Source organism: Caretta caretta, chromosome 14, assembly GCF_965140235.1.
Source record: "Caretta caretta isolate rCarCar2 chromosome 14, rCarCar1.hap1, whole genome shotgun sequence".
Taxonomy (NCBI): Eukaryota; Metazoa; Chordata; order Testudines; family Cheloniidae; genus Caretta; species Caretta caretta.
The window spans coordinates 10957845-11029933 of record NC_134219.1 but is presented as its reverse complement, the minus strand read 5'-3'; the positions used below and the strand labels follow the sequence as shown (position 1 = coordinate 11029933).

The window sequence follows — 72089 nt, the reverse complement described above, 5'->3', positions numbered from 1 at the left end:
ACACCATGGGGGGGGGGGAGAACATCCCCAATCATAGGAATTGCTGTACAGTAACTGACCCCTGCTGCATCTATTCCAGTCTCCTCTCTCCAACTAGATATAATACTTCAAGGGAGCCCCTCACAGTAGGCAGACACGACAAATACTGGTGAAAAAAGTTTAAAACAGTGTTGCTGTGTAACTTTTTTTAAAATAAGCAAATTCTGTAGAGGCTTCCTTCTCATTCACTAACATGGAATGCAGTAATCCACATTTGTATTATATTTTATCAAGCCTAAAATCACTGAGTACCTGAACAGAGTTTTCAAAAATTAGGCAAGTAAATACTGTAACTGTACATTAAGTGATACAACACCATATAGGGGTGGGATAGAAGCAAATATTAGCATAAAACAATGGCTAGACTTGCTATCTTTTCCTATTTTATCCTATAGAGTTCCAATTAAAAAATGTTTAAAAGCCATCACAATTTTGCAAAGTTGCTTCCCTTCCTTGAATTGAATTCCACATTTTTCCCCAATCAACTGTGCCCTTAACTTTTGGGCAGGTGACAAATATATGGGAATGCTTCAAATGCATTGGGGGGGGGGGAGTTGCTAGGCAACAGGTCGATAATGCCATAAAAGGAGCTCAGGAGTAAGTGATCTCCCCCTCCAGTCCCAGTGCTAAAGGGGGAGGTTGGGCTGTATTGTGTGTTGCTGTCAGTACAGCATTGCAGAACACCCCAGCTCCATTTAATATGGATATGTAGCCCTGCCTGTTACAGAGCATCAGCTGTGGGGATGGGGAAAGAACATGCTACAGAAGAAGCCAAGACCTAATGCTTTGAACCACTTCTCTTATTAGGAGGTACAGCCAGGTCTGAACAGATGTGCAGCCTGAGTTCTGTATCAGGTGCCCTGGCAACACGTCTTTCTTACTGCAATGGGCCTAGTTGTGACTAGATGCTTTTCTGAGCTTAAGAAAGGGCAACCCCCCACGCACGCACACACACACACACACACACACCATCTCCACTTTTGCCTGCCCCTTCCTCCCCAGATGCTACCCTCCCCAAACACCATCTCCTGCCTCCGCTCCGCAAACACCATCCCCCGCTATCCTCTGCTCCCCAAACACCAACCCCTGCTGCTCTAACTCCCTAAACACCAACCCCTGCTGCTCCAACTCCCTAAACACCAACCCCTGCTGCCCCCCAACTCCCCAAACACCGTCTACTACCCCCATTCCCCAATCATCCCCTGCTGTTCCCTGCTCCCCAATCACCCCGTTTCCCAAACACCATCCCCCCTCCCCAAACACCATCCCCTGTCCCCATTCATCCCCCACTGTCCTCTGCAAACACCAACCCCTGCTGCCCCCCAACTCCCCAAACAGTCTCCTGCCCATTCCCCAAACATCATCCCCGCTGTCCTCTGCTCCCCAAACACCAACCCCTGCTGCCCCCCAACTCCCCAAACACCGTCTACTACCCCCATTCCCCAATCATCCCCTGCTGTTCCCTGCTCCCCAATCACCCCGTTTCCCAAACACCATCCCCCCTCCCCAAACACCATCCCCTGTCCCCATTCATCCCCCACTGTCCTCTGCAAACACCAACCCCTGCTGCCCCCCAACTCCCCAAACAGTCTCCTGCCCATTCCCCAAACATCATCCCCGCTGTCCTCTGCTCCCCAAACACCAACCCCTGCTGCCCCCCAACTCCCCAAACACCGTCTACTACCCCCATTCCCCAATCATCCCCTGCTGTTCCCTGCTCCCCAATCACCCCGTTTCCCAAACACCATCCCCCGCTGTCCCCTGCCCCCCAAACACCATCCCGTCCCCGTTCCCCAACTTCATCCCCTGCTCTCCCCCGAACACCCAGCCCACACCGTCCCTTCCCCGCTCCCCAAACATCATCCCCCGCCCCAAACACCCACCCCCTCCGCGCGCCCCAAACATCACCCCCTGCTCCCCCCCTGGAGCCCCCCTACTGTCCCCTCCCTGGCTGGAACCCCCGACCGCGCCGCGCGGGAGCTTCCCCCAGCGGGGCCCCCAGACGCCGACGAGCGAAGCCCCGACTGGGCCCCTCGCCATTGGCCCAAAGTAGGTCACTCCGCGCTCCCACGTGATCCCTGCCGAGCGCCCGCCGCCTGGACGCAGGCGGGGCTCCCAGGTGACGGGGGCGCCCGCGCGGCTCGCAACCAGAGCGCGACTCTTAGCTTCGCGTCTTCCCGAGCCGGTCCAACATGATTCGGTCGGGCAGCTTCTGAGCAGCCTGGTGGGAAGGCTAACTTCCTGGTCCTGTAGGAATCCTGCCTCCACCAGCCCGCGGGGACCCCTCCCCCTGGAACCCCCTCAACGCTCAGGGGTCTCCCTTCCTCCATGGGAGCATGAGATAGTGATTTCACTTCGAATTATCTAGGGGCTTAGCGGGGTAGGTAAAGAAACATCAGCCGGTCTAATTCTATGGCCACCAATGACATTGCACTTGTTTTACAAGAGACGAAGGTTTGCTTCTCAAGTGTGCCCACTTCCACTTTGACAGTATGGTGATGGGTGCCTGCAACCTAGTTACTTTTTCAAGAGACAACCAGGACCCAGCATTTACTGAATTATTAGCGACAGGTCTGCTATGTAGAATTAGGCACATCTGCATTTGGAAATGAGTAATGTGGTCTTTGTATAACCTGAGATGTTGAAAGACACGTAGAGTGAGCGCGAAAGCAAAGGCCGAATGGGTTTGACTCTGGAATGTCGTCTAGTTATTGCAGAAGATAAGGAATCCCGGTGGTCAACTCAGGCCATCTGTTCAGACCTGGCTGTTGCCCAGCACCATCTCCACAGCATCTCTTCAGCTTTGTGGTGACTATGGTGGAAGACGGCAACAGCTTGTCCAGCAAAGACTCAGGACGTCAGCCGGCAGCTGCAAGAGCAGTTCTATCAATGGGAAGCTCATTTCAAGACACTCCTTGATTGTCTCCTGCCAACTATCCCTCTTCTGGCAAGAAATTCCAGCAGAGCCACTTTCCTTCAACCAAGAAGAGACCCGATTGCAGTCTGTGAGCTGAAGCCTGGGAAAGGACCCCTGAGTTGCTGAAGTCAAGGGAAAGTATTGTTATATGACAGCTGCATGGGCTCTTCCAGACCATCAGGTGCATTAGTGTAATCTGTTATGACAGGAGGGTGTAATTCTATTTCTGTTCAAAAAGGCCAAATATAGCAACTACAGAGGTATTATGCTCCTTTCAGTCCCTGCCCCTCTGATACTCTTCTCTTCCCTGTTCGTATCTTGAAATAGAGAAAAGCCAGGCTAGTAAGTGCAGCCTTAGACCTGATCAGTCCAGTATCAAGCAGACCTTTCACCTTCAGACATCTTCTGGAGAAGATGGCTGTTTTCAATAAGCCATGCACTACACTTTTTATAGAGGTCTGTCAGGCCTTTGATTCAGTGCATCGAGCCAGCTCCTAGGATCTGATAAGGCAACCTGGCATCCCTGGGAAGCTAGTGTTATTGATAGATCAGCTCTATACAGTAATGGAATGGAAAACCCGTGTTTTGAGTTAATGGTAGATAGAAAGCATGGTTTTCTATTTCCAGGGGAATTTGGCAAGATTGCATCTTGTCACCATCATTCAATATTGGCATTGGTTGGTTGATGGATAAGCTTGAGGAGGCATCTGTTGGTATTGAGATGAGCACCATATTGCTTCAAGACCTTGAATATGCCAATGATATTGTCTTGTTGGCTCAGTCTGGTAAATCACTGTAGCCGAGGGCCAATTTGTTCAGGCAAGAAACAGCCTGCATTAGTCTGGTTATTAATCCAGATAAAAGTAAATCCCTGGCTATTACCATCAATCAACTGCCAACTCTAGATTACAACCAGCTCAGTATTAATCTGTCCAGATGGTCACTGTCAAATACTTGAGAAGTGTCATAGCCAGTGTTGAGAATGCTCAAATTATGTGGACACTTGTATAGCAGCAGCTGCTGCCGTGGTCTGGGCCTCTGTGGAGATGACCTGACATCATGTTTACTACAAAGCTGTGGATCTATAGAACAATGGTTGATTTACTGATTTATGCCTCTTCATTCCAGGCAGAACATAGGGCCTTTCACCACTGCCTTCCATCTTTGCAGGTTCTCACTGCAGTCTTAGCTTCTTCCTATGTAATTTTGGTAGCTTTCAGTTCCACTGCTATTTTGCATTTCCTTGTTAACCTTGGTCTACCCTATCACCTCTTGCCTGGGAGATTCCAGTCCAGTGCCTATTTTGTTATGTTATTCAGGTTTTTCCTCCTTCTGTGTTCTAGCCATCTCCATTTTCATTCCATAATTTTCTGTCCTATCGGTTTCAGTTTTATCTTCCTCCAGAGTCCTTTGTTTGTGATTTTCTTCTGGCCATCTAATATTTAGGATTTGTCTATGGGGAGCTGTTTATGAAAACTGGTTGTTTAGATAGTAAGGTCTTAATAAGTCTCCAAGTTTCAGCCCTATATAATAAGACAGACTTTACAATGGTGTTATATATTCAAAGTTTAGTTTTGCAGGGCAAATTTTGTGTTTCTCCAGAGCAGCTTTACAGTTGTGAAGGCATATCTGGCTTTTGTGCCTTCATCTGTTCCACCGTTTTACTTACAATACTGCCAAGACATGTGAAATATCAGACCTCTTCTGTGTCAGTCCCAGAAAGTGTTATTGGTGTTTCCTGTAGTGTGTTGATTCTCATGGTTTTAGTTTTCTCGGTATTGACTTTCAACCTTATTAATTGTGCCTAGGCCTGAAGATCATTTGGTCTGGTCTGCATGTCTCTATAGGTATGGGATTGGATAGCAAGCTGATGTCATCTGCAAAGTCAAGGTCTTCCAACTTCTGCATGAAACTCTATTGTATGCCCCTGGGTTGTTCTGTGGTCTTTCTCATTACTCAAATTTATTACCAGTAAAAAGATCATGAGTGACATAAGACATCCTTATCTCATGCCAGGAGTAACCTTGAATGGCTTACTTAGTTCACGTTTATGTATTATTTGGAATGTCATATTTTCATAGAAGTTCTGAATGATCACAAATTTCTGGGGAATTCCAAAGTGGTGTAGCAAGTTTCACAAATTTCTGGGGAATTCCAAAGTGGTGTAGCAAGTTCCACTCTATGAAAAGCTTTTCTGAAATCTATACTATTTGTGTAAAGTGGTGACTGACATTCAATCAACAGTTCTGTGTTGATGCATAGGGTTACTATGTGACCTATACATGATTTATCCTGTCTAAACCCTCATCTATTCTTGTCTAACCTTGAATCTACTGCTTTCTTTATTCTGTCAAGAATAATGCAAACTTTACTTAGGACTGCCATCATTAGAATACCCCTCCAGTTTTTTCACTGACTGAGGTCTCCTTTCTTTGGCAGATTCACTATATGACCCTTTTCCCACTCATTTGCTATTTTCTTTTATTTTCCCATATCTTTTGTAAGAGGCCTATCAAACTATCTATTGTGTTCTTCAAGTCTGCCTTGAGAACCTCCACTGGGATGTTATCTGGACCTTGTGCCTTTCCACTGCCCTCTCTACTTCTACTCTGGGGATAAATCTTAGGCAGACATCCAGATCTTCTCCTCCTTCTGTGTCTGGGGGATTGACTGCTGGGTCGCCATTCAATAGTTGACTAAAATACTCCCTCCATACATTTAATTGTTCTAATGTCTTTGTTGTGAAGTTGCCCTTCTTGTCTTGGACTGGTCATTTGATATTTGTTTTTCTTCCAGAAAGTATGCATTATTCAATGTTATGCTCAAACAAATCACGCTAGCCAAAAGGGAAAAGAAAACTTCTCTTTTTTTCAGGATGTCATCTACTATACTCTGTAGCTGCTCATAGAAGTCCTCCTAGTAACTGAAGGCATGAATGCTAAAGTTAGGAGCTACTACACTGGCAAGGAAGTAATTATGGGGAAACAAGGCCGTGGTGAAATTAACAAAAATGGTGCACTGGTCGCTGATTTTTGTGGAATGATATGGGCATTGGAGGAGATATCTTCCCTCAACATACTAATTATAAGATAACCTGGAGGTGATCAGATCACAGAACTGAGAACCAAATTGATCACATTACAATTCGGCACAAATGTAGAAGAACGTTAGACGATATACGTAACAGGAACAGGGCAGATATGGGAATGGACCACACTAGTGAGAACGAAACTGAGAATAAAAATAAGAACAAAAAAGAAATCTGAACATCAGATCTTATAACATCACCAAGCTAAAACAGATGACAGTATGACAAGAGTTTAGAATTGCGCAAGCAAATAGATATCAAGCACTAAAGATTAAAATGATGGAACAGTAGAAGGCAAATGGAAACAGGTAAAGGAAGCTCTCACTGAAACTTGCTGGGATTCAGGAAGAAACACCATAAGGAATGGGTTATCTGAGGGTACATGGCAGAAAATAGATGAAAGATGCAAAATTAAATTGAAAGTAAATCAAGCAAGAACAAGAACACAGACACACTGACTCCAGGAGGGAAAATGCTGTAAAGAACAAAGAGGCCCCCCAAAGTGCTCGGAAAGACAAATGAAAATGTATAGACAAAATGGCAATGGATGCAAGACCTCAGCAGCATAGAATGACACGAAGACATTGTTCAACATCGTTGGACAGTTTGTCAGGAAGGAAAACAAATACCAGCCGAGCAGAACCATAGCGATTGTCTCATATTCATTGTATGGCAGTGAAGCACGGGGACTGAGACAGGCTGATGAGCCGCATATTGACATTTTCAATTCTCCTTGTCTCTGTCAACAACTCTGTATTAACAAAAAGAAAAGGAGTACTTGTCCTTTTCTTTTTGCGAATACAGACTAACATGGCTGTTACTCTGAAACCTGTCATTATGCAAAACTCTGTATTAAGTGGCAGGACAAGATCAGCAATGAGGATTTTCTTAGCTGACCCCAACAACTGCCTCCAGGCTTGGCAGCTCTCAGAGGATGGATATGTTATTGATACGGAAGACAAACAAATCTCGAAGTGCATTGACAAAGGAATACTGCTCAATGGCCAGCGAGCACGTCGTCATGAAAAATGTTGGTGGCACAATAAGACCGGCAATGACAGGCATAAGATGATCCGGGTGGTATTTGACCTGCAAAGAGGCTACATCCATTTAGGATTTGTCTCTGATGATAATAAAAGTAAGGCCCATTACCCGTCCTAATATGGTCGAGCATAATAGTAAATTACTTCATGGAATATCAGGGTTGGAAGGGACCTCAGGAGGTCATGTAGTCCAACCCCCTGCTCAAAGCAGGACCAAAACCCAGTTTTTTTCCCCAGATCCCTGAATGGCCCCCTCAAGGACTGAACTCATAACCCTGTGCTCAATGCTTCAGTAATATCTTCACATACGCTGTTCTTTGCACCACAGCTATATCCCACATAGTAGAAGCTGAAGAGACTAACGCCTGTTTCTGATTGCTCCTGTTCTTACCATGAATTAATGGTGACAGAGGCAGCAGACAGATACGGCAGGAAGAGGAAATAACAGGGCATTTCCATCATGAGGAATATGGGGAGAAAGGTGAATGGAATCAAACTTTGGACCAGAAACTGTGGAACTGGAAATATCTACATGTAAAATCCTGTTCATACTGCAGCCTTTAGTCCATGTAAAGTGGATAATGTGGTTTGCAAGATTTTAAAACGGCTACAGATTTATTAGAGCCCATTTACACTAACACTGGTACAGGGCCTTGTCTAGCACAGATAAAATAATCTGTGTTCTGATATGTTGGTATTGTGATTGGGAGTTATAGGACTGTGTTATAATTTAGGTCATTAGTCCTCAACACAGGTCTATAGCTATGTTGTCCCACCTAAATGCAAAAGAAAACCTTAGGTTAAAAGGCCGTGTCTTAGGTGTGAACTGGGATGGTTAGACTTGTAGTATAGATGGGCTCTTCGGAAGAAGTGGAAAGCTTCATGTGTTTAATTTTTCAAATCACCTAGATGAAGGGAATCACCTAGAGAAGGGAAAGAGTTATCAGAAAGCAGGGCCTCAAAAAAATATGGATTTATACTAACTTGGCTGAACTCAGTTTGAAAAATAGCATCCTTGGACACTTTTTATGCTGACCCAAGGTTTTGTGATTGAAAACACCTGGAAAAGGAACATAAACATTCACTAACTGACTTAATTTTTACCTGGGAAGCAAACAAAAAGTTTTCTTTATAGAAAAATAGTGATCTGCTCTGGTCTTCTGTCATTCTATACAATTAAGTTTTTTCTCTTGGTGAATCTAGTAGGAATAAATATTCAAAACAAACTGCCTTTTGACTGTATGTGGAACTGTATGTAGAATCCAGCTAGATTATTGCATAATTAGTTTTAGAGCTTCCTATGCAGCATCTGTCAACAACCACTGTTGGAAATAGGATGTGGTCTGACTAGAGATGAACTATAGCCAGTGAGCATGAGTACCGATGACCCGTACTGGATAATTCTGAAAAGCATCTCAGTGATTTGCCCCTGTAAGGGGGCTGTCTGTGTGATATAAATAACCTGTGTGGCAGAACTGTTGCTTCAGCTGATTACCTTTGTTAGGCTCCATCTACACTATGAGCGAGGGCTGTGATTCCCGGCTCGTGTGGCCATATTCTCACTGGCTCTCGTCTGAGCTCGCACACTACAAATAGTAACATAGCTGCAGTAGCACCGGCAGCAGGGGTTAGCCACCCCCAGCACAAACCCACCTGAACCGCATGGGTGTATATTTGGAGCGGCTCGCCCGTGCCGTTGCTGCCCGGGTACTGTGGCTTCACTCCTATTTATGGCCTGCTAGCTCAAGTGAGAGCTAGCACAAGTATATCTGTGCGAGCTCGGAATCGCACCCCTTGCTTGGAGAGTAGACATATCCTAAGAAGGGGGAGAAGATTATGTATCTGGAAGCACAGAACTAAGTGCTACATACTTGTGCAGCATGTTTTCCCTGGATGCTGGCCCAGCTCTGCTGGCTGGTCCATAGATGGGAGGGAATGACTTTTCCCTTCGAGTTAATTTCCAGTCCCTGCATGCTGGGAACTCAAAGACTGGGATTATACATGGCCCCTAGACTGTTTTGTTGCTACTTTCTGTCCTACACTTATGCAGGTCTAGACACAATTTGTTCCTAGGAGTTTTTCACGCTTCATGGTGTCAAATAATGAAAGAGACAAGCTTGGGTCTTATTATAGTTAATTCAATATCCTATTTCATCAGATTTTACTGAGTATATTTTGCATTAGGTGGATAATAACCGTAATAAAGTTCAATAGTTTTTCTCGTCCTTCTTGAGCTTTGATATCCTAATTCCAAATGAATATTGTTTGTTATTGGTGGTTCCCAGATTCTCCATTACCTTTGCATCTTATATTTCTGTTCATCCTCATAGTTGCTTAATACCAAATCTCATAAAGGTTCCCTTTCTTATTTATGCACATATTGAATAGAAAATCATTCCTGTACCAGATATGTAAGCAACACTGCCAATCATTTTCCTCCTCTTAATGTCGTTTACTCTGTACTTATGTAATTAAAGTCTCCAGTAACTAGCAATTTGGCCATTTTACGCACTATTGCCATGTGTGCAATCATTTAATAATCCAGTCATTCTTTCTCGTTGGGTGGCTTGTAATATGCTGTGCTGCTATTATCATGTTACTCCTTAAAACATCTCTAATCTCAAACCGTGGCTCTGTGCCATGTCATGGTTCTTTCATATCCTCTTTTTAATTGTTTTCCTTAATTATGTTAATGCTACACTTTCTCTGAAACACCAGATGATCACTTTAAATCCCTAGATTTTGTCTAGGCCAACACTCTCATACTCTCTTGGTTCAAGGTTGAGATTTATTGAGCGCTTGTGGGTTATTGCTAATTTTAGCGGGACTGTTTGTATAAATACCCATCAAAGTGCCTAGATAATAGACAGACACCCTTTTAATATGTTTTTTCAATAATGACCATTCAAAAGCAAAGAGGTTATGAAAATGTAATGTGTAAATCTTTGTAAAGAAATGAATAGATCAGGGAGAATATAATTTTTCTTTTTTTAGGTATGTAACAAGTGTGAAATAATTAAGCAACTGAGTCTGAGGAAAGTTTAATAGGCCGAAATAAGGGAAAGTACAACTTGGCTAAGTGATAACCAACCAGGAGGAGAAGTAAAAGATAAGCGATTACAGGTATTTGAAGAGTATAAACACCAAGGGTAGAGTGGAACTGTTTAAAAATGGCAAACATAGTAAGTGCTCTGATCCAGTGATAAGGGGTGAAAACCTATGTGGACAAAAAAAAAGGGGGCTGTAACTGAGAGTAGGGTCACAGAAATTAAAGATGGAAAAGCCCCTCAGGAAAATATAGATAGGATATCAAGAAACCTTCCTAATGGTGAAATCTGTAGAATAGTCTTCCACAGTGTGTGCTGGAAGGAGCAATCCTTTACTGGAAGCAAGATGAACTAAAAGATCAGTTAGGGCTCTTTCATCTCTAAATACATGAAAGCTACAAAATAAAAAAAGCTGTTGTGTGAAATTGTGGTAACATGGTTAGTACCTAGATACCAGAATGATTTGGGTGCTTCATAAATAGACTAGATAAATATAGGTTTCAGAGTAACAGCCGTGTTAGTCTGTATTCGCAAAAAGAAAAGGAGTACTTGTGGCACCTTAGAGACTAACCAATTTATTTGAGCATGAGCTTTCGTGAGCTACAGATGCATCCGATGAAGTGAGCTGTAGCTCACGAAAGCTTATGCTCAAATAAATTGGTTAGTCTCTAAGGTGCCACAAGTACTCCTTTTCTTTTTTAGATAAATATAATGTCACTTCACCCACACCTCATCTAGCATTCTCATGTGTCAACAAAATGAAACCGCAGTGTAAAAACTATTGGGGTTTTTTTTTTTGGGTGTTCACTGTAAAAATGTCTCTCAGTCCATTGAACTAAACTTTGTTACAAACAAGAATTTTTATGTTTGTTACTGACTTTGGGGTGGAGGGAGGGACCCGCTTAGCTGCAGAGTTTGAAAGCGCCGTTCTATTGGCAACTGCCAAGAGCTAGATATACTTGGTCCTTCAAATTCCACAACAGGGAGTGAAGCCCTGGTTGGAGTGTGAACCAACAGGTACAGGAATGTTCCCAAGTAGGAAAAATTAACGACAAAAGGAATCACCTGCTTCCAAATCAGCAGCATTCTGTTCTGTCCTAGCTTTGAGCTGATCTCATTTGCAACTGCTCCAGCCGCTTTCACTTATCTTTTCAGTGTTTCCAGCTCTTTCAGTTGTCTCCTGAGTCCTGCAGTATTTGCTGTTTTTCCTTTAGTGTTGCAGAGAAGAGCTGGAAAAAAATGGACCCTAAAGGCTCAAAAATCTAAAGACAAATAAAGAGAATCCAAAATGTATTTTTTAAGCTCATAAACGTTAAGCCAACTGTTTTTGTTTGGGTATTTTTGGTGGGCTGACCCATGATTTTTGCGTGCTTGGGGTTGACAATACTACAGTATATATTTTCCTCTTCAAATGCAGTGGAAGCTTGGGGAAGGAGGGTGTCAACACCTCATCGGATAGGCACCTAAGTAATCCTCTCACCCTTGTCTGATGAGTCCCACTGCAATGTTGATATTTGCATTTAAGCTGCTGTGCGTGTGTGAAAGTTTTTTTTGTTCCAGATATGCTCTGGGCATGTTCTCCTGCTCTGATGCATCAGGATAAGTCAAACATTCAAACTCATTCACATTCCTCCTGGTTACTGTGGAAGCTAATTGAACACTGCTTGGAACCCTCCAATGCAAGCCGGGGATCAATGGGGAGAGAGATAGAGAGTCACAAAGTAATAAATGGATGGTGGTATGTAGGCAAAATTATTGCTGCCCAAGGGTGCGCTCCCTTCTGCAGAAATAGCAAGTGGGGAATTGATTCCACTAGGATAACTGAGGGCAGAATTGGGCTCGATGACTCCTAAAAAAAAGTAAAGGAGGACTTGTGACACCTTAGAGACTAACAAATTTATTTGAGCATAAGCTTTCGTGAGCTACAGCTCACTTCAACGGATGCATGTAGTGGAAAATACAGTAGGGGGATTTTATATACTGTGACAAAGTTCCTGCTCTACCTTGGTGGGTCTTGCGCTTATTGGCGGATTTGCTCGCCTTGGAGTTTCACGGCAGCCCTCAGCTTGGCCGTTTTTCTGAATTCACAGTCCAGGTCGACTCCTCCTGTGTCTGACCAGGAGTTGGGAGGATTTGGGGGGAACCCGGGCCCGCCCTCTACTCTGGGTTCCAGCCCAGGGCCCTGTGGAATGCAGCTGTCTAGAGTGCCTCCTGGAACAGCTGTGCGACAGCTACAATTCCCTGGGCTACTTCCCCATGGCCTCCTCCCAACACCTTCTTTATCCTCACCATAGGACCTTCCTCCTGGTGTCTGATAATGCTTGTACACCTCAGTCCGTGTTCTCACTCCCAGCTCCTAGTGCCTCTTGCTCCCAGCTCCTCACACGCACACCACAAACTGAAGTGAGCTCCTTTTTAAAACCCAGGTGCCCTGATTAGCCTGCCTTAATTGATTCTAGCAGCTTCTTGATTGGCTGCAGGTGTTCTAATCAGCCTGTCTTAATTGTCTCCAGAAGGTTCCTGATTGTTCTGGAACCTTCCCTGTACCTTACCCAGGGAAAAGGGATCTACTTAGCCTGGGGCTTATATATCTGCCTTCTGTTACTCTCCTATAGCCATCTGGCCCGAACCTGTTACAATATACAGAGAACATGAAACAATGGGTGTTACCATACACACTGTAATGAGAGTGATCAGGTAAGCTGAGCTATTACCAGCAGGAGAGAAAAAAAAAACCTTTTGTCGTGATAATCAAGATGGGCCATTTCCAGCAGTTGACAAGAACGTGTGAGGAACAGTAGGGGGAAAAATAAACATGGGGAAATAGTTTTACTTTGTGTAATGACACATCCATTCCCAGTCTTTATTCAAGCCTAATTTAATGGTGTCCAGTTTGCAAATTAATTCCAATTCAGCAGTCTCTTTCCCCATGTTTATTTCCTCCCCCCCTCCACTGTTCCTCACACGTTCTTGTCAGCTGCTGGAAATGGCCCACCTTGATTATCACTACAAAAGGGTTTTTTTCTCTCCTGCTGGTAATAGCTCACCTTACCTGATCACTCTCGTTACAGTGTGTATGGTAACACCCATTGTTTCATGCTCTCTGTGTATATAAAATCCCCTTGCTGTATTTTCCACTGCATGCATCCAATGAAGTGAGCGGTAGCTCACGAAAGCTTATGCTGAAATAAATTTGTTAGTCTCGAAGTCCTCCTTTTCTTTTTGCGGATACAGACTAACAGGGCTGCTACTCTGAAACCTAAAATAAAGTAAATCACAGCGCGCGCACACAGGTGGAAAATGCATTAAGGTGGTGACAGGAAACGCAATTGCATTGTAACTGTATCCGTGGGGACTTAGACCAGCGGGGGGAGGAGCTGCCAGCTATCCCTGGAGCGGTGCTGGGCTTTGACGTCATTCTTGGCAGTGTCTGTCTGCACATGGCTGGGCGAATGATCTGAGCGGTGTGTGCCTGGGCGGAGGAAGCAGCTGCCTGTGTTGTTGTTGTTGTTGGGTTGGTGTGTGAGAAAGGGGGCAAGAGCAGAAGAGGCTGGGGTAGCTCTGGCCAGGCCTGCTCGAACGAGCTGTAACTTCTCCCCCCAGTCCCCAGCTCCAGCGACACTGGGGATTTCTATGTCAGAGTAGCAGCCGTGTCAGTCTGTATCCGCAAAAAGAAAAGGAGGACGGGTGGCACCTTAGAGACGAACAACTCTATTTGAGCATAAGCTTTCGTGAGCTACAGCTTCTGGAGATTTTTAGTCTTCTTTTATTTGAAAGGCGACAGAGAAAATGTCTCGACCTCTCCCTTTGAACCCAACTTTCCTACCTCCGACTTATGGGGTGCTGAAATCCCTGCTGGAGAACCCACTCAAGCTGCCGCTGAATCACGAAGACGGTGAGGCGCAGAAAGTTGCTTGTGTATAAATTTTGGGGGGGGGGGGGCGAGTCACAGGAATGTTAAATGCAACGTAATATTGTAACTCGTTAGTCCCAAGTGCATGCAGGTCAGGATGATAGTGCCAAGCGTCTGCGTTTCCAGTGCCGAATTCCACTGTTTCATCTGTTCAATAAATTTCCTCTTGAGAGTTCTGCAGAGTTAGAAAAGCAGATATAAATAGGAAGAAACCTGCCTACCGTTCAGCTGTAAATCCCAGGAAAAATTAGGTTTTGCAAGGAGATTCGAATACTTATATTCTTTAGATAAAGATAGTCTGATACGAATAATAAGCATGACCAATAAGTAATGAAAGACAACTGTCTTTCTTTTGAATCAATACATAGCAATCTCTTTCTAGCTAGGTGACGGGCACTAAATTGTATGTCTTCAGAAAATAAATAAAATAAATTCCATCTGTACTGAATGAAGACGGACTTATTAGGAAGGAGCAGACAGCACATCTTCAAAATTTCCTTCCAGAAATGAGTATATATTCTGGGTGACTGACGTTTGAGCATTTTGGGGGGGGGGGAGGGGGTTTGTGACCATTTTATTTCCTGACTTTGCACCCTCTTTTTAATGAACGTGTGTAAAACGTATTTGTGTGAATAGTAACTAATAAGAATTTTAAAGCTGAAAAGTTGCAACTTACACTTTTGGGGGATGATAAAATAATGCAAACATAATAGGATTTTATCAAGTGTGTTTTTATTACAAAAGTGTGTGTTACTTAGAAAACGTACATACTTCCTGCAACATCTATGGATTCTGTTCCTAAAGGGAATATAAATAGGAAAAAAAACTATAATAATTTAGACTCTAGCAAATCAAGGGGCTAAATCTTCTTCTTAAAATGTATGGTATAATAGTGTCTTGTTAATTTTTAGTAGGAGTTTAAAGCATTTTCCAAAGTAAGAGTGAATAAAGGCACTTTGTTATGTTGTTTTACAATTAGTGGATTCTTAATATTTCAGTCTAGGATTTTTCTTAATTTATTTACCTGTTTTTACATCTCTCGAGTGTATTTATCCCAACATATTTTAATCATTATTGTAAACATATACAGCAGAAAATGAAGTAGCTTAACATTATTTTGAATTCTACAGACGATAGATATATTGTGTTATTACTTATTATGGGCCCGATTCTGCAACCTCAAAGCAAGCAAAACAACTCCAGCTCAATGGCTGATTTGTTGTTTAAGGACTGCAGGATTGGGCCCTTTTATTTAATAATGTTAAGATATTTGGGGGTTTTAGATGAAAACTGTTCCTTTCAAACACAATAAAATACCTGGCAACATCTGCCCTATAACTTGCTTTGTGGATTAGTACAGACACTCTCAAGAAATCCGTGAGCATTTATTTAAAGCTCACACTGAATGCTGCTGAATTGTTAACTAAAAATAGACCAAACTGATGAAAATATGCCTACATTCAGTTCATGGTCATTTGGTTCGACCTTTTAATTCTGTGCAAGACGAAAAGAATCAAAGGACTTGTGTATGTGATGAGATGTTAGGTTCTTAAAACAGGAGACAGTGGAAAATATCTTCTTGAAAATAATAATTAACTACTCAGCACTTACATCTTTATTGTGTTTTTTATAAGCATTTGGTAAAGAAAAAGACAAAGAAAAGAAGCTAGATGATGACAGCACCAGCGCCTCAGTCCCACAGTCAGCTTTCTTGGGGCCAACGTTATGGGACAAGACCCTGCCATACGATGGAGACACTTTCCAGTTGGAATACATGGACCTGGAAGAATTCCTCTCGGAAAATGGAATTCCACCCAGTCCAGCCCAACATGACCACAGTCCACACCAGCCAAATCTCCAGCAAGCTACCTCAGCAGCACCCTCTGTCATGGACCTCAGCAGCAGGGCATCTACATCAGTCCATCCGGGCATGGTGTCTCAAAATTGCATGCAGAGCCCAGTCAGACCAGGTAATCAGCCATAAGACCTTCCCTAGGGGCTCTTAAATGAGCCAGGCAAACAAATGAAAAAAAGTAAATAATTATTTCTGACCACATGATTGACACTGGCAACATAGAGAAGTCCAGCATGAAGCAAATAATGAGGGCTGTCAAGCGATTACAAAAATTAATCATGATTAATTGCACGATTAAAAAGATTATTCACGTGATTAATCGCACTGCTAAACAAAAATAGAATACCATTTAAATATTTTTGGATGTTTTCTACATTTTCAAATATTTTTATTTCAATTACAACACAGAATACAAAGTGTACAGTGCTCACTTTGTATTTTTTATTACAAGTATTTGCACTGTAAAAAAACAAAAGAAATCATATTTTTCAATTCACCTAATTCAAGTACTGTAGTACAATCTCTTTATGATGAAAGTTGAACTTACAAATGTAGAACTATGTATAAACAAACAAATCTGCATTCACAAATAAAACAATGTACAATTTTAGAGCCTGCAAGTCCACTCAGTCCTACTTCTTGTTCAGCCAATCATTCAAACAAGTTTGTTTACATTTGCAGGAGATAATGCTGCCTGCTTCTTGTTTACAATGTCACCCGAAAGTGAGAACAGGTGTTCTCATGGCACTGTTGTAGCCGGCATCGCAAGATATTTAGGTGCCAGATGTGCTAAAGATCCATATGTCCCTTTTTGCTTCAACCACCGGTCCAGGGGACGTGCGTCCATGCTGATGACGGGTTCTGCTCAATAACAATCCAAAGCAGTGCGGACCGACGGATGTTCATTTTCATTATCTGAGTCAAATGCCAACAGCAGAAGGTTGATTTTTCTTTATTCGTGGTTTGGGTTCTGTAGTTTCCGCATCTTGCGGAAAAAAGTTGCTCTTTTAAGACTTCGGAAAACATGCTCCACACCTCGTCCCTCTCAGATTTTGGAAGGCACTTCAGGTTCTTAAACTTTGGGTCGAGTGCTGTAGCTGTCTTTAGAAATCTCACATTGGTACCTTCTTTGCGTTTTGTCACATCTGCAGTGAAAGTGTTCTTAAAATGAACAACATGTGCTGGGTCATCATCCGAGACTGCTATAAAATGAAATATATGGCAGAATGCAGGTAAAATAGAGCAGGGGATATACAATTCTCCCCCAAGGAGTTCAGTCACAAATGTAATTGACACAATATTTTTTTAACGAGCATCATTAGCATGGAAGCATGTCCTCTGGAATGGTGGCCGAAGGATTAAGGGGCATGCGCATGTTTTGCATATCTGGCAAGTAAATACCTTGCAATGCCAGCTACAAAAGTGCCATGCAAATGCCTGTTCTCACTTTCTGTTGACATTGTAAATAAGAAGAAGGCAGCATTATCTCCTGTAAATGTAAACAAACTTGTTTGTCTTAACGATTGGCTGCACAAGAAGTAGGACTGAGTGGACTTGTAGGTGCTGAAGTTTTACATTGTTTAGTTTATGAGTGCAGTTATGTAACAAAAAAATCTATATTTGTAAGTTACACTTTCATGATAGAGATTGCACTACAGTGCTTGTATGAGGTGAATTGAAAAACACTATTTCTTTTGTTTATCATTTTTACAGTGCAAATATTTGTAATCAAAAGTAATATACACTTTGATATCAATTACAACACAGAATACAATATATATGAAAATGTAGAAAAACATCCAAAATATGTAATAAATTTCAATTGGTATTCTATTTTGTTTAACCGTGCAATTAAAATTGCGAGTAATTGCAATTAATTATTTTAATCCCGATTAATTTTTTTTAGTTAATCGTGTGAGTTAACTGTGATTAATCGACAGCCCTAATAATAATCTCGAGAAATGCTAACCAGCTGTGCAGAAATTTTTGCTTAAATTTTGTCAAGAATCTGTGGGAATTCCATGGAAAATTGCCTGTCATCTGTTTCCTACTGGTAACCTAGCTATTGACAGGCTAAAAATACAAACAGAAGTAAAAATAGTAATACACAGATGCCACAATGTAAAATGAACAGGAGAAGAAAAAGGGAGAAAGAGCGCAAGAGAATTCGTACAGTAAACAGGACCATATTCATTAAGACAGAAGAAAATTCAGCTGTCATTTCAGTGGTAATATTAGGGAGGAAGGTTCTTGTTTGTAATGTTGGCCATATCATTGTATGTCCTATACTCCTGTAATATGCCAGGCAAAAAGCACACACAATAAAATATGGAGAAGTAATAGTTAAACATCAGGCAAGACATAAATCACAAACATTTACATCAGGTTCTGATCTGTTACACTAGTGTAAATCCAGAGTGTAATTATTGACTTCAGTTGAGTTACATGAGACAAACCTACAGAATCCTGTCTTCCCAGTATCCTTTCTTCTGACCCTGGCCAATGCCAGGTGCTTCAGAGGGAATGAACAGAACAGGTAATCACCAAGTGATCCATCCCCTGTCATCCACTCCCAGCTTCTGGCAAAAAGAGACTAGGGACACTCAGAGCAGTGTTGCATCCCTGCCCATCCTGGCTAATAGTCATTGATGGACCTATCCTCCATGAACTTATCTAATTCTGCTCTAAGCAATAGGCAGAGAAGGAAACATCTTAAGGCTGGATTTTGATCATAGAGCCTAATTCAAAACCATTTGATGTCAATGGGAATTTTTCACTGCAGACCCTTAGTATCTCTAAAGGAGTTATACCAGTGTTAGAGATGGAAACCTGGTGCAAAATATCAACAGTTTGGTGGAAATGGAGCAGTAAGAAGCCTTATGTTTTCAAATAAAGTGGCATATTCTTACTAAACTTTGATTGTGACCTTACACTCATACAACATCTGAGAAAGTAAACTTTGCTGCTGGGAGCAGGAAACTGCTCCTCTCCCCTCCGGTTGACCACTTGCCATGCGCAGCATGCAGTGCCTTTGTTAGAACCATCTGTTAAAGAAGCAAAATAAATAAATAGAATGACAGTAGTTTGGGAGGAAAAATAAATGTACAAAAATCACATGAATTGGCAAAATTTATTTCTTATTTAAAAAAATATAAAGCTGTGAACAGTGTTTTGGGCCCAAGCTGGGAAGTTATTCTGTGATTTTCATTTACTCACCTTGACACTGGCTAGTTCTTGTGAAACTGGTTTTTTCCCTCAGTTTTAAGGGGCCTCAGAGTTTAGAGTTAACAGTAATTGATACCACTCTCCCAGAGTAAATAACACTTAGAGTTAGCAAGAAGAAAAAACACCCCTACTTTTCTTGAGATATTTGTAACAAGCCATTTTGCCCACAACGTGTGTTTTCTCTCTCTCTATCTCACACGTGCGCACACACAAAATTAAGAAGTGATTATGCCTTGCCATTCTTTTTTCAGAAGCCCCTGAAAGTGAGCCAGCCTTTTAATGATCACCTGTCAGATTGTATTTGTAATTGGAGTTCTGGGTCAGCTGTTTGCATGGTTCTTGCAGCGCATTGATCTTTAGTGTTTTTTCCCCAAGCTGTTTGCAACATTCTTGGGGCTCATAAACTTTTTTCACAAATGCAGTTCTAGATACTTTTTTTTTTTTTATATACTGTTGTAAAAGAAATCCAGATCTCGGGCAGATGGGTGGGTGGATTGGGGGGAAATAGCTGAGACTGCAGTTTTTAAAATTTCATGGCACCTTCTATTGCCGAACAATCATGTAGTTTATTTTTCTCTAGATGAGGAGCTGAGTTCATGTTTGTAAGTCACAATATTTTTTCAGTGCTATAACTGGATGCAGAGTAAAACCAAGTAAATTTTTAAGCAGTAACTTTCTTAAAGACCATGCAAATTCACTGCGTCAATAGATTTTAACATACGTCATTTTATAAACATCTCTATTTTCACAAACTCTGTTTTGAGGAAACATCAGAATTCCAACATGGACTTGAGTATTTGATCTACTTTTAAAATCAGACTACAAATATATTTTAAAAATATAAAACTCTTTAATATTTAAAAATAGCAATTAAAACTGCTATGAAAAGACTTAAACAAATGTTCTGTTCTGAAATATAGAACACATGAGCTGCAGCTAAATTATTATTCATAATGTAAAAAAGCATTAGAATGGAGGCATGCCATTTACACATTACATGTGGATTTTATAGTCTGTTTTTAAAATTGTGCCTTGAGAAAGAAGTCTTAGTTTGATAGTTGTGGGCTTCCTTTTTTTAGTTACCAAAAGGACTTCTGCTTGGTTGTCATGATTTATTTTATTATGACAAGGCACTGGACCAATTAGAATTCAAAAAAGTATTACAAAACCAATTCAAATGCAATTCATATGGTCTTATTGGTGTTGGCAAAACTAAGATGCCAGGGTGATAACTCTACCGCAATTATAATAAAATGTTTATATTCTTTTGTGTTCAGCATGCATTGTCTGGGTTTCATCTTGCGTAATGTTTTTAGTGCTGCCTGTCTTGCAGTGTGGCAGGTAATATATATATAGGGCCAAATCTTGCTCACCTCCCATCAGATGGGCTATTGGTTTAAATGGGTCTGCTCCCATGAGTAAGACAAGCAGAATTTGGCCCATATACGTTGGTGCTAAAATATGTACATGCATACGTGTGTGAGTACTGTGTGTGTGTGTGTATATATATACATGTTTGTGCGGTGGGGCAGAGGCTGAGAGATGTGTATGCATACAACATTCATATACAAGCAACATAAAATGCATTGTTGAAATTATGATAGTACCTATCACATGTATGTGTACTGAAATTTAACCATTGTTTGAATGACACAATTAGCTCCTAAGTACTAATGTATTTTACCACTACTGGAAATGATTCAGAAACGTGCAGTGATATTTGCCAGGGAACTTAGTTGAGCTCAGCAAAGCTAATCTGACCGTAACTGTAAATATGACAGTACAGAATTATAACGGATTAGTTTTCCTTAGGAAAAAAATGCTCCTTTTCTTGTAGTGGACTGTGTATCTTTACATTATGGTTGACAAAAAGATAGGTTCATCAATTTATCATGTGCTCTCTGAGTGAAGAATGAATAAAATAATAATACAACCCAGTAGAGTAAGTGGAGGCTGGATATAAAGGATATAGTTTTTATTTGGATCAAGAGCTATCCAATACAGCGAGTGCTGCAAGATTAGATTCTGGTTGTGATTTTGTTTAATAATGAGGCATAGTGACTGTTCAACTCACCAGTGCAATGTTACATCCTTCGCTAATGTGTAGATGGACTTGGAAATATTTTCTCTTTGCTATAAGGAGCACTTACCTCTGATTAGTTGGTTTAAATCAATGGTCATCTTAAGGACAATGTTTCTACAAAGTTAGTTTTTTAAATTAACTTGTTCACTATGAACGCATTTTGTTGATGCTCCATATTATGTGTTTTCCATCTTTACAGACCTTGTGTTGTCTTTGTCTGTTCTGTAGTAGGAACACAGACCTGGATTTGGCTATGGAGCTGTTTAAAGAATGTTTAACTGCACTTTGCTGTTTTTGTGTGAAGAATGTTGAATGTAATACTTTGCTGTCATCAGGTGATACCTAGTTGGTGATCACAGGCATCTGTTTAACATCTGGCTTTTTATATGTCATCTTTGTAATTTAAATGGATAGTGCAGCTGTCATGAGCGGTCTGTAGAGAGTGGGTAAGGCCACAGGGGGCTCAGTTGAAGCTGGAGTAGGAAGAATTTCCTTACATTTTTGCTTATTCGGTGTATGAATACAGCAGGGATGGAGTGCTGTCATGCACAATCCATGACATAGTTCTTCCCCTTTATTTGCCAGATAAATACTGAACCGAAATGACAAAAATGAGTTACCGTTGGGAAGTTTCCAGTTCTTCCTCTTAACTGTCCGGTTCCAGTACTAGGGACACCAGGCAAAAATAGGCATGGCCTTTCACTTGATCCATCTAGCCTCTCAACACCATATACAGAGTGACTTAATCAGTGGCCTAGTCCAAGGAGGGGTATGTTTTAACACCCCTTAATTCTGGTTTGCCTTTTCCCTCCCATATATCTTAATATTCCCTCCTCTTCCAGAACAAATTTTCACAATTCAAGGATTTACATAGTCCCAGCAGACAGATATGCACTCAACCTCCTCCTAAGATGTAATGCAATGACTAGGTGCATGGTCCATGCCATGAGCCCCCTTACTGAGAGGCTGAGGACACCACCTCCCTGTGAATTTCTTGAACCTTGGACAGCACGTGGAAGTGACCAGCAGAGCCATCAAGCAAGCCCCGTACTGAGTGCTGCTTCTTCCCATTGACTCTCCCATGAAGGCTCCTCTGAGTGGCTGTTGCCTGCATGACCATGTGTTTTAGGCACGTGGCACTGCCCTGTGTAGCCTGCTCAGCATGACTTTTGCTAGAACAGCAGCAAGCCCAGGTTAGGCTGTTTGTTCCTGCCACGATCAGCTGATAGTGAAATGACAGCGAAATGGAAAGGTTTAACTGCATGGGCCTCGTGTACCAGGGAAATGTAATAGGCAGAAGATCCTCAACAAACGGTTTGGGATCAAAGAAAAAAGATACAGAGTACATTTTGGCCAGTATAAAAATAGACTCTCTTGCATTACAAGAAAAAAAAATTCTGAATGCACAAGCCGAGCTAATGCTGGAAGCAAGCACTTTGTGTAATATTTGCTGTTAAATTGTAATGATTGTTTAATAGATTCTTTTTTATTTGATCAAGAAATTTAACATATTTAGGGGTTAAAAAGTAAACAAGACGGACGTTCTCCTTTTTGTGTGATAATTTGGAAATATACAGGGCCTGAGTTTGCAAACCTCACATGGAGTAGCTTTTACCAAATGAATGAGACTACTTGTTTGAGTAAGTGCAACTCAAGGTAAGTAAGGATTGCCCAATGGGGGCGACAAGCGTGATTTATTTCTAGAGAGACGTTTCAGGGGTGTCTGAGAGCAACCTGTATGTGTCATGATCATCAGAGTAAGGTGAATTTCTAAGAGCCTTGTTTCACATCTCTAAATGTGGTGCAGTGTTTGACTAGTTCAGTTATTTGACTTTTTAAGAAGCCAGGGTATCCTGAAGGCTTCACATATTGTTTCATGATATGGTTAGGAGAGGGGACATCATCAGGTATATGCGAAGAAGACATGGATTAGACATCTGATTAGAAGTAGCTCAGAGTAAACATTAAATTGTTCAATGTTTATTTATTTGGCAGTAGACTGGCAAAGTGGGAGATGGCTATGGCCAGATTCTGCCCAGTTAATCACACTGATGAGGAGTTTACTCCTCAAGTATTCCTATTGATTTTGATGAGGCCATGTATAGTGACATAGCCATGGCACTGTATCTGTGCTGGCATAACCTCATAGGGTAGGTGTAGCCTACAGTGACAGAAGGGGTATTTTCCATCACTGTAGGAACACCACCTCACTGAGCAGTGGGCGACAGAAACATTCTTCCACCGACCTAGCTGTGTCCACACTGTGGGTGAGTTCAGCATGACTATGGCGCGTATGGGGGTGGATTTTTCATACCTTTGAGCGCTGTCGCTATTGCAATCTAAGTTTTCAGTGTAGACCAGGCCTGAGGTGCTGCTCAGCAGAAGAAAGGGGTTGCGCAAACGAGCACTTTGTTTGTCCCCGATCAACTCTAAGGGGCGTGGGAGACCGGAAGCGTTCTCCTGTCTTTCTGGATTTTCTGTGAGAGGTGGTAGCTAATGGTCGTTTCTGTATGTTCTAAGAACAGTGTGAAAAGACACTCTCATGATCAGTTAAGAGTGCTTTGGAGCACTGTATAATCAGAAGCTCTCATTGGCTGGTGGTGCATTGCCAGGGATTTATTTAACAGGCATATTAGTAACTAAAAATGATGTTTTTAAAAAATAAACATTTCATTAAAACAGTCTCACTTTCCTCAGTGGTTAAAAGGTTATGAATTCCAGACAAGTTCCAGAAAAGCCTGGGATGGATAGAAAAGCAGTATCTTAGCCAACCAGTACCCAGAGACACACATGCTATGATCTTTAGCATATAAAATGTTCTGGATAGTGCAAGAGCTAGAAAACCACAAATGGAAAAATATTCAGTGCATCAGATTCAGTGGTGTTTAGTGGAGTAAATTACACTTTAATTTACTTCTCTTGGTTGTTTTTCCTACTGTAGCCCCCTCCTTGGCATGGAATTTACAATATGCCCATTGAATTCCAGATTGGTGCAAATTACATATTTTGCCACTTACTCCTGCGTTCTGCCAAATGTACACCCTGGTTTACATCACTGCTGTTACTGGCCCAGAGCCATCACAGGAGTTGCACCTGTTACTCTGGGCTGCATTTGAGCCAAACATTTGAAGGGCCAAATTCTGCATGGAATTACATCACATATGAACCCATTTTTTAGCTGCTTTGACACTGAGCCCTATTCCATTGCCTCAGGTTTCCGTTTGTAGCCGTGTCTTAATCTTTTGCTTTTAAATATGGTAATGTTCTTCTGTTTGGATGAAATTTCATTTATTATTCACAAGCATGCCAGAGCGGTAGCATTTGCTCTCCCCCTTCCCGCCCCCCCCATTTAGGATGGTAAAACCCCAATCTTATTGGGGCCAGGGAAAACTCTCTTAGTTCTTCAGTGCTTAATTGGAGATGAAACACAGATAATTACTGAAACAAAATGTACCAGGTGCCTACAAATCAGCATGTTCCTTCAATTAGTTCAATTAGTGTACATTTGTCATAAACAGATGCCAGAATGAGCTACAGCAGTAAATCATCTGTGACAAAGTGTCCTCCTAAAAAATGTACATGCATAAATGGACAGGCACAAATATATTGTTTGGTGGTAGGGATGGCAATGACTTCTTTTCCAATTAGACATAGGTATCTCAGTCTGCTATAAACTCTTTACTCTGGAACACGGCTGGGAACAATAGGTCAAAGATTAAGTAGTTCATTGCAAAACTGGTTGGTGCTCCTGAATTTAATAAACAAATGGATAAACATGTCTCTTAATTCATAGCAAATCCATTACTTCGTACGGCAAGCATTGGACCACACTCTTTCTCAAGTGCTTACAGGCTCCCCTACTGGCTCAGTACCTGCGCATGAAAATGACTACATTTCAAATAGCCTGGTCACTCTGTAATTGCAGTACAGATGAAAACATTAAAACCAAACACCAAGTGCTGTCTAAACAGAATCTAAGTAGTGATTGCTTTCATGGTTTTATTTTCTAAGCGGGAAAAGAGACTGTAACTCTTTTTTTTTTTTTTTTTTCTTTTTTTTCCAAACGGAGGAAACAAACATGATGTGAAACAGATTCTAAACACAGCACTCCTGCGTAGCTCATTTGAAGGAGTAGCCGATGAAGTTACCAAAGTCATAGTGCTCAATCCTCCAAGAGCAGAATGTCGCACTGGCCTTCAAAATGTTTAATACAGGGAGTCAGTCAAAAAAGGAAAAGAGGAGGAATCATGAAATAGCTTGATCTTAAATTCTGCAACTTGCAATTTCAAGATCTCACGTCTAACAATGTGCAAAAGGGTAACGCCAGGTTGAAGTATGACAGGTAAATTTGGGTCTGAAATGAGGTGCATCATCGAGAAGTACAATGATAATATCAAGCGATTAAATTCTAACTCTTGCTACATATGAGCTAGGCACGTCCTAAGGGCTAAATCCTGTTCCTTTTTAAAGCTGGGATGCTAACTGGCTTAGTTCCAGGGACTCTTCAGAGATCAGGCAAAGGGAATATTCCGTCTTTCAGCTGTTACTGACGTCTCAAGGAGTCTCGTCTTTACAGCAGCTGTACCTCAATGCAAGGGGGGCATTTGATGTACACAGTGTTGCTAACTCTTGCAATCTTATCACAAGTTTCTCAGTATATGGGTTTTTTTTTTTTTCCCTCCTGGAGTCTTGTGATGATATGCGAATCTTGGCTTCCTTTTTAAAATGTCAATTTCTAGTCCTCGTGGCTGTAGAGAAAATCTTCAAAACACTGAATTCTAAAAGGTAAAGAGATCCCAATACTCATTTTTAAAAGTCATTTTTTTAAGCCATCTGCATGACTTCTTGAGGCCTGACTCACAGTTTATAATGCTTTGGTGTGGTAATATTGTCTGTGTATTGTAAAATTCAGCTGCCTCAGCTTATCCTGTCTCCCCTCTGTACTTGGGCAGTGGGAACCATTACAGAGGATAGCTTTAGACTGTCCTCACAGGCTTTTAGCATCCTGTTTCCCACTTTGTGAAGCAGAACCACCCCAGTTCTGTAGTTGAGGGCAGCTTGCTGAAATGTCTCTGTTCTCAGCCATGTCCCATTTCAGTTTGGTGCCTGTGATCTTGAGCACCTCATCTTATCACAGCTGCTGCAATATCAGTAGTGGGAAAATGTTTGTGGGGAGGTGTCCGAGTGACCTTGTATATACGTCTTGCCATCCAATCTCCAAAATATACATCTACCAGCCCTTTCCACCTTATGCAGCATGTTTTAATCAGTGTAAATTTCCACTCATAGGCTGGGGCATGGAGGGGGTCGGTTAGGAATCAATAAGAAACATGGTGGAAGTGGGCTAGAAACAGGGACTGAGGAAAGCTAGGTCGTTAGCGGGATAAAGGAGAGAGAGATTTGTTTTCTTGTGGGTTTTAAAAAATTGTGTAATTGAAGAATTGGATTAACCTGATATGACTTTCTGTTTTTCTGCCAGATTAGATATGTTGAGTTTCTTGGCATGGAGCACTGTACAGTACGTTGTGTGCTGTAAATATGGGTGTGTCGGTAGAAAGCTTTAATGACACAACAGCCTTGCAGCATAATGTAGTACATCAGTATAGTACTGGGCAGATTTTCCTTTTTTCCTCTTGCTTTTTAATCTACTCTGTATTATGTTTCCAACATACAATCAAGTCACTTGAAGACCAACTTCTGACATACCAAAAAATCTTTGGATCTAGTAATGGCATCATAAAAGGGCATGTGAAGTGAGGAAGGACTGGTATATAAAAAGTAATGCTTTGAAAGAGAGTCGGGACTGTTCCCTGGACACAAAGATACAGTTTACAGGGAAATGTTGTGAATGTTTTTTATTTTATAATTGTGTCTTAAGATGTTGCCTATTCCCAGGGGAATTTTGCACCAAAAAATTAAAAATTCTGTGCACAGTATTTTAAAATTCTGCATATTTTATTTGTTAAAATAACGCAGTATAACCCTGCTGGTTTCAATTATTTTGGTAATTTATTTAAACTGCAATACAATGAATGAAGAATAGGAGCGGGGCGCACTGCAGGAAAACCCCAAGCCCCCTCTGTCTAATAGTAATGTAGCTAGTATTGACCCTTTACTTCTAGTTATTTAGTCAACAAATATATGCTCAGTGTTACATCGCAGGCAACTGAAGAGCAAACTTGGGCTGGGGACTCAACTCACAGTTTATATTGGCTACTGACCATCTCTAGAAAGCTCAATAGCAAAAAGTTCATGGAGCACATTTTGTCCAAAAATGTAGACCAGTTCTAATCACTAAAGCACCATAAGCATTCATAAGGCCACAGAGTAAGACACAGAGACTGTGTGACGCAGTGACTGTGTGTGTGTGCTGGCTGCTGGGAAAGATTCTGAGACACCCCGCGCTGTCTCTTTAAGACACTCACTGAAAGCTCTCCTGCTCTGTCCTGAGCCCTGTTGTCTCCCTTCTCCTGCTCTGCAGAGATGGGTCTCAAGGGGGGAGAGAGAGAGAGAGACTCTGCGAGCTGGCTGCTGGGGAAATCTCAGAAACAGTGCACTGTCTCTTTAAGAAAGGCACTCAATCATTCACCCTTCCCCGCAGCAGCTCCACATTTGGAAGAACTTGTATTCAGGGAAATTCATGTTTCTATGTAAATAAAGGGTTGACTAAATATCCTTGTTCATCATCACATTTAATATTATTCAGACCCTTAAAGAAAGAGCAGCACTCCGTTATGGAGAGGGAAGAGGGAGTAGGAGACCTATCCAGGTGGAATAATCAATTCTGGTTTAGGCCAGTTGGAAGGAAAAGGTCATGTTTCTTAGCTCCCTGTTGCTATAGTTCCTGACTCTAATCAGCCACGCAACGAAATATTGAACTAGCTCTTTGGATGATACATTTTCTGAAGAAGTGCTAGGATGGGACTTTTTTTTTAGTTGTTCCTTAATTTGTTCTCTCTTTGAGGACAATGCAGATTCAGTGTATGATAACGGGCATTCGGTTTGTACCTATATAACCCATAGGTTAAAATGAGAGAACTCAGAATTGAGTCCATTTAAAGATAATCCAAGCACCTGCATTCTGAAAAGGTTTAGTTGAAAACTTGCAAAAGTGGCCACTGATGTTGGGTGCCTGTATTTTGGGTGCCAGCTTGAAACACCTCAGGCCTTGGCTCCAATTGGAGTTGTTTGGCCCATCTGAAAACCAGACCACAGGTGTCACAACTAAGGGACCCCCCAAATTTGGGCATCTAGAAATCATTGGTCACTTTTGAAAAAGCGGACCTTTCTATTGTATTGGGCCTCTACTGCAGTTTTTGCTGTGTTAGGAAACTTTGGAAAACTGTCTGGTCACTCAGTTGTGTCAGCCACAAGGTTGTTAAAAATCATTGTTAAAAACCATTCTCAAGACTAGTAGACTCTGGCAGTCATGTCATCCTTGGGTCCTGCACCCACTCATCACTTAGGGTAGTAAATTGTCTGCTTGCTAAACAGACTGAGCCAAGACACTTTCAATACCCATTGTAGAAAGTCATGCTAGTTTTCCAGGATAGACCCTAGGAGGTATCTAGTCTCAAAAAAGTTTTGTTTTGTTTTTAAACAAACTTATGACCCATAACACTGGTTGGGAAAACTGTGTTAGCAGAAACCCTGTTAAAAAAAAAAAGGTTTCCCAAGAGGGAAAACTGCTGGTTAGATGGGGCTTTAATAACAGGTTTTGTGGACTTTCAGTTCCAGAATATTTAATCTGATTCTTAGAAGGACATTAAAAAATTGAGTAGTCTACACAAAACAGCACAGAGAGATGAAACGCATACTCCGTACTCTCTCAAATCCCAGTGGAAGTTTGCTTGAGTAAGGTTTGCAAAATCAAGTCATCGATGTAGTTTAATGTATGAAATCATAAAAAAAATTAAATGTGCAAATGGATCACTGATATGGAAAGATTCCTCCTTTTTTAAAAAAAAAAAAGTCTCATCTTCAGCAGTGTTTTTAACAGGCAGTTATATGCCTACTTGTCTAAATGCATCTGATTTTGCATTAGATGACTCACATGTGGCTAAATTTGGCAGTGGTTCCGTGGTTGCTCAATGCATTTTGTTTTCTGATCTAAACCTCAGCAATCACAATGTAAATATCTTTTTATAGTAAAGTTTTATGAGTTAGAAAAAGCTGATAGATTCCACTTATCGTGGCTTAATTTCTTGCACTGCATCTAAGGAGACAAGAAAACCAAAAGTTTTGTGCACTTGGTTAACTAGTGAGAAAAAATCAAACATGTGAAAAGGAATCATCGGTCAGATAAAAGGAGAGAACTTAGAATATCAGGGTTGGAAGGGACCTCAGGAGGTCATCTAGTCCAACCCCCTGCTCAAAGCAGGACCAATCCCCAATTTTTGCCCCAGATCCCTAAGTGGCCCCCTCAAGGATTGAACTCACAACCCTGGGTTTAGCAGACTAATGCTCAAACACTGAGCTATCCCTCCCCCCAGCTTGTATGTGTCTTTCTGTGATTTCAGGAGCTTCTGCACGTGTCTTGATTATCATCTCATTTCTGTAGTAAGTAAACAGATATATTTTCATTCTGTACCCCTGCTTCTGTTTCATCCTTCGTCATTCTACTCTGCAGCAAGGATATATTTCCTGCGGTCTGGTGCTGGAGGTTTTTCTGTTTTGTTTATACCTGTAACATGCTCTCAGGTATAAGAGAGTGAATCAGCCACATGCTGACACTGCTACTTAGGTCCATTAGTTAAATGCATTACTGCGATTAATATCATCATAACAATAATATCTTACATTTGTAGCATCGTTTATCCCAGGGGCACCCAAAATGTTACTTTGGGTTAAATTGTGCCCCCCTTACTTTGTGAGTAGTCTCATATATTTCATTGGGACTACTTGGGGACTACTTTAAGTAAAGGTATTGGAACCATGAGCATGTGGCCCGTCATCAGATATGTACTTTTATCGTTCTTATACTGGGACAGCTCCTGAGAGGTGATGGGCACTTTTAGCTCCCGTTGACTTTGGGATTTGAGGGCACTCAGCACTTTGCAAGATTTGAGTCCATTTTCAGTCCACTCCTGTGAGGTGCTCAGAATCCTCCTCCGTTGGCAGTTCTCAGTCCCTTTCAGGATTGGAGCCTGTGTGCTGGAGTGACGGTCCCAAGCCCGAGAGGTGCTGATCGTCTGTGACTCCCATTTAAATCCATGAGAGTGAATGGTGCTTGGCACACTTCACAGGACTGGGACCCTAGTTTAATTTACAGCGTTGCCAACACTAACAGTTAAGCAAACCCCTAAATAATTTCTGAAGTTGCTTCTCCTTTTTCTGCTGCACGCCAGTTCATAGCCTCTGGCTTGTTCTTTCCCACTTTCTTACGTTTTCCCAGAGCCACTGCTGTGTACAGTCTGAAGATCACATTTAACCAACACAAGGAAATCGGCTTCACCGTCACGTGGATTAGAATGTGTTCAGTCTGTTCTGCCAGATTGTGGCTAGCTGAGCAAAATACAGCAAAGTGCTGGGCGCTTGGCCAAGCTTTTATTTCAGTTTGGAGCACACAATCACACATATGCAGTTTGGCAGGACATCCACACTAGGATATATTTGGATAGTAATCAATCTTTCTTTCCTTCTTCCCTTCTTTCCTTCCATCCATGCTGGTCATACAACACCACCATTAGTGTTTATCCAGTAGACTCAAGTCCCAGTTCAATGTTCACATTCTGTATACATGTTCGGAACATGTTACAGCCATGACATGGGATGCATTTAGGATGAGGCTATAATTCTACAGCTTGAAAACCAAACTTCTTAACTCTGCCCCCACCCTCCCCACTGCCAGGGTGCCAATGACACAGTTATGCTCTTACTCTTTGAGAGATCAAAAGCTTCTCCAGGATGGATTGAAGGCCAAATATGGAAGGAAGTAGCTTTGCTGGAGCTCTGAAAATAGCAAGAATTGTTAAACTACTATAGTCTGTCCTTGTCTCAAATCTTTTTATACTTTTTTTTTTTAAGTTTTCGTTTTTGTCCCCAGCTGTAAGTGGAAACTACAGCTTGTCAGTGAAAATATTAGTAAATGTCTTGGGGAAAATAGGAGGGTGCAATTAGAATTCTGGAGATGGGCGCGTGTTTCTCTTAAGGTCTCTCTCTCTCCTGCCCCCAACTTGCCTTCCTCTGAAGCTGTTTGCATGCAATCTGACTCACCCATAAAAATAAAGCTGGATTTGATTTTAGCCGTCTAGGAGGCTTTGGGATTCTTGGGGGATAGAGGCTTTATGATGCAAACTCGTTTATTTCTCAGTGAATCAAAAATTGACTTTTCAAAATCCAGTGTATGTTTTGGAAAGTTGGCATTGTGGTCAAAACCCCATCATTTCTGATGATGCCCTTCTAAAAAATACCACAGCCATCCAAAACACGGGTTAGTAGCACGGCTCTGGCATTTGGGGCTGCTATGAGAAAACACTGTAGTATTTTATAAGGGACTATTTCTTGTGATGTGGTTTTGGTTTTTTTTTTATACCTAAAAAATAGTTTTCCTAGACAACTTTTTTGATTGCTTAATGTGAAACTACAGGCTGTGTCTGAACAGATCAACAGACTGAAATAGCTAGTCCCACAATAGCTATTTAGCAGCCTTTCTAAAATCTATACAGAGGGGTCTTGAGAATATATAGCAACCATCACCTCTGCTGGACTCTTCTAAGTTCACAAATGTGTAGAAAAAAGGAAATAGTGGGCCAGATCCTCAGCTGATGCTGATGTAAATCAGCAAAACTGCATCAAAGTCAGTGGAGCTATGCTGATATATGCTAAGGGAATAGCAGGACCATTATCTCTAAAGCTCCTGATTACAAAGTGAAAGGGACACGAGAGATCTCAGAAAATGTGCCACCTTCATAAACTCAGACTTCAGTTAAAATACTGTGTCAAGCTCTGTTGTTACAGGACACTTAAAATATGTGTAGTGTCTCCAGGTCTTCTAGTGATTTATAGTTTGTTTAGTGTATGGTGGGAAAGCCTTGAAGCCTCAAATTCACTGTCATTAGAAGCATTCAGGGTGTGTTTACTTAAAAATCAGGGTTTCACAGCCTGATCCACAAAAATCAATAGAAAGCCTCCCACTGACTTCATCAGGCCCTTGATGGAGTGATGGAGAGGGTCAGGCTGGGCCCTTTCTAAACTCGTCAAATTTCACTGAATTTGAAATTTAAAGAATTAACTTTCAAAGGGTCACTCCCTTCTTATAACGCTTCCTATTCAATCCTGTGTGTTGATAAGTGTCTGTTTCTTGTCCACCAAGCCCAAGTAAAAGAGTTTTTGGAGCATGGGTTGGGGCAGTTGGAATTCCCATCCTTGAGACAGTATGCAGAGCAGCTGCACAGCACCCACTGTAGTCTCCAGACAGCAAGTTATCCTCTGTGGGAGGGTTTTGTTCAGAGGATCTGTTGTCAGAGTCCCACTGGACACACTCTGTAGCCTAGCCTGATTCGCTGCACTCCTTCTCAGTGTCTTTACAACCCGCTCCTTGCACTGCAAGGGCTACACAGTGTTCCCGTTCCTACCAATGATAAATTTCACTTAATTATGTTCACTTTGGTGGAGTTCCTACAGATAGAAACTAGAGGAGAATTTGGTCCCAAAAAGCCCTCAAGGATTCAGTTGCTTTTTCAGGTCTTGCATGCTTGCGCAAGGGTCTGGGCTGGATTTGGCCCCTAAACTGCTTCATTATGGGGTGGGCAATAATCACATTTGATCTGATTATAAGTACATGGAACAACTCCTATTAAAACTGGGCTATGTACTGTGATTTTGATTTTAAAACGCCCGTGCGCACACACACGCATGCTTAAGGACTTTAAAGATTCAGGTTGAGATTTCTTAAGGAATTAGGTGCACACTGAATTTTAAGAGGATCTAGGCACCTTACTTCCTTAGTTGCCTTTTGAGAAATCTCAGCCGTAAACAGTAATCTTAGAGAGCTGTGGGCCCGGTGACACTTAGGAGCTTCAGCCCTTCTCAAAAGTGCCCTCAGATGGTGATCTGAAGCTGCTGAAACTCACCAGACAGGTTCTTGTTAAGCAATTAGCCAGCTAAGCAGAAAGAGTAATGGTGTGTCTCCTGAGATGAGTTTTTCCTTTGCATAATTTAACTCCTTCCTCCCCAGCCTTCAGGAATTGTGTACATTTGCCCGCATTGACAAAACAGCAATGGGACTTGAGGGTGGTAAGAAAGGTGTTGCTCTTACGAACTTATTAATTGGTACCATGCGACCACTCATGTGTAAAGACTAGTGACATGAGTAAGGGCATGCAGGATCACAGGTGTGTAGCTTGAGTTCTCGCATCCTTGGCTTGCCTACAAGTTTCATCCTGCTCCTCAGCTAATTTTTTGTACTGTTCAAAGTTTTTTTCCTTTTTCCGCTTTCCTTGCCCCAGCCCCAGCCATGTCGCTGGGGTGGGGTGTTGGGGAAAGGTCCCACGCTCACTGGCAGCAGGAAGCGGAGTGTCGCGGCTGGGAGCTGGTGGAGTGGAGCGGGCTGGGGCCGGGCTGCTCCACTTCTGCCGCTGCCGGTGAGTGCGGCGGGGGTGTGGGGGGGAAATCCCTTCCCCCAAGCCCCATTCCCCAAGAGACACGGCTGGGGCCGGGGCGAGGGAACCGGAGCCGGCTGCTCCCCCAAAAGTGCCCCCGCAGAGCTCCTGCCTTCCAGACCCTGGCGGGGGGAGGCCCTGCCTTTGACTGCCCCCCTGAAACCCTCTGCCCCTTATCCAACCCCTCGGCCCCTGCCCGGCCCCCTTAATATGCCGCTCAGAGCAGCGTGTCAGAGCCAGACACGCTGATCCACAGGAGTGCGCAGCCCCGCCCCCCAGAGCCCTGCTTTACTGCGTTATATCCGAATTCGTGTTATAGCGGGTTGCATTATATAAGGGTAGCGGTGTATTTGCTAACTAGAGAGAGACTGTGTAAAAAGAAATAAAGAACAAGGAAAAGGCTAAGTGCAAGAACCGGATTGTAGGGTAGTCAGTGCTGCTCTTTTCTCCTGAGCTGTACGATGTGTGTTAACAACAACCACACTTTCTTTCTTTCATTCATAGATATCGCCGTGTTTTAACAGCAATTTAATGAGACTTTAGTAGGAGTATTATACCCATTTTACAGATCACAAAGCTGAGGCACAGAGAGTTAAACCAACTTGCCAGGGTCACACAGCAAGTAAGCAGCAAAGCCAAGATTAGCTGTCCTCATTTCTAGCCATTAGAACAAACACCCTTGAAATAGGTGTGAAGATATTGTCTCTTATTTCAATATAATTATTTTTAGAATGCAAGTTAGGTCAGACAAACAAAGTGAACGTTGAACGTGCAATATTGTCTAGGTGGAGTGCATGCACTTAAATAGATCTGGGTATGAGGAAGCATACTTTTTTTCACCACTAAATAGATGATTAAGGTGTACCAGAACACTGAATTGTATTCTTTGGAAAGCCCAAATAAACAGTGGCACAGAATACCTTCCTCATTGTGAGACAGACTCCTAATAGATCTCATTACACTGTAATTCCTTAAGTCTGTTCAATGCAGGTTTCATTGTTCCTTATTCATTTGTAAAATGAAAATTAAGAAAAAATGTGGCATAAGCATAGCCATTAAAAAATAAACACCGTTTTAAATTAAGCCTCTTCGTTACCCACATATTTTCTTATATCCAAAATGCAGAGGACATTTAAAAACATGAAAATCTATGTGCTTGAATTTACCAAAAAAAAAAAAAAATTATCTTAATGTCAGACTGCAGAAGTGATCTGATATGACAGTTGCTGTGGCAACACCACCTACTTCATGAAAATTGCAGTGAATAGGAGTGTAAAAGGTAAAACCCACATAATTTTCCAAGCACATGAATTTTCACTGCCCTCAACTGCAGGGCTTTCCAAACCGTCAGATGTTTCTTCTCCTGTTTGGGGAGTGCACTTACCTGTAACCTCAGGGTCAAATATGGAGTCGTCACTCTGGGAAAGCCTGTCTATAAGAGTCCATACTTATAGGATCAAATATCTGATTAAAAGCATACACAACTCCTGCACTGAAAGGGGCTGAACCTGTTCAACCCAAGATGAACAGTAGCCAGGTGCACAAGGAGGCAAAGAGCCTTAATTTGCTGTGGTCATCCTTAAAAACTTGTCAATTGCCTTAGGTAGCTAAATACCATTATCTCTGTATTTACAGTGTCCCCTACAGAATATATAAGGACTGGTGCAACTAGGGCCCAATCCAGTCAATTAAAAGACTCCCATTGATTTTGGAGCAGGCTCATACTAAGAAAATATGAGCTTGAGGGTGATCAAATGTTTGAGGGTGATCATTGTATAGTAGAAATTGATAAAATTGTTAAAGAAAAATACATTGTCACTTTTCGGCCTCATTAATGATCCCAAAGCAGTGGTGTTGCATAGCAATGATTAACTGTACTGTTAACCAAGGCTAGGGAAATATATTGTTTTCTAATCTGAGCAACATTTAGCTTGTTTTGGATGTTGGAAAGTAAAGAGTAAAATACGCCACACAGAACATTTTGATCGTTTTAAATTGGTATGGTAGATATATTGAACTTTGCTCCGAAAGGTGATGCATGGTATATGTTCAATGTGGGTGTCTGTTAGCACGCTGTTTCAGGAGCAAGGCCTTGTTTGAAAATCATTTCAAACATCTGGCTGGGTGATTAATTTTGAGATCCCCAGCTCGGATTGTTTGGAGAAAAGTAACTTTAAAGTACACCTCCAGATGGTGACTGACATTGTCCTTATTTCTCAATGAACAAAGTCAAACGTGCGTGTGTACGTCTGTACGATGCAGGCATGTGTGTTTAAAAGTGCCTAAGCTCAATGAATGGATATAGATATTTGCTAATTACAGCTGGCCTGATAATCATTATGGTACAGTAGAACCTCAGAGTTAGGAACACCAGAGTTACAAACTAACCAGTCAACCACACACCTCATTTGGAACCGGAAGTATGCAATCAGGCAGCAGCAGAGACCCCAAAAAAAGCAAACACAGTACAGTATTGTGTTTAAACTTAAACTAATAAAAAAAAGGGAAAGCAGCATTCTTCTTCTGCATAGTAAAGTTTCAAAGCTATATTAAGTCAATGCTCAGTTGTAAACTTTTGAAAGAACAACCATAACCTTTCGTTCAAAGTTGCAAACCTTTCAGAGGTGTTCGTAACGCTGAGGTTCTACTGTATTCAGTTTGTTCATCTGTTTTTGGCAGCTGTGGGGGGGAGGGAGGGGGGCAAGATTTGAGGTGTCCTTGATAATGAATTGTGCAGCCTCCACTCACTTACTTGTACATTAAAAAAAAAAACTTTTTAAAGAAAGCAAGGTTTAATGATAATCATAAGCAATTCCCATTTGCTGAGACACTTCCTGAGGGCATCATGATAAGCCAACTTTTACTAATAGACAGAAGGCGAGTTACATACTGAGTAGACGTCTTAATCTCAACATTCAATAATGTATGTTATATAACATGGATGTACTAACACATGGGTTCTCAACATGGGGTCGTGAACAGGTTTCAGAGAATTGGAACTATCTTCCTTTTCTTCAGTTAGACACAAAGAGGGTCCCACAACTTTCTTGTGGTATATTATGAGGTCGCAATGTGGAAAAGGTTAAGAATGAACATGAATAGTGGGATTTGCTCAAGAAATAACTCCACAAGCATGTGGATTTTTCTATTTTTCTACGTTTTTAATGATGCCTCTGTCAAGGTTCCTTCCCCACTCTGAACCCTAGGGTATAGATGTGGGGACCTGCATGAAAACCTCCTAAGCTTACTTTTACCAGCTTAGGTTAAAACTTCCCCAAGGTACAAACTATTTTACCCTTTGCCCTTGGACTTCCACTGCCACCGCCAAACTTTATCTGGGTTCCTGAGAAAACGTTGTTTGGAAACGTTTTTTTCCCCCAGAATCCTCCCAACCCTTACACCCCACTTCCTGGGGAAGGTTTGGTAAAAATCCTCACCAATTTGCATAGGTGACCACAGACCCAAACCCTTGGATCTTAGAACAATGAAAAAGCATTCAGTTTTCTTACAAGAAGACTTTTAATAGAAGTAAAAAAGAATCACCTCTGTAAAATCAGGATGGTAAATACCTTACAGGGTAATTAGATTCAAAACATAGAGAATCCCTCTAGGCAAAACCTTAAGTTACAAAAAAAAGACACACAGACAGGAATATTCATTCTATTCAGCACAGCTATTTTCTCAGCCATTTAAAGAAATCATAATCTAACACATACCTAGCTAGATTACTTACTAAATTCTAAGACTCCATTCCTGTTCTGTCCCCGGCAAAAGCATCATACAGGCAGACACAGACCCTTTGTTTTTCTCCCTCCTCCCTGCTTTTGAAAGTATCTTGTCTCCTCATTGGTCATTTTGGTCAGGTGCCAGCGAGGTTACCTTTAGCTTCTTAACCCTTTACAGGTGAAAGGATTTTTCCTCTGGCCAGGAGGGATTTTAAAGGTGATTACCCTTCCCCTTATATTTATGACAGCCTCAAATTGAGATGAACACAACATTTCAACATGAGTGCCTTTATCTGCATTATAAATTTTAATTAGAATTTTTGTTGCTCTGCTCAACATGATTTTTAAGTGCAGCAGAAATCACTGGCCCTTGTTACTGTTTCTTGAAAGCCGTTAATCCAAAACATGGTATTTCTTCACACTTTTGATGCTAGATGGCTCTCCCAGTGGGAGAAAGAGGAAATGTCTTGTCCAATATTCAGTGACACAGTAGTTCCTTTTGCTTAGACTTCCTGTGTATGGCTGCCCATTTTCTTCTGCATTTGATGTACCATCAAGGTGCACATTAAGCAGCGTCATCCGATGGGTAATTGGCGAGCCATGTGCGGAATAATTTCTTTCTGGAACAGTCTGTTCTTTTGGAATTTGCCCTAAACATCATTATAAGTTGTTCTAGCTAATCTCAACCCCTCTCAGCCTACTGTGCTATCAATGCACTTATGTAAATTGTGGGCAAAGACAGAGAGACACTAGATACATACACTCTCTCATGCTTTGCTTACAAAGTGCAAAATAAGAATATAGGGACAAATTCTGCTTCTCCAGGTATCCCGTGGGATGCAATTGGTGGCAGAATTTGGCCCATTACAGATATAATTTTTTTTGTCTTTGCATGAGCAGCCCTTAATTTAAATAGGAGGAAACGAAATTTACTGAGCCACAAATTATTCATTATTTGGAAGATATGTGAACACCACTATTTACTCCTCTTTGTAATTTGATAATCATTTCTTACAAATAATCCTGTGTAAAGTATCTGTTTGTTTTTGGCACTGTAACAAACACGCTATGTTTTAATGAATAACAATCCTTAAACTAAAGCCAGAAGAGTTTCTAATCGGTAGATGTGCAGATCCAGAAAGGGAAGGAAAAGGTCTGCAGAGATCTGTAACTCTCTCTACAGTGGTTCCCCCTTGCTAAAGGACTCTCCTGTACAGCATCTCTTAGCAACTGTCAGTGATTTAAAGAATTACGACTAACTACTGGCTCTGGGAAGGGGGTGGAAAATGCACTCATTTTGCTGGGTTTACCATAGTGACAATGCAGGGTTTTTCCATGCCACTGGACATCTTACTCTGCAGACTTTTGAGAACACGCAGACAGTGAGATGACAAGATGGGCTTGGGTACCATAATTAGGGAATAGATACATGAGGCAGGGGCAGCTTATGCTGGCTTTGCATGAGATGTGTTGCTCAGTGCGAGACATCTGTCCTGGATGTTAATGCCAGTCACTAGTGTTCATGAGGAGACTAAATAAAAGGAACAACACTAGGGGAACGTGAACAGAGGCTGGAGTCTCAGAGCACTCTTGGTTCTAAGCACAGGACACTTTGTCAGTAACATGAATGCCACATGAGTCCTGGTGGTATCTTTGATTTCAATTTCATAGTGCCTGTTAAGGGATTCTTATGTATACCTCATGAGGTTGTTATCATAGGAGAAAGGATCAGGTAAAGTCCGTTGTTTGTGGGTTATGTTGATTAAAGTTGGAGAGAGAGCTTCTGAAGGAATGGAAAGCAGACTTTAGGACTTCCTTAGAGTGGATTTTACCCTTTCTGATGCCCCAAAGTGAAACTACATATGCTGCCCCAGCCCTTTCCCTTAAGGGGAGGAAAGAAAAATTGCCCCTTTTGCACTTGAAGGTTGCCTAGCATACTAGTATTTGCAACAATAACAACAAACTGTACAGCGTTCAAGTGGTCAGAGAACATCCCACGACTCAAAGGGAAACACCCAAGTCAAATGTAAACCAAAATGAAATAATTATATGCAAAACCATCCATATATCCTCTCCCCATTTCTGCCCTATCCTCCACTGAACATCACTGTTGGCTCATCTGGCATGCAGCTAAATATTCCATCAGCTCCCACATGCTTTGTTTTTAATGCACTGGCCCATGAGCCTCAATGGCCTATTGAGTCGTAAATCAGGTGTGATCACACTCAAGCTGTGTCTACACGGGCCTTTTCTGTGGAATCTCCAACCATTGCAGTTCCACTAGAGGGAGCAACTTGTGCAGGCAGAGCACAGGTAGTTCTTTTTCACCATGGTGGAGTGGTGCAATGGTGGGAGATTTCCTGATTAAGGATATCCCAAGCAAGGCTCATGATAAGGTGAGTTGAAGGAAGCAGTAAGAACGCCGGCATTGTCATTGGCTCAAAGAGGCTTAAGCAGACCAACACTGTTCAGATGCTGCATGGAGAATCTGAGTGGATCCCAGATACCTATGGAGAAATCATTTTACTCCAGAGAAGCAGCAGGGAAAAAACCTGGGAGTTAGAATGTTTAAGTCTCATTTTAAAAGAAGAGCAGAACCCTGGGCAGTGTCCACCAGACAGCAGAGAAAACCCCACAATTTCTTCAGATGGCACAGCATAAGTCAGCTAGTTCGTGTGAAAGACCAGGGTAGACATACGAGATGGAACAGCGAGTCTTAGGCATCTTGCTGCGTTTTTGCTCCCAGTCACTTATTTTGGAAGAGAGAAGTTTGGCTTATTTTCTGATTGGGTCCTTAGAACGTATTATTATTTATTATGGTAGCACTAAGGGTATGTACTGCAAAGAAAAACTCTTGGCACCAAATCTCTGAGTCCATGTCAACTGACCCAGGCTATGACTACACTGCAATTAAAAACCCGTGGCTGGCTTGTGCCAGCTGACCTGGGCCCCTGGGGCTCAGGCTGTGGGGCTGTTTAATTGCCATGTAGACGTTCAGGCTCGGGCTGGAGCCCGGGTTCTAGAACCCTGCGAGGTTGGAGGGTCCCAGAGCTGGGGCTGCAGCCCAAGCTGGAAGATCTACACCGCAATTAAACAGCCCTGGCCGCAGCTCAGGTCCCGTGAGCTCGAATCAACTGGCACAGGCGAGCCACGGGTATCTAACTGCAGTTTAGACATACCCTGAAACTCCGCACTGCAGGTTTTTCTTTGCAGTGTAAACATACACATTGAGGCCTCAGTCAATGCACAGGGCCTCATTCAGCCAAGTACCGTATATGCACATAATAAAAAAGACAGTGAAAGATTTTCAAAAGTGCCTAATCCCTTTTTTCAAAAGCGAATTAGGAGTCCTGGTCTAAGTGAAAGCCAGTGGGGCTTAGGCTGCTAAGTCACCTTGGCATTTTCAAGAATTTTAGCTAGTCTCAGTCCCCAAAAGCTTACAGTCTATATGAAATGATGGCTTGTGCATATGCCTGGGATTTTCTTTTGCAAAGCAGTGGAGTATAGTATAGGCACAGTATATCTATTACACACAAACTGTTAAAAGAACACTATTAAGGTTACAAAGTCAAGCACTCAAAAGTTAAGTTGCCTGTTGCAGCCTATAGAGTAATGTTTGCTTATGCTAATTGAAAATGTGCTGAACTGCAAGTAGGGAGTAGGCCTTTAGGCCTAACGTTTAAGCTTTGTATTAGCTAAAGCTAAGTTTGTTAGCATGAGTGAATGAGGTATTAATAGAAGTGAAGCAAAGCATCATCTCGGGTCACATATTAAAGATGTTTGTGTTTTCACTGGTGTTAGCAGGTATTGTAGGGGAACTTTTGGATGTTTTAGAATATTGGAAAATCACAGAATTTGTATTGATGCAAATGATAATTAGAATAATGTTTGATATTAATAGCCAATAAAATATATTTGGGTTTTGGGGTCCAGAAGATTAAATATGGTAGCAGAAATACAGATATGGAAAAAGGTAAATTTAAGTAATTAAGGGTATTATTATAAGTGATTATAAAAAGGGTAGTATGCCAATTTTAGGTAAGCGTGTCACTCACCATCAAGGTACCATTAGAGAGAGGATTATATACCCATTCTTCTCATCCAGAAAGTGATCACCTCTGAATACACCATTTCATCTGGGAATGTGAGTACAAATGCAGTGTGTGGCATAATGCCTGTTTGTTTTAACTAATATTTTATTTTATGTTTTATTTTAAATAGTCTTTAATTCTATCATGCATGTCATTTACAGTCCTCCCCTCAGTTACATGATCTGTAAGTGCTCTGGAGGCTCAACCCTTAAAGAATTCAATTTGTCTATTCCTTATACTTCAACTATTAATTGGTAACACACAAATGAAGGTTACACTGTGCAGCCTTAATTCAGCCCCCCAAAACCTTGCGCTTATCCGTTATTGTACAATATTTTCATACAGGTCCCAAGCAGGAATACACACAATGCCTAGAGATGAAACATTGTGTATGGTGATTCTTTTAGAACTCAGATGCAATTTATAAACAACACTTTTGTCTTAAAGGGGTTTTTTGGTTGTTGTTTTTTTTTAAAATTCACCAGACTTTCATCATAATGTTTTAGGAGCCATTAATCTGCCAGAGCGGTTGCATTGGTCATTCAAAGATATTCTTCCTTCAGAAAATTTTACTTGTCAGCCCACAAATGCATATTATAGAATCCAGTTTGTATAGGACTGGAATATAGGAATATAGCCACACAGGATCAGGCTAATGGTCCAGATAAACAGAATCATAGAATATGAGAGTTGGAAGGGACCTCAGGAGGTCATCTAGTCCAACCCCTTGCTCAAAGCAGGACCAATCCCCAATTTTTGGCCCAGATCCCTAAATGGCCCCCTCAAGGATTGAGCTCACAACCCTGCGTTTAGCAGGCCAATGCTCAAACCACTGATCTATCCCTCCCCCGCTACACTGGTTTCCTGTCACTGACAGTTGCTAGCATCAGATACTCCAGAGGAAACTATAAAATCCCAATCATAATTATTTGCAATAACACACCCAAGGGTGAAGTTTCTTCCTAACCCCAGGCAGCTAGTGTTTGATATTGTCCTGAAGTATAAAGGTTGATGTCTCGTACACTGTGTATTTTTATTCTATTTAGTGTAAGCATAGGCTATGTTCTTATTCTCCATATAATTGTCACTATTTCAGTAAAGCACTATTAGTGCTAATAATGGAAATGTGAAGATAAAGTTTAGTTTCTGTTAACATGATCACGTTTGTAGCTAGCAGTTACATTCGTTAGTGGGAGATTGCCCTTAAATAATTACCAAGCTCCGAAGTGCTCCTTTCACTCTCCCCCACTACATTCTGCCAGTCTACAAGCTCTGTCCTGACTGCTGTGCTGTAGATCTGTGTGCAGATGTGCTTATCTATGGGATGAAAGAGTTAATGTAAAAGTAGATCACAGATTAGGCTGGGACTGTCTGTGTTTCGGGGTCAGAGAACTACCCCCAATGGCTAGACAGCTGCCAAAGGGAAAGGCTTGGAAAACTTATTGACACTGCAGTGTTGTTCTCTAGGGCAACTCTGGGAGAAGATTTTGTGTCAGTTTAAGTGTGTCAGTCAGTCCAGACTGTGTTATAATTGCCAACCCAAAGTACATTTTAGTTTGCATAAGAAAGTCCATTAACTGAAAGTATGTAATCTGTTTCTGCTGGGCTCCTAACAATTGCTTCCAACCCCGTGTACAAATGTGCAAAAACTACTAGATCATCAACAACAACAAATATTTCAAGACAATGTTCTCCTCTCCCCTCCCTGTCATATTTGTATACATTTTCCAATCAGCTTTAGACCGGGGTGAAAAATGGGGCTGGGGAGAGAGAATTTCCAGGAAACCGAGTGGATTTATTTTTGATATAAAATTTTCTGACCAGCTGTACCAACATAATTCAGCATCCTGGTCCTGCTTGGGACCTCGGGGCTCTACTCCAATACAAATAATTTAAAAAAAAACAACCCATCAACAAAAGACACCTCTGAAAATGTTCTTTTCACTTGTACCTCTGGTGTATAATGTTGGTAGTAAGTGTTTCCTAGTGGTTAGACAAGGGGCCTGGGTTTCAGGACACTTGCTACTGAGTCACATTGTGACCATGAGCATTGCACATGATCATTTTGGGCCTTATTTTCCCACTCTCTAAAATGCAGGTATAAAAATACTCTCCTCTCTGACGGGTTTGTGAAGCTTAATTAATGTGGCAGTGACAAAAGTTGTTGCTTTCTAATACCTGTTTAGTGACCTAGGTGAGATAAGTTGCTGGCCTCAGTCCAGTTCTCAGTGTACAAGTATCCGCATTGCCACCACATTTGCTTTCCCATTGGCAACCGTAGCAGAGAGGCTAAGGGCCAACCAGCTCATCAATGCTGATCTGTTCACCTGCTCCTAAGCATACTACCCTGAAAAATGTCCTACCATTGCTAACGCCTGGAGTAGCAACAGCAGAAGCATTAATGAAGACAAGGGATTGGTGGCCACTATAGGTACGCGTCATGTGTGGACTTGCTTGAGAGCAAAATGCAAGGAGCCACCCAGAGACCTGTCTACACTAGCACGTTCAGTCTGGCTCTGTACGAGTGGGAAAGCTTTCCAAAGAAAGTTGACATAATTCTTTTCCTTTTAAGTCTGGGTTGAGGCACATCGCTTGGGCTGCATAAGGGCTTCCTTTAACCACTGTACCCAGCTTCCTTCCATCATAGACCTAGTCCTTTAGGGCTGGATTTCCAAGAATTCAGTGCTCATCAGCTCCCATTTAAGACACCTAAATGAAGCTGCTTGATTTTCCAAAACACTCAGTCTCCCCCTCCCCCCCGCCCATCAGCTCCCACTGACAGCAAAGGCTGGGCGTGTCTGAGAACTTGGCCACTTCACTGAGCTGCCTAAACGGAAGCTGGTGTTCTTTTGGAAATTTGGCCCCAGTTGCCAGTGCTGAGTGCTTAAAAAAGGACTCTGGCACCTCATGTCCAGCAATGAGATGCCTTACATTTGCCTGGCCTTTGCAACTGGTACCCTGGGCTTCCTTCGTGCACTACAGCCTCTCTCTGGTCGGTTGACCAACTCTTTCACTGGATGTTGTGACAGCTGCAGCACTCGCTGATGCGGGGATTAGTCGGCTGCTAGGCACATGACCTTTCGATCGCTGTTCTCTATTGACCTGCCCCTGATTGGGAGGAATTTAGCGCATAAAAATAACACCCTGCACAAACTCTGCAGAAGGAGCTGAGTCCCAAGTGCCATACAAACAGAGAAAAGTAGGTAATAGGAGCCTATATACTGTACATTTTACAGTAATATCTGCACTGGATCCAAAGCAGCCCACGCGGTCGTGTTCAGTTACAACAAGTTCCAGCACTGCGTAGATGCAGTGGCCATTAGCCAGGCAACTAACAAAGACAGGTTTCTGGCTAATGTTATTGGCAACAGCAGATAGAATAAATACATAGATGCAGAGCGCCAGGAGTGACCTAATATTGGACATAGAAGAATAGATTTTCCTCCCTCTTGCACGTTCCTGTGAATTCCATTGACTAATTTACACCAAAGGTAAGGGAGTGCAGAACAGGGCCCTATGTAGCGGTAAACAGCTCAAAAGCAAGTGGCCCGTGGTCTCCTAGATGGTTTATGCACATCTCAGGGCATCTGACAGCTTTATGAATGAGCTGTGCATCAACACATGTGTGGAGTTGCAGGATCAGGGCCTTGGTGTTTGGATCCTATGGATCAATTTAAGTGATTGTGTGTGTGTCTTTGTGTGTAGGCAGAGAGGAAGTAGCTTAACTCAAGCTGGTCCAAAAGTTTTTTATCCCATGAAGTTTTCACCTGAAAACGTTGAATGAAAACCAAACTTTTTGGTCACAATATTTTGATGAAAAAGCTAATTTTTCTGGGAAACCCAGACATTTTTTTGCAAAATATTTCATGTTGTCAAAACCGCAAATTTATGCTGAAAAACAATTTTGATGGGAACAATTACTTGTGTGTCACAATAACTCCTAAAGAATTTAATTTTTTTATTTACACAAATCTCTGCTAGAATTGTGTGTTATTTCAAAATATATGCATTATAAACATAGAAAAACACATTTTGTATCTGAGGGATTTGTTTAAGGAAGGTCCAGTGATTCAGATGCTAACCTGGGACTCTGGATATCCAGCTTCAGGTCTCTGCTTTGCCACAGATTCCTGTGTGACCTTGGTCAGGTAATTTAATCTCTGTGCCTCTGTTCCATATGTGTAAAATGGGGACAAATAGCATTGGAGTGCTGTGAGTTTAAGACTGGGAGATGCTTAGATGCTATGGTAATGGAATCCATACACGCACCATAGATAGATATCAATCTTTAATCCAGATATTGATCATTTCAGAGTTCAGAATTATTTAGAACCAGGTTTTTGGTTCAGATCCATTAGAAAGCGAGAGGCCATTTTCAAAATCCACTCTGTTCTTTGAACACCCCTCTTCCCCACCAAAAATAAATATGTAAAAATATTCACAGCTATGGTTTTGGTTCGTTTCTACCCTTAATATAAAATTTGCAAGATCTATATCTGGCTGCTCTGTTCTGACAGACACAAATGTACTAACATCAAAGGAAGGTGCCTGCATTTAATCATTTAAATAGGCCTGTTTCTGCCGCCAACCCATATATCTGAAATGAGATTAGCCATCCATTTACAATAAAACTATAAACAAGTGCCTTTGGTTTATTGAGTTAATAAGCTGGATTCCCCCCCCCCCCCCCCCACACACACACTTTAAAAAAAGACATAAAATGTGTTAGGCAAAAATGATTTAATCAAAGCTGTTTCAAACTACGTCCTGTGTATCCAGGGGAACGGACCATCTTTTTTCATGAAATTCTTTCAAGCAGACAAAAAACTAGTGTGCCATGTTTCTTCCATTAAGCTTTCAACTTCCTTTCGCTTCACTTGCTAAAATACATCTGACTTGAGTTTTCATTGCTACGTAAAGGATAAAGAGATCTACTAATCATGTGTCACAGTGGAAAGTCAACTACTTTGCTTCGATACAGAATAGGTAACTTCGCCATAGCAGCATGCATGCTCTGGGCACCCTTTCTTGATTTTCACACTGTAGCTACAGTTATTACCGGTAGATTTGTCAGCGGGGTTGCTGTCCCCATGTGATTATGTGCTAGGATAATTTTTTTTTCTGGTTTTGTTAATGAACCACAACAGGAAATGTCCAATTTTTAACAATGGGATCTTGGCAGCAGAGTGCCACATCCTTAGAGAGAGAGAAAGAAACACTCCATTGTTGGTACAACACGAGTAACTGAATTGTCTCCGCTTTCTTTTTCTGGGGGAAAAATTACTTTGATCCACCTTTTTCTTCTCCTGTGTCCGTCCCAGCCTTTCCTAGAATCTGATGTTATTGGTGCTATTTTAAAATGGCTGTTACTGAAACCATGATTTCTGAGACCAAAACCTTGTCTAATGCAGTTTTCCCGCAATGTTGTTGTTCTTTATATAGAATAATAAAAAATGATGCTGCAGATAATTCCCTTGAGTTGCTGTTACAAACGACCTTTAATACAGTGATGATTTTAGGTATTTAATTTGCACAGTAAATATTACAGTTGTGGATAGAAATATGAAGATGTTATGAAAAGTAACAGTATGTTAGTAAAGTTATTATGAAAGCCATCTATCTCTAAAGTCGTAATGACCTCACTGACATAGTAAGTGTAATAATGCTGGCCAACATTTTCAAAAATACACGCCCCTCAAGTTAGGCCTCTAAGCCTGAAGTCAATATGACTTGCATTCCTAAGTCACTGAGATGCTTGTGAAAAATCTTACCCTTAAGCACCTAAATATTTTTGGAAACATTGGCTTATGTTACTAAAATAGATTTCAACAGGAATACTGCCCAGATGGTGACTGCAAGATTGGCCCAGGATGAACAGAAGTCCATAACATTTCTTTTTGCATGTGTAATAGTTTTCATATTAGTAAAAGATGTGGACAAATTGGAGAAAGTCCAGAGAAGAGCAACAAAAATGATTAAAGGTCTAGGAAACATGACCTATAAGGGAAGATTCAAAAACTGTGTTTGTTTAATCTGGAGAAGAGAAAACTGAGAGGGGATATAACAGCTTTCAAGTACATAAAAGGTTGTTACAAGGAGAAGGGAGAAAAATTGTTCTCGTTAACCTGTGAGGGTAGGACAAGAAGCAATGGGCTTAAATTGCAGCAAGGGCGGTTTAGGTTGGACATTAGGAAAAAATTCCTAACTGTCAGGGTAGTTAAGCACTGGAATAAATTGCCTAGGGAGGTTGTGGAATCTCCATCACTGTAGATTTTTAAGAACAGGTTAGACAAACAGCTGTCAGGTATGGTCTAGATAATACGTAGTCCTGCCACGAGTCTCAAGGTCCCTTCCAGTCCTATAATTCTATGAAAATGCATCACATTAGCAGTTTACACCTGTATAGTTCCATGGGTGAGGCTACACTGCTGCAAATTTCCCTAATGTAAATAGGACTGAAGAGAATGAAACCTGAGCAGTGGAAATGGGAAAAGGTTTTTCAGTCAGATTGTTTAAAACTCTATGTTTGTTATACCTATTAAACACCATAAAAACACTTGGAAGGAAAACCCTCTTTCTGTTAAAGATTCAGGCATTCCCCCCACCTCTGCAAAGAAGCAGTTATCTGGTTCTCACAGAAGCCATCAAAAAAAGGGAAGATGAGAGTCACTATTACTAAGATAAAAACAAGAAGTTAACACCTCTTTTGGGAACAGGCACTTTTCATACATTATAAAACAGTAAAAAGGGCATACACCCATGTTCTTTCCCCTTTGCAGGTTATTTTTAAGTGGTCGCCATAGTTCTAGTTACTTGCAGTGCCTTTCAGAATATCACTAATAGAATTTCATGGTGGAAGTAGAATTGTACAGCCATATTGCACACTCAAGGATGAGATATTTTAACAAAGCTCAATAGCTTTTACACCAGCCATTGTATGTGCTGCTGGAAACATGATATGCTGATTTGATTCCACGTAAACAAATGTGTTTATGAGACGAGAGGGGAAGACTGTTTAGTCAAGTGCATAGAGCACGGGACTGGGAGTCAGAGCCTATGGATCTATTCCTAATTCTATGACCTTGGCTAAGTAATATAGGCCAACATGTTCAATGTCCAGACATTTTATGTCCCCAACTTGAGATGCCTCTCTGTGTCAATAAACACTATATAAAATGGATATTCTTATGCTTAATAGACAGAGTTCCTCTCAGGTGTGTTTGGATGCTTAATGAATTATTGCTTGTAATGTATTTTGAGACCCTCTAAAATCCAAATGCAAAGAGCCTATTTGCTTTTTATTTTATAACACATCTTGAACCCGTCTTCTATTGCTATAGGTCAGATCTTGCCAACAAATCGTAACACTCCAAGTCCCATTGACCCTGAGACAATCCAAGTTCCCGTGGGTTATGAACCTGACCCTGCAGATCTTGCTCTCTCCAGCATTCCTGGCCAGGAGATGTTCGACCCTCGTAAACGCAAGTTCTCTGAGGAAGAGCTCAAACCACAGCCGATGATTAAGAAAGCCCGTAAAGTCTTCATTCCGGAAGATCTGAAGGTAAATTGGAACTGGTGACCAGGCGGTTAGGGAACAAAATGTAGAAGCTATTTTCTCAAGATTTGGAGTCTAAATCTATTCTCATACACTGACGTAAATCAGGAATGACTCCTCTGAAGCCAGTGGAAATATGCAAATGAAAAAATTGGTGTGAGATTGGGATCCGATCAGGTCTGAGGGGAAGGATGTCTTTATGGTTATGGCCCCAGGCTGAAATTTAGGAGATCAGGATACCTTTCCGCAGATCTGCCAGAAACTTCCTATGTGGCCTTGGACAAGTCACTTTCACTCTCCAAGCCTCATTTTCCCATGTATAAAATGAGCTAATGATATTTCCTTTCTCCCTCCGTCTGTCTGTCTTGTCTACCGAGATTGTAAACGCTCTGAGGCACAAACCATCTCTTACTATAAGTCTGTACAGTGTCTAGTCCAGTGAGGTCCCTGATCTCAGTTGGGATCTCCTTTATTCTTTATTCCCATAAGGGGGAATTGATCCCAGGACAGAGGCACAACATATTCCCCATTAATGCCTTAAGTGAGGCATAAAGCTACCTGCCCCTGGATGAAATTCACCCAAAATGAATCAATACTGAGCAGCTGTGGCTGATAAATGATGAGTGAAGCTTTCTCTGCTGTGCACCAGTCTTGAGGCTACCTTAATTCTGTCTACGACAGTCAAAGGACAAACAAATGTAGGCGGAAGGGGCTAAACTAAGTCTAGTAAAATGTAGTACAGTGATTCTAAATCAAATAGTTCAGGCCCATAATTTGACCTCCTTGAAGTTGTCTGTAATGTGCCTAAGGACACTGTTGCTGCTATATAGATTTTTATACACACACACACACTTAAATGTATAGTTTAAAATATATAATACTCTTCAGGGGCTTGAGGTTTTTTATTTAGAATTGGCTATTTAGGTAGGACCTACACTAACATAGTATTTGTGTACTTATTGTCTGTGTGATGAAGACACTAGCACACAGACAAGGCATGATAATTTCATCTCTTTTTTGTGAACGTTGCCACAAGTCGCAGGCCAAAATCAGCAGGGGAAAAAGCGTTTTCAAGCGTTTCAGACTATCACAGAGCAAATTAAAAACTAACTTTAAAAAGGACTTGACAACAGTTCTCTTAAAAACAGAAAACGGTCTCGTGTGTGTGATTGGAATGGTGCAATGCAACCTGATTGAGTATCTGTGGTGAGGATAATCACATTAACGAGCCGCATTGTCAGTGTTTCAGAAGTGTGAATTTTAAATGTAGGTCTATGTAGAGAAAGATAACTTTGGGGAAAAAACATACACCACCCCCTTCCTCCCATCTCTGAGCCACAAACACATTACCAGAAAGAAGGGACCCCAGTAGCATGATCAGGTGACATGCTTTACTGAAGACCTGGGCACACTGTCTTTTAAATAATGGAAAACGCTATTTGTATAATGCAGCTTCTGTAAGGACATAGCGCCGTGTAGTATTGCATGGCATTGATCTGCCGCTGTTTCCCAAGAGACAGATCCTTAGCCAACTGACGTTAATGGGAATCTTTCCAATGATTGCAGTGGGCTTTGGATCATGTAGAGAGAGAACTGGTATGTGTTTACAGTAGGCTGATGGCAGTGGAGAACAAGTCTGTCAACATTTGCTATTTTTATCCCTCAGGAAAGTGTTGTCAGGAGCAGGCGTTATCATAGTTAAAGGGTAAAAAAATAAATAAATCACATGTCAAGTGGTAACCAAATGATTTGTTACTGTCTTTCTCCATATTATCCCCAGCCTTCCTTTGTACATATGTACTGATAGTGTATGATTACTCCGCCAGATTCTGCTTGTGGTGACACCCTTAAAGCTCCACTGAGATCACTCATGTTTGGGCTGAGGTAAAAGGTGCTCAAAATCAGAAGGGTTACCAGGTGTAAGGAAAGTGGGAATTTGACCCAGAGTGTCAATCATTATTGTGTTCTCTCCAAAGAATCGTTATATGCTAGGTTATATTTACAGTATATGGAGGAAGAAAAGAAAATTGTCAGCCAGGATGCTCTTGGAGTATTTCATATCAACAACTGAAAACGTAGTATCCTTCATGCTTGGAGGCTTTGTGTTTTCAGTGTGTGATTGAATGGGGACTCAGGGTCCTGGTTCCCGTCTAAGATAATCACATTTGGTTGCCCTTGGCTGTTAACTGAGTGCTTGACCCAAGCACTCTCTGTCCTGGTGTGAGGATTGGCTGTTGGGATGGGAAGGGAAGGGTAAACAGATTTGTCCAATCAACTGTCTCTGGATTGCATGTGATTCTGAAATGCCAGTCTGGTCTCTCTCAGGCTGGATTAAGGGATTTGCCATTGCAGTTTGTTAAAATAAAGATGCATGAGGTCTAGATGGCACAATAATAAATTGCTTAAAGCTGATTTTTTGTGGAGAGGAATGAGATGGGAAATTGTAAACCAAGATTTAGGGTCATGGCTTTTTGCTTTTTTTTTAAGGGGCTTTTTGGGGGTCCCATCTAAGAACAAGTGAACGGAGATTTTGATACATTGGGCCCACCTCACCCTTGCCCTGCACTGGGTATAGTCACTTGCACCAGTGCAAATTGAATGTAATGGGGATAGAAAATGTTACCAAAGCAAAACGGGAAGTGTTTTCCTCTTGCTTTGCTCTATTGTAAATGTGATGCAAGGCACAGAACAGCAGTACAGCGGGCCTAGTGTGCTGACTGATGGCTGAGGGCAGTTGCAGTGTTTAAAATATTTGCCTTCTCTGTTTCCAACCATTGGCATTTGGGAGAAAATGTTTCATAAGGGGTACCTGAAAAGTTCAATGCAGCCTAAGGACAGAATTCTCCTCTCTGCGTAAATCTCAGAACTGATACACTATTCTGCTCCCAATTTGTGTGCAATGGGAAATCCACCCTTAGAAGGGAGGCAGAACATGGGAGCTGAGATGGGCTGTATGAATCTGAGGGAGAATTTTGACCTAAACTGTTCGTGCCAGGAGGTATTCTGAGTGGGGCTTAATTAGTGTACAGGCCTTGTGCTGCAGATGGATGAAGTTCACTTTTTGGAATGTGCACGACCCTGTCAGCATGTGGCCAGTCACCCAGAGGTGTGCTTCCAATTTGGGAAGATCAAAGTAACACTGAAACTACCGAATGCTTATTTCACTGAAGTCTGTTTAATTCTTAAGTGAGGGGCAAAATCAGGTACAATGAATGAATGGGTCATTTGTCTCCTTTGGTGCCCAACAAGGCTGAACTCCAGAAGGCAACACGAGTTTTATGACTAATACTTTTCGTACATCTTAACCTAGGAAACATACTGAGGCACTTTGGGACAAACCTCAGTGAGCACGCCGCATAGGCACTTGACTGAAAACGTATGTTGAGCTGTGAGGCAAAAGCAGTCCACCCCTATTTCCCCCCCCCACCCTTCCTGCCCCGTCTCAAACCCAGCACAGTGGCCTCTCCAAGGATATCCGTTCCAGGGGCCTATTATTATTACTTGTATTTTAATTGTGCCTTAGAAGCCAGTGACGGATAACCGGGCCTCATTGTGCTCGGCACTGTATATACAGAGTAAAAGATAGTCACTGCCCTATAGAGCTTACAGTCTGAATAGACAAGGTAGACAAATGGTAGGGGAAGGAGATGCATCATACCAGCAGAGCAAACAATTTGATGGCAAACCGCATGTGAGTGCCAAGTTTCCAGGACTTCTTTTTTTTTTTTTTTTTAAAGGAGGGGGGTAATAAGCTAAACAAAAGGCAAAGGAAGGGAGAAGTGGCAAGGTGGATAGGGGTAGGGAGGGAAGGGTGGAGAGCACGTGAAGTGAGGCTGAGTAGAAGAGACTGTGGCTCAGGCAGCCAATCAGCACAGGGGAGAGCACGCCCAGCCATGATGGGGAATTCCAGGCCAGGACATGTGCTTCACACATTTATATATGCTTTAGGACCTGATCTTCCTCCATTGAAGTCAATGGAGATTTGGTCTTTGCATTCATTGGATCAGGTTTTGTCCCTTAGGGGGTCTGTTTCAGCTCCAGTGGAATCCCCAGTTGCTTCAGTGGAAGTGAGTTGGGACCCTTAATCCCTTGACTTGACAATGACTCCTATACACCATCCCCATTTCAGATTGTTTGTGCTCCTCACTGGGGTAATCAGGATGAGTGGTATCCTGCTGCCAGCGAGGCTCCAGCTGCTTGTTAATTATTCTTTGGACGTCTTCAGAACCAAGATACCATGATGGTGAGCTTCGTGCAGACACTTAGCTAAATAGTCAGACATGTATGCCCATTTGAGAGACTATTACACATAGATTTAGTATTTGCCCCAAGAATTACTGATATTGCCACTGTTCAGTGGGATGTGCAAATGAAAGCAGCAACGGCCAGTGAAAAATCAAAGTTAAAGTCACTTCGGAGCTGAGAGACTGCAGTGTGGTTAACAGTGAAACCTTGTGCCTTAAGGAGTTCTTAGTTTACTGAAATCTAATATCTTGTCTCTTTCTTTATGTACTTAATGAGCAGGATGACAAATACTGGGCAAGACGTAGAAAGAACAATATGGCTGCCAAGCGATCGAGAGACGCCCGGAGGCTGAAGGAAAACCAGATTGCCATCCGCGCCTCTTTCCTGGAGAAAGAGAACTCAGCCCTCCGCCAAGAGGTGGCTGACTTACGGAAAGAGCTGGGCAAATGCAAGAACGTGCTGGCGAAGTATGAAGCTCGGCACGGGCCCCTGTAAATGGCTATCCCCCCCCTTTCTTTTTTGTTGTGGGTTGGCATTTTAATAGCTGGACAATGTGTTTCCTTTTTGATAGTACCACACCCAAACCAACCTGTCTGTCATCAGCACTTTACCAGAAGCAGAAACAAAACTGACTTACATTATTTTTCATTTGTGTGTGCACAGCTCAGCACTTCCCTTTTTAATGAAACCTTCTTCAAAGGGTGACACATTTTTACCTGGACTATTAAGAACTGCCATAGTAAGCTTTTACATTTTTTTTTGTCAATGCTGCTTCTGATTAGGATTTTTATGTTGTTCTAAACAGTTTCATCCTCACCATTTACTTGCAAAGATCCCAGTAAAAATAAACCATAACAATAAAAAAAGGTAGATCTCAGTTTTCAAGAGTAACAAGCTATTGTTTAATTTTGTCTAATCTGAAAAGTTAACATGCTAATGAAGTGCACAAACAATAATTCAGTACAACACTACAGAAATATTAATTTATAGATGGCTTTTTTTGTATTTTAAGTTTTGGTGATCGCTGTCTTCAGATTTAAAGTGCTGTTAGACTGAGTTAGCTCTGCTCGGTATAGATCCCAATATGACTTACCTATATCTACTAAGTTTCCTTTTATTTCCACAAACGCCAGATAGATAGGAGTACTATTAATAGAATACAGAGTGTGTATTTTGCACTGTCTGTACCTAAATCAATAATCCTATTGTACACTAGCGCATGCTGCCTGGGTGTTCCTAGTGGACGTAGGATGACTTCCCTACCTAATAATGTCTCAGAAATAAAAGACCTATTGATATAAGCATGCTGAAAGCATCCCTGGAACAGAATGTGTGTATGAAAGAGAGAGGACAATTAGTTGATACAAGAACAAAATTTAAAAGTATCAGATTTGATGTTGAAATTAGAGGAGTTTTTGTTTTAATTTTCATTTAATTTTGCATTGCTCGGCGTCCCATTTTGTGATTTAATTAACTATTAATTTTTCCACTTTTTGTAATATATTTTCTGAGGATTATATCTTGCTGTTTTAAAATAATTTTTATTCAGTTAGAAGAGTCACTGTTTTGCAAATCCCACTTTTCCTAGTGATGTTATTTTGAGCATGTCTTGAACTGATCTGAACTTTATTCTGTTTTCTCTCTATCTGCTTTTGAACATATGTTCTGTTACAAAGTGGACTTCTGAAAACAAATGTAAGAAACACTGGTGAATTTCAGAAGGCAATGGTGTTGTCATATACTGTGGTTAATCCAATCAATTTATATGTTTACTATAGACCAAAAGAATAGATATTATAAAATGTATAAAGTTTATACAGAATAATTATAGTATGGGGTGTTTTGTACAGTATTTTTCAAACACAAATACTGACAGTGTATTTTGAAAGACATATTATATATAGCAAAGAAAAAGAAAAAGTTATTCCATGTTTAAAATATATAGCAAAGATATATATTCACCAATATTGTACAGAGAGGAAGTGCTTTAGGTTTTTTGAGATCTTTAATATTTTAAACCTACCACGGACACATCAACATGTGTTGTGCTTTAAATTAAAATTTTCTGAAGGTAATGTGGCTTGACAGGGTGCTTCATATTACTAAAATATTAAGAGGCTTTATAATTTTCCATCAGAAACATATAAAGAATCTGTTTGACACAGACAAAGCACAACATGGAGGTTTAGTCAAATATGTATTAGACAATGCAATATTTTGTAGAGGCAGAAAAATAATGTAGACTACAAAAAAAATCTCACGCTCATTTCAAATCCGCTGCTGCTAGAATTTGTTTCCATCTGAAATTCTTAATAAATAGCCTTGGCCATTTATACACGTATATGTATTGCATACATTTATTTACATGTGAGTAAAATACGGTGCTCCATATCTGGCTCTCACAGTTTTCTAGGGTTTTATCACTTTTTTTTTTGTTTTTATTTTAAATAAAAAGGTTATTCATTCCAGTAAATCATATTTTTGCTTAAGGAAGTTGTTACAAATGACTAAACATTTATTCTACATCAAACACATCTTTTCATCAATGAGATCTTTCAATTTTTTTCCCCTCAAAATCCACAGGGTCCCTTAATACTCAGTAGTTTCCTGTGAATCATTAATTCTGTGGATTGCATGTCTGTGAGCTTCAGGAAGGGTCAGAGCATAGAAAGTCAATTATTGGCCAGTCTAAATCAGATGGGCTGTGAGGAATATGTATTTGGCCTGAAAGTGTTGGATACAAGTTAATATAGCCACTGACCAGAAAACAAACTGATTTAAAAAAAAAAAAAAGCTTTTTGGTAGTGGCAGGAAGATGCCAGTAACGTGGGCACACAGCAGCAAAGTGGCAAATTTGCAACACTGCTGGCATGCCATCTTTTGTGACATACTGCAACTGAAGTCTGAAAGAACAGAAATGGTGGTTGTGAAATCAGCTAGGAATTATTGGTAGTTTGCATTGTTGTCACAATCGTTCATCCAAACATACACAGGCAGCTGAGAAACTTTATAAATGAGCACTTTTGTCATTTTTTTAGTGGGGCAAAGGGGTGGGTAGACATACTTGTTTTTGTAGGGTGGCTGTCTCAGACTTATTTATTGGGGGTGGGTTGGGGAGGAGGAACAAGGTAGGCTTTCCACCGTGTGCCAGCAGAGGTTTCTTGCAGCTACCTCATCCACCATCACAAACATTTCTGAGTCTGTTCAGGTGCCTTATATCTATAGGTCATGCATACTGTTTTCATGGTATGAACATTTGACAAATGCATCCTGCACAACAAAACGAAACCATGTTGTTTGACTTGGAGAGACTCAGAATAATCAAGAAGGGCTGTGGAAGTCCAGTAGCTAATAATAATAATAAATTAACGCCCAGGAGCGCTGCTATCTAGAGTTGTGTCAACATTTCCATAAAAACCACCATTGACACCATCATTTTTAGGGGTTTATAACTAGGGCATTTAGGCTAGGATTGTCTGAGGCACCTAAAGGCGTCAGGGACTCCACTCTCTTACAGCGGGATTTGGGTACCTCACTGTTTAAGAAAAAAAAAACATCTGGGATAAACCTTGAAATATAAATTCTCAGCCTAGGACGCTTCCCCAAAAGAATAACAATTTTTAAAACATTTTTTTTACCTTGTATTCAACTTATAAGGGCACTGTATCAGGGATACTCAAGATTCTGATGGGCCTTATTGTCTCTAAAGGAGTTCTTAGGTCTGTCAAATTATATGGCATTTAAAAAGGATCTGACAATGTATTTGCACGATAATCCACTGAAATCTAATAAGTAAACAATAAGCATTGGCGAAATGTTTGCATTATGCTAGCCCTTAAATCAATTATTTCAACTTTTAAAAAAAAAACCCACTGTTTAAAAAATAAATCATTTTCAATTTCAATTCTAGTCATATAGGTTTTATTGCCTTAGGAATTAGGGGGGTCTTCTGATGCTGTTGGCACTAAAATAACCAGCATCATGGAATGAAAGTGCTGACTTAAATCCACAAAAGCAAGGAATTCAGAGCTAAAGGAAAACATTCACATTTCACACTTAACTCATTCTGCTGTGCCTATCTATTGCAGTGTCAATATGCTACATAACATCACAGACACTGGATCGAAGCCTCTGCAAAATGGGATGAGGATTGAATGATCATCTTGCCTTTGTGGGTTTGTCAGTCATTAATGTCACTCTAAAAATGATTTCTGTGTGTGGTTTCTTGGCGAGAGAAGGGTGGTTTATTTTTTGTTTTTTAAAACTTGGAAAAAAATATTTAAAAATTACAGGTGATCAACCATTGTATTTTGGGCAACACCACAAGACAGCATCTGTTTAAATACAAGTTTAACATATAAGATCAAATTAAATGTATGTCATGCATTGGATTGCATCCTGTATGCTGTTCAGCCCAAATTTTTTTGTCTGTTGTTCTTAATGTTTAATAAACTTTTAAATTTTTCTGCTCTCAGCTGTATATTTGCTTTAGTGTGTCAGAGAGTGGGATGGTCTTTTTTCAGCCCATACACTTGAAGGTCTATTATTAGTTATCATTGGTCCTGGAGAAACAACCCATAATATGGCACATCTTTTAAGGTCCCTCTTCAGTTAGTCTCAGGTCCATACCCCAATTAAATTACATGTGAAAATACGCCCCCTGTCCATAAAACACTTGTCACTGCAGCGATGTAATGCCAGACTACCTTTGCTCATGAAGCTACTTTCTAAACACCCAATTTTTACAGGGGACTGAAAGTTACTTAAATAAAGCTATCAGTTCTTGAGCGCTTTAAAGAAGTAGATACACATCCTAAGCTCTTTGTGTTCCTCAGTAGGGCTCCTAACACCCGCTTCCTGCTGCCCCTGGGGGAAAAACAAGCAGCCATGGTAGACTGCAAATTGTTTATACTTTCCACTGTTCTAGTAGGACTACAACCAACAAATAAAAAAAATGTCCCGCTTGCCATGACAGACTGAGAAAAAGCTAAGGGAACCTAGTTTTCTTCCTTACCTTAAAAAGAAAAGGAGGACTTGTGGCACCTTAGAGACTAACCAATTTACTTGAGCATAAGCTTTCGTGAGCTACAGCTCACTTCATCAGATGCATAAAGTGGGAAGAAGTGAGCTGTAGCTCACGAAAGCTTATGCGCAAATAAATTGGTTAGTCTCTAAGGTGCCACAAGTCCTCCTTTTCTTTTTGCGGATACAGACTAACATGGCAGCTACTCTGAAACCTTCCTTACCTTAGTATCTCTGCTCTTTCTTACAATAGTGACCAAATTACCCAGACTTGCAGGCCTAGGGGCCTAAGGAGACAGCTTCTCAGATGACCAGTAACTTACGGATTGAGCAACAGACACGAGGTTTAAGGTCAGAACTTAACACACCCCTGTGCTGATCCTTTACAAAAGAGAGGGCTTGATATGCAACCTACTGTCTATTGGCAACATGGCATAGTCACATCAGCGCTGGTTCGCTTTAGCTGGCAGTAGATACATGGGACCTGCACTGGTTTTCAGACTAGTTTAAATGCATTGCTTTCACCCTGCTGTACATTCTGCTGTCATGCTGGTGTAAATGCTGAGTATCTCCACTGACACCGTCAGCATCATGCTGGGGTAAAATTACAGGTGAAGATACCACGAGGCCCTTCAAGTCTGTGCAAATGCACAGGAAGAAAAGATTATCACCCAATATTTTGAAACGATATTAAGGATTTGGGGTTCCAAATTGGCAACTGTAAAAGGGCTTGATTTTCAGCAGGCAGTGTGGTTTGAAAATTGTGCCCCTAAGTCATCAGTCACTTTTTTGGGGGAGGGGAAAAACCCTTACCTCATAACCTTTGAGTCCACAGTTGCATGGTGGTGACGTGAGACCATTGGCGTGTGATAAGCTACAGCTACGTTTCCTGAGCAAGCCCAGCACTAGAGCAAGGGGGTAATTGTTCGACCAACCGTGCCAATTAGTTGCAACCAAAAATGTTTATGGAAACACATCATGTGCAACAAACCTTTTGTTTGGGAAGGTTTCTGAGGTCCAGGATGGAATCTGGGGTGGGGGAAGGAGAGGGAGGAAAGCGAGCAAGTGGAATAGCTAATAGCCTGGTGATTACAGCACTCACCTGGGACCTGCTTGACGCACAGCAGCAAATTGAACCTGGTCGCCCGCATTCCAAGTGAGTAGCCTAACCAGGAAACGCTTGGCTACAAGGTTTCTGTCTCTTGCTTCTCCATGAAAAATGTCAAAAGGTCTCAGTTTCAGCCCCATGCAGACCAAGAGCAATTTGTGAAAGCTTGAAAATTTGCAGCAAATCTGTTTCCAGCCAGCTGTACCTCAGGCATACAGTGTACTGACTACTCTCATGTGTTTTGCAATTCACTCTTAAGTCAATGAGAGCGAATTTGGTTTCCCCTCCCCCCACACCACAAATGTATAGCTAGGCTAGATTTGGAGAGGACAGAGTAGGCCATAGAATCTTATTGAGATTGGCACGCAAAAGACTAATAATATTCCTAAATAATTTTTAAAAGTGTGCTCATTGGGGCAGGGACCGTCAGCTACTACACGTTTGTACAGGGCCGAGCACCGTGCAGCCGAGCCCGGTCTTAGACCTCTGGGTCTTACCACACTATAAGTAACAGTAATACGGAGACATAAAGCATTATTGATATAAAGTGAGACACTTCTTCCGGACAGCTAAAAAGATTATTTTTATCAGGCATGTGGAGTTATATAACAGGGGAAATCACAGCCACTGATTTAGGGTGTGGAAACACTCTTGCATTATTATGACTCAGAAGTGGTGTATGACATAACCTTAAATACCAGGGTGTCTGTCTGAGTTTACATCATCTTCTGCTCACTGCTAGCCATCCCATGGATGACAGAGCCACTAATAGAAACTGCTTCTGGTTTGCTGCGTCGCCACTAAAACATGAACAACCCCCAATGTCATCCCTAGCTTTAGAACCATGTTACTGTTCCGATTTCGCCTGCCTACCACAGGGGGCGAGCCAGGAGTCTCACGTGATCAGGATGGTGGAGCCATTCAGTTTGGGGTCATACGAGGATTAGGTCACCTTGCCCTATAACAGCGGTCCCCAAACTTTTCCTCTCATTAACCCCCACCCCCCACCAGTAATAGACTGTGTCCATGCCGGCGGAGGCTGAAAGCGGGGACGGGGCCTGAGCCACCGCCAGGAGCAGGGAATGGGACCAGTGCGGAGCGGGGGGAGCCCAAGCCTGGTTGGAGCCGAGCTGGGAGCAGAGAAGGGCTGGGTGGACCTCCGTCCCCTTCCCCTCTTGGGGGGCTGGCCCAGGCCCTGCTACACATCCCACCCCAGAACATTCCTCCACCCTCCCCTCACCCCCCCCGACCCTAAAAAGGTGGTTTCAACCTTTTTTTTTTTTTTTTTTTTTTTTTTTTTGTGGAACTCCGCCTCCCCCAAACAAATTTCAAATGGCAGCATGGACCCCTTTGGAAATCTTAGACATGGTCTGCGGACCCCCAGGTGTCTGTGTACCACAGGCTGTAAACTACTGCTGCAGGGTCTGCTATACCTGGGTCAGAGGCAACATCCTAAACTCCCATTGAGCCGTACCTTATTCTGCACCTACTCAGATCCCAGCCAGCTCGTCGCGATGCGTCTGGGTGGCAGAACAGGCTTCATGGTGTGTCAGGGGATTTGAGAATTATAATGAGCATGTTTTCCCAGGGGTTACACATGGCTGTAAACTGTATAATCTTTGTTAAAGATTGGCCCGGCCTTTGCCTGTCTAACAGTCATTCAGCACCTAATATCATAGCAGCTCAAAGTGCTTCATAAAAACGGCATCCAGCAACTCCAACTCATGCAAACGGGCCACATCTAGGATGTCCCAATGAGGGCAGTGGGACTCCTCACATGTGCACTACGCTTATGAATAAGGGTTGGGCCTTCTAATTTTTTTAATTGCAGCACATCAATGAGACAGGTATTATGCCCATTTTATAGATGGAAAAACTGAGGCACAGAGTGGTTAAATGACACATCCAAGGTTTCAGCCAACACTTATAAAAGTCAATGGAAGCTTTTCCATTGACATCCACTGGACACGGGATCAGGGCATTACTGAGTCAGTGGCAGGGCTGGATCTGGACTCGGGTGTCCTGGCCTCCAGCTGTGAACGTTGGGGAACAATAGATTGGCAATGGGTGGAAGAGCCAGCATTGGATGCCCGGCTCTCTCATTCAATTTCATCACATACTAGAAAATAGTCTTTTCTTTCAATAACTGTTTTACCTGCAGCAAACATCGAAAGGCACTTAGGAAGACAAGGTGGGCAAGGGAATATCTTTTATTGGACCAGCTTATGCTGGTGAGAGACACACAGTTAGCATTCAGTAATTTCACTCCCCCAACCCCCCACTCAAACGTCTTTGCCTTTCAAAGACTTGCTTGCTGTCTAAAAAAAACAGCATGTCCTTGACATCCATGTGTCTGTTCACACTCTTGCTTGCTCAAATAATGTCCTTGAGCAGATATACTAGCTTAACAATTTACCATGCTTCCAATATACCACTGTAGCTGTAGCTTTAGAGAATATATGGCAATTTAAGTCAACATGTGTCTTAATTTGTTTGAGCTTTGTCATTTAAGAGGGAACTTTGCATCTAGTGTGCACTGGGTGAGGCTAATTGTGACAGCATGGGCCATTTGATTTGCAGAAGGGACCTCCCTTTCTGGTTGCAAACTGAAAGCCCGTTTAGACTTTGTAGTTTCAATGTAGATTACTCATTCTTTGTGAAATTAGCATTGGGTTCCCTGGGTATCAAATTGACTGTCTGTGCATGATAGGAAATCAATTGGCAGTCAAAATACTGTCATCACAGAAGCACTACGGAAAAGGTAAATGCTTTGTACTAGATTAAGTCCAAGAGAGGTTTCCACCACGCCTAAAACAGTTAGCCCTTCGCTTTTGATGTGCAACTAATTCTGAATGTACAGCACCTGTCTACGCTTCTACAACTGGGGTGTTCTTTTCTAGCCCATAACTGTTACTGTTCCTCTTCTGCCTGCAAGCTAGAGAAAGTCATCCCTTTGCAGCCTGCCTCCTTGCTGATTAACTGAGAGATACGGTATGGTTGGTGCCTTACAGCATCAAATGTTTTTACAGGTTTCATCTAATGGGCATTAAGACATCTCTTTCCTGCATGCAAAAAAAAAAAATCCCAGCAACATTATATCAACAACAGACGCTGCTACCTCATTTCCAGCTAAATGGAGCAGTGATCAAGGACGAGAAAAGCTATAATTCTTGAGCCACTGCAGCTGCAAATAAAATCAAAGAGGGGTTGATTTAAAATGAAAGTGGAAAGGGATTAAAAATTCATTTGGAAGCACAGACTTTTAAAATGGTGACATAGGGCTAGATCATGACTTGGACAGTGGACTACATGCCAGCACAGGGAAGTAAGAAATAGCTTATGTCTTGTGGGCTACGTAGACCGTGGATCTAGAATTGCATGGGTCAATGGGTGCCATCCGCAGAGGAGGTGGGTAGAGCATGGAGACAGATGGGCTGAACCTGAACTCCACCATTTGCACTAGTAATATGCCTGTCTGTTAGATGTCTGCAGACTGGGGAATGGTCTGATGTTGTTTTCCCATGAGGTCAGAGTTAAGGGTTAGCATTAGAGTGTGCTTGTGAGGACTGCAGCGTGTGTGTGTGTCGTTGTGTTACTGTACATGCTGGATAGGTATGGGACTTGCTGACAGAGGGCAGTGTGTGACTGCACATGAGAAAAGTGATGTAGTGGGCAGGGCATAGTTCACATGCCCTCTTACCTTAACTGCCCATTTTCCTGCTCGTGTGGATTTCTGTGGGTGGATGTTCCCCTTAAGCATGTGGGAATATACATACACATGTCTATATGTTGTATGTCGTTCCCCTACCCTCTGTCTGTCTTTTGACTGTGATCCCTTTGGGCAGGGATTGTGCGTTCCTGCTTTGGAGAGTTTGGGCTCTATCAGAAACAGGTATATTATAACAATTTGTGCTGCTCTGTGCTGTACTTACTCTGCCTTTGCAGCATGTCCTGTGCAGGGTCCGTGTTGGAGAGACCCAGATGTGCAATGAGGTGCCCCATCCAGGGGAATTTGGACAAAGTGGAAGGAAGAGGAGGAATCCATCAACGTTTCACCTTCAGCTCCCAGTCTCTCCTGGCCCAGAAATCTCTCCCCAAATTGCATTGTCTATTTTTGCTGTCACATCACATTGCAGACCTATGTACACTTTCCTATCAACCCCTCTTGTATTGGTAAAATATTACATTGCAATGTATAATCTGATTTGCAAACTCCTGAGTTGTTAGTAGCTTTGCCATTAGCTCAGTATCCTGCACGTAACCCACATTAATTCTGTATAGCTCTTTGTCTCCCTCTAGTGGCTACACCGTGACTAGAGTTTTATTTATGCTTCAGATCAAGAGGTTCTGGACTCTCTTCTGGTTCCTGCAGACCACTCAGCCCCTGGGGCATCTTTGGAAGTATCAGCCACCAACCTACCTTCCCTGCCTCAAACTAAATAGGGGAGTGTTACATGCACACAGAGTACAATAAAACATTTGTAGCACTATCTGCTAAGAAGAATAATCTGCACTGAGATTTGCCTGCAAGCAATACTTGTTTTGGGTACACAGTGGTCACAAGTTTGCTCAGCAGCCACTGGTCCCTTTAAAGCTGTTCAGTGTGTAATTGTAAGTCTTAGATACTGGAATATCCCATGACATGCCACAGTTTCCTCTTAGTTATTCTTTCCCATTACTGGAAGGTAAAGGAGCTGCTGAAAGGGCCTGTAGCAACAATTTGTTGTGCTGTCTGAGTAGCTCACAAGAGACACTGAATCCCAGAGGGAACTCATGTGAAATTCATGCTAACTGGCCGTCACATGATTTTGTGATAATACCATTATCACAGTGGTCACTTGATGGTTAGATATAGTGGCAATCCCAGACCAGGCTAAACTTCATGTTAGTTATGTTGTAAGTACAGCAGCTTGGTGCACAAAGAGAAACAGTAAAAAGTGCATGTTAGCCCATAAGTGAAGTCAAAGTGACAGGCCAACAATATGATCAGCTGCTGTGGATCTGCTCTTACGACCAAACAGGCCGAGCGATTGGCCTGGAATAGGTGAACACACACGGCGGGAGAGGCAAACGCCCCACTTAGCCATGCAGCGACTGGCTGTAGTTGCAACTTCAGGCCAGCATCTGGGGTATCCTCCAAAGGCTCCTACATTCACCTTGCCCTACAAAAGCGGGAGGGAAGAACAGGAAGATCCCTGGCAAAACAGACTCCTCAGCTCACCTCCTGCCATGCCCTGCATCCCATCCTCAAGCAGCCAACACCAACCTTCTAAGAGAAGATCAGATTTATTCCTCAGACCCAAGGTTCAGTCATGACTAGGGTGGTAAAAGTGTCTTCTTGACTTAGGCCCTACAGATGGAGTCACTTGTTGGCTGCCTGTGGCCCATTTTCAGAACACCATCATTTTCAGCTGGCCTTCCCTGGACCGTTTTATGGGTCCCAGCTTACTCCATTGCGGGACTTATGAGTTCTTATGGCTCAGTGGTCAGATGTTGTGAGATAACTGGACGATTGCTAATTGGTTATTGAGATCTGGGTCCTGAAAGTCTAAAATGGGTGGCTGGGTGCCGGAGTGTCTAAATGAGGTGCTGAGCCCCCTGATTGTCCAGACCATGTAGAAAATATTGGGCTCAGGGGCTTCATAAAGGGAAATAAGAAACAAATTGTCTTGTAAATTATACTGTTGTTTGTACGACAGGCACACCTGAAATATCAGTGCCAGCCAAGATCAGGAAGACCGTGGTGCTAGATACCATACAAAGTAAGATCGTGTTTATATGGGAAAGTTATTCCAGAATAAGCTAGGTAGTGAATTTAAAGTAAAATAGGAGTAGGAATAGGTTATTCCAGCATAAATGTGTCCACAAGGGAAACTATTCCAGAATATTCTGCAATAGCTATTCCAATTAATTTCCTCATATAGACAAGCCCTAAGAGGCAGTCCCTGTCCCGAAGAGCTTACAGTCTGAACAGACAAGACAGACAAACCGTAGGAAGGGACTCAGAGGCCCAGAGCGGAGATGTGATTTGCCCAAGGTCTCACAGAAGTTCAGTGATATCACTGAGAACCCCAAAATGATCAACGCCAAAGTAAGGAATCCAAGAGAAAAAGGAGTGAAGGAAGACAAAGAAATGAACAAAGAGGTTTAAGATGCAGATGTCCTGCCCTCCTCTCTTTGGAAATGATGATTATTTTTATCCAGGAATATAGATTGGTCTGAGGGGGGAATTAAAGCCATTAGCTCAGTGAGTGGAAAGGATGGTGCATTCTTATGACCAAAAGGAGAAGAATGACATCATCCTTAATTCAAGTTCATCCCTTTTGGCTTGCATCAAAGGTGATTGCTGTTTTGTGACAGAATGTACCCCTGTGTCCCCCACACCATTCACACTATTGTAATAATCTTTGTACAAAGTATGTCTTGTAAGGTATCATCTGAAAACTCATAATTTGCTTGTCAATATTGTCCTGATAAAATATGTGTGGCAACATTGTATGTGAAATTATAAGATTCCACTGTAAGGTGTTATTAACTCATGTTCCAAACTGTGATTGGCAAACAGGTCTGTCTCCAACAAAGCAATGTGTGATCCGATTAATTTGCATGTAAGCAGTAAACAGAGTCATCAAGCAGGAAGGGGAGATAAAAGAAGCTAAAATAGGTGAGAAAAAAGCCACAGGGAACATCCTTCCCTATAGACCTTTTGTCTCCTGGTACCCAGCAGGAAATGTTTTTCAGAAGGGAAACTGAAACTATAAAAAAGGAGGGGCAAAGACCAAGACACACTCCTCCCTGTCCATTGCAATCGCAGCACCAGAAGCGACAAAGGAAGCATTTGATGGAACTCTGGGAGAAGGGGTCCCGACCAATGTTCCCTCTCATTTTTAACAGGCCATGTGCGCAAAAAATTTCTTCTGTGCTGCCACCAAAGCAAAAAAAACCCCAAGCCGGAGTGCCGCAGCAGAAGCAAAAAGACCCAACAACCGCTACCGAAGCCGAAGTGCGCATGGCATTTCGCCGTGTGCGCGGGGTTTAAGATCTGTGTGCGCGTGTGGGAGCTGAGAGGGAACAGTGGTCCTGACTGCTGTAAGCACATGGTGAGAAACTTATTTGAATCTGAGTTTGTTATATTAGGTCCCAGTAGTGTTTTAACTTTATTTTCTACAAACCATTTCTGACTTTTATGTCTCATTACTTGCACTCACTTAAAGTCTATCTCTTCGTAGTTAATAAACTTGTTTTACTGTTTTATCTAATCCAACGTGTTTAAGTTGAAGTGTTTGGGAAAATCCATCTGGCATGGCAAGCTGTGTGAATATTATTTCTATTAAAGAAATAATGGACTTTATGTAAGCTTGTATTGTCCAGGAGCGGGCTGGGCAGTACAGGACATACATTTCTAGGGCGAAGATGTAAGACTGGGAGTGTATTGGGGTCATCTGAAGTATAACCGTTGCTGATAAGAGCCAGGGTGTGTCTGGCTGGCTTCAGCACATACCCAGACATAGCTGGGAGTGACTTGCACGCTGAAGGCTCTTTGCATTGCATTGCAGCATTGCAGTCCAGAGGCTACAACAGCAAAGTATTGTAAAGGGCTCCCCAGGTTAGATGCCAGAGTTGACACAGCTACTTATTAGTCTGGATTGTACCCTGGTATGTCACATCTTTACACCCGTGATGGAGATAGTGTACATGCTCTGGGGGAAATTGGTCTACAGCAGATCTATGCATCACTCAAGTCCCATTTGAACTTTGATGGTGTAATAAGAGACACTATTAGAAATCTTTGTGACTTAATTGAATCTTCAATGAAATGTGCCAACGTAGCTGCTTTCAGTAGCTATGTCTACACTGGGATTTCAGTCACTGTTGTGCACTGTTGTCTGTGCACTAATGCAAACCCCAAGTCCAGGCACGATTTATACAAGTGTAGTCTTCACCAGTGTAGTTAACCTTTGTTTCAAACAAGGGCAAGCTGCACCAGTTCTGATCACACCGCTGTAGTGTAAATCATGGCTGCACCTTTGCAGCTTAAGTCCTACATTTCGCCCTACTGCAGTGCCGGAGGGAATGGTCTGGAGAGTGGGTGAGCCAATGGGAATTAGTCACCTAAATACAGTTCAGGATCTGGTCCATAGTCTCTCTGTCCTCCATCTGTAAAATGAGAATATTAGCACTGCCCTACCTCACAGGGGTGCTGAGAGGATGGATACATTCAAGACTGTGAGATGTAAAGATATAACGGAGATATAACCTACAATAGATGCATCAGACCTGCTGGCTTTGGAAGAGCTGTGATTTGCACTCTTTTGCACCAGCCCATAGTAGTAATTTGGAAAAGCCCAGTAACTCTGCCTACAGCTTTTCCCTCTGCCCTTTTCTCTTGTATCTACTAGTCAAAAACTTATTTTCTATATAAATACCACTAATCCACCTTAGGCAGCAGCTCCAAGTTGACTTGTTTACCAATGCTAACTCGTAATGTGGCTGCCTTCCTGGAAATCAGCAGCGGGCTCCAGGCCTGTCAACACACCTCGGCTTCCTGTTGATGCTGGCTTCTAGCAAACCTTTTCTGGTTTATTTTTTAAGTTGGTCAATAGTTCTTCACACTCCGTTTCTTCTTCTGTAAACCTAGATCTTTCAAATCAGCATGTTACTTAATAAATATGCAAAGCAGTGGCAGTCCCAAAATACTTGTGAGTTTTATTATCATCTGCTGCCTCTTATTTTATTTATCTATTTCAGGGCATGGAGGAGAGACGGAAAGATGGATTTTGTTTTAATGGATGCGTTTTTGCCACAGGTGTTTGAAACACCTCTGTGGCAAAGCCCTTTTGGGTTGAGTTTTAAGTAGAAAAGTGGCAGCTCTTCAATTATATTTTATTGCTTTCACTTGCATGCGGAGGCCACCGATTGGCTCAAATCCCCTGTGAGTTCTCACTCAAAGTTCGTAATGGGTTTGGTTTGTAAAGGAAAATAGCCGCAAACTGGTTTCTGATCCTCCAAGGCATTTAGACAGTGAACAATAAAAGTCGCCCAGTTACAAGCAGAAGGCCAAATTCTGCTTCAAATCTTGCTAGTGTAAGTCTGGCCTAACTCCACTGGCATCGATGGAATGATTCCAGATTTACATCAGTATAACTGAAAGCAGAACTTGGCCCAGCATGTGAAGACAAACTTTTTACAATCTAGGGAACCAAACCTGTGATCTTGTAAGGAAGAGACGAGCCCCTTCGTATTAAGACGAGCGTATTAAAGGTGATGTGTGATTTCATGCATAAACCTCCCAATAGCTAGTGCTACAGGCTGCTGTTTGGAGAATGCAGCCATTAGCACAGCAAGCTGGACCCTCGTCAGCTTTTAGAAGCTACACAGGTCCTTGTCCAAGTCAGGACTTGTCTGGAGGCCTGCAGGGCAGTGGCACTGGTGGTTCAGTAGGGGGCAGTCTTTGCTCAGAGTCAGTATTGAACACCCCAGAGTTTTCCCTCTGCTCTGGTACACCTGGGCTGGGTTACTCTGGTACACCTGGGCTCTGGTACACCTGGGCTGCAGGAGACTGAAAGGGAGATGAAACTGCTTCGAGCTGTCTCACCTACCTCCACACAGCCATCTGGGGACTGTGCCACTGGGAGTGCGTGGGTGCCTGCTCTCACACCCCAGCGAAGTCCCCTCCATGCAGAGCTCCGGGGCAGCAGTGTGGTTTTGACCGGGGGGACAGTTTCACCACTTCCAACTGTGCTAGGGCCCCAGTATGTTTGTCCTGGTGGCCCATACTCATCAATACCCTAGGGGGCGCTGTATAATCGTGGCCTAAACTTTACCACAAGAAACCCAACAGCAGCAGAACCAGTCCCCTAAAACTACAAATTACAAAGATCTGATAGACCAGAATTGTACACAGGAAGAAAAGGGAATGAGGATCGGAGAGACACTGGCAGAGAAAAAGGCTGAGCTTGTGGGTAAGGCATTGGACTGTGGTTCTGCCCCAGACTCCATATGAGAGTTTGGCCCAGTCACTCATCTCTCTATTCTTCAGTTCCACATCAGTATAATACGAAAATAACCCTTCCTTTCCCTGTCTTAACAGCTGTAAGCTCTTTGGGGGAAGGGTTTGCCTCTAACTATATGTATGTACAGAGCCTAGCACACTGGGCCTTCTTGGCACTCCTGTAATTTAAACAATGATTTATAGAGAGTCCATTCTTACAAGCTTTGGCACTCTCTGTGTAGCCACAGCTAGCAATCCATCAGGCTTTTATAATGTGCAAAAAGACAGAGAAGAGACACCTACATGTCTGAATAATATCTAAATCCATACTCCTCCCTAATCAGTCATGTTATTTACACAGTGACAGCACAGATAACAGACAGGAAAGGATCCAAACACCTTCCCCTGGGGAAATATATAGAAAGCAGATTATGGATCAGGCAATGAGATTTTATTGTAGATCACGAAAGGGCTGAATGGGTGCAGATTGGCAATATCTAGGTTAACCTAAATCCACAGAAACACAAATTATATTTCTGTTGATTGATTTGAACCCACAGAAGATATCAGGTAATGCTGCAAGCAACAACCTTACCTACTGCATTGCTCATTATTTGCAGAATTAATGGGATTTAGAAACTAAAATGCACCTTCAATGATACCAAAGGAGAAGAAAGCACAACTCCTCCGACTCACAAGTTATGCCGAGTAATAGTAACATTTTGGACTCCACTAGCATCTTCAATCTCAAAGAGATTGCACCTCCCACCAAACCTTTTCAGCTACTCCTTTCTGCTAGTCCTCTGAAGCTGATGCAAGTCAGCCACACAAGCAGGCCGCAAAAGGAGAAAGGGATGGTGAATGGAGACACGGAGAAAGGCAGGAATCCCTACTGCTTAGAGCACAATACTGACAGTGTGGCTGATACACAAGCACTTTAACCAGATGACTCTCAGTAGGATCAATGTGCTGCGGAGTGGACTGTGGGTGGGGCACTGCTAGCTGAGGCCCCAATCTCCCCAACGTAACCCACTTGTGAGAGTGTGGTACAGTCCCCTCTGTTCCCGAGCCACAGAGGATTTGAGCCGGTTACAAGTCCAGCTAAGAAGCTGTAGCTCAAGCTTTTATCTCTGCAAGGCCACAGTTCAATTCCTGGGGTGTCCACCGAGACGACAGCCATCACACCAAAATATAAGGGGATGTTTCAAAAGCAGCAAAACTTTCACTCCTGTTCCCGGTTTGACTTCTCATTGGACAGCAGCACACAGGGACTTCGGTGGGAGCAGAAGTTAGGCCAACACCAAGTGTTTTGAAGATCCCACCTTTACCCACATGCTTCTCTTTATTCACGTGAGCTTCAACAGAGCTAGTTTTATGAGTCAGGTTAAGTGTGCACACAAGCTCTGCAGGGTCAGGTCCTTGGAGGATAAGGCAACTGATATTCCCTTTCTTTGCCTCCTTTCCCCGTATCCCATTAATCACTGACATTAACTTGGCTGTCTGAGTGCAACCCCCTTCAGGTTACAGTAATCACAGGAGAAATTCTGATACTTAATTGAATCCTATTGTCAGTTGCCATGCAGGAAAGACACAACACAGTTGCTTCATGATAGTTTCATCATTTCCAAACAGGCATAATAGCACTTTATTGTTCACAAACTCACAACGTACCTGTCTTTTAACCAGAAATAACCCAAACTGCCACATAGCTGAAATGCAAATGAGGCCTGGCCCATTCACTCATTTCCCTTTGCACACCAAGTGGTGCCAGCAGAGGGCTCCCTCCTCTCTGGACCCACCCTGTCTATCTGAAGTTCTCAAGCAGCTCTGGGCTGCTTTTGTCCCTGTTCACCAACAGGAGTCAATAGTGAGTCAGCTCCCTACTTAAGGGCTTCAGGCCCCAGGAGTTACACATGGACAGCCAGTAGATTGCCTTGAACAAGCTAGTAATGGCCCATAGCCAATCTGAGTGCAGTGTAGTGACTGTATGGTGATGTCACAATAGCCCTATGCTCATTATGAAAATACCTCCACTCTGGCTACTTGCTCACAGAACTCCCTAGCCACATGCCCACAATAGACAGGGCTCACTCCCCGTTCCCTTCTAACTCTTTGACCATTTGCCAAATAGTGAGTCGTCGTCCCCATGTGCACACATGTCTGTTGCAGATAATAGTAGTTTACCTTAGTCTGGCATGAGTGAAGAGTGAGTGGGAGTCGAAGGGCTTGGCCCCTGTATGAAGCCATTTGCCTCATGAAGTTTCTCTTTTTGTTTTCTAATATTCCTGGTAGTTGGTGCCCTCTTGTGGCAAATGGTGGCTCTGCTGTGATTATAATATATATCACTAACAGCAGTCTGGCCTGGGCTCTCCTTCAAGCTAGAGGGGATCAAGGTGAAGGAGGTTATCCTTGGGGCTATTTCCCCATGACCGTTCTTTTATATGGTACTTCTCTAGCAGAACAGGCTGTTGGACCAACCCACAACCCCTCGGGATCGTGCAGGGTAGGGAGGGGGGATGATAGATGAGCAGGGAGGCCAC

At 42.0% G+C, this 72089-nt stretch overlaps 1 protein-coding gene across 2 annotated transcripts; it reads left to right on the top strand.

Moving 5' to 3' along the window:
- The first annotated feature begins 13542 nt into the window (after window positions 1-13542).
- HLF (HLF transcription factor, PAR bZIP family member) lies at window positions 13543-57892 on the top strand. Of its 2 annotated transcripts, none has more exons than XM_048817705.2 (4): window positions 13543-14029; window positions 15682-16017; window positions 48969-49189; window positions 53705-57892. In XM_048817705.2, the coding sequence occupies exons 1-4, from the start codon at window positions 13924-13926 to the stop codon at window positions 53921-53923; spliced, it is 882 nt and encodes a 293-aa protein (XP_048673662.1). In that variant the 5' UTR covers window positions 13543-13923; the 3' UTR covers window positions 53924-57892. The 2 variants fall into 2 exon arrangements, with proteins under 2 accessions (XP_048673662.1, XP_048673663.1); XM_048817706.2 differs by having other exon boundaries at window positions 13544-14029; window positions 53708-57892.
- The last annotated feature ends 14197 nt before the right edge of the window (window positions 57893-72089 follow it).

What these genes read in the sequence shown, in the direction of transcription:
- HLF (XM_048817705.2), top strand. Translation starts at nt 13,924, where the DNA reads ATGTCTCGACCTCTCCCTTTGAACCCAACTTTCCTACCTCCGACTTAT. An exon ending in GCCGCTGAATCACGAAGACG is followed by an intron (nt 14,030 to 15,681) that starts GTGAGGCGCAGA and finishes GTTTTTTATAAG; the next exon opens with CATTTGGTAAAGAAAAAGAC. An exon ending in TCATTCCGGAAGATCTGAAG is followed by an intron (nt 49,190 to 53,704) that starts GTAAATTGGAAC and finishes GTACTTAATGAG; the next exon opens with CAGGATGACAAATACTGGGC.